This window comes from Arvicanthis niloticus, chromosome 26 (genome assembly GCF_011762505.2).
Source record: "Arvicanthis niloticus isolate mArvNil1 chromosome 26, mArvNil1.pat.X, whole genome shotgun sequence".
Lineage (NCBI taxonomy): Eukaryota > Metazoa > Chordata > Mammalia > Rodentia > Muridae > Arvicanthis > Arvicanthis niloticus.
In genome coordinates, this window is record NC_133434.1 from 15,651,038 (window position 1) to 15,711,985 (window position 60,948).

The 60,948-nt window shown below is 46.9% G+C and overlaps 1 long non-coding RNA gene across 2 annotated transcripts; it reads right to left on the reverse strand.

Moving 5' to 3' along the window:
• Window positions 1–15,038: 15,038 nt before the first annotated feature.
• LOC143439145 (uncharacterized) lies at window positions 15,039–56,562 on the reverse strand. 2 transcript variants are annotated; one of them, XR_013107541.1, is made up of 3 exons: window positions 55,924–56,562; window positions 27,349–27,485; window positions 15,039–15,924 (listed from the first exon to the last, which is right to left on the reverse strand). It is a non-coding gene; the product is annotated as an uncharacterized LOC143439145 (long non-coding RNA). The 2 variants fall into 2 exon arrangements; XR_013107542.1 differs by having other exon boundaries at window positions 15,039–15,927.
• Between the last annotated feature and the right edge of the window lie 4,386 nt (window positions 56,563–60,948).

Sequence of the window (60,948 nt, forward strand, 5' to 3'; positions counted from 1 at the left end):
GCGTGTGTGGCTAGTCTATTTTAAATGGAGAAACGGCACACTGCATTTGCTGAGTACAAGGCCCCAGGTCACATGTGCTATGTACACTATCAGTCCCGCTACCGTGGTCACCCTTGCTACTCCCTGTGTCTCTAAAATTCCCTGAATTATATATAAGTCAAAAGACGAAGAACTACCTCGAAGAGCGCTTTCCACAAGATCACAGAGCGTGAATGACAGAACAAGGACTCAAAGCAAGATTTCTGAGCTCTAACATTAGAGCTCCTGCCTCAAAAGCAACAGGATGTGGAGGAAAGATGAGCATGGGGTCGGAGTGATGCCCATGTCAGCACAAGCAGCCGAGGCCTCAGACAAGGATCTGTGTGGTAGGGTGGCTGGGACGGTGGCAGGTAGCTAGCTGTGACAGACCTGAAAAGGGAATAAACAAACAGATATCACCTTTATTTCTCACCACCCCCACCTCTGTGTGTGTGTGTGTGTGTGTGTGTGTGTGTGTGTCTGTGTGTCTGTGTGTGTGTGTGTGTCTGTGTGTGTGTGTGTGTGTGTGTCTGTCTTTCTGTGTGTTTCTGTCTATCAGTCTGTGTGTATCTGTGTGTCTGGTCTGTCTCTATCAGTCTGTGTGTGTGTCTGTGTGTGTGTGTGTGTGTGTGTGTGTGTGTGTCTGTGTGTGTGTATGTCTGTCTCTATCAGTCTGTGTGTGTGTCTATGTCTGTCTCTGTATCTCTTTCTCTGTGTATGTCTCTGTCTCTATCTCTCTCTCTCTTTCTCTGTCTGATGGCTATCTATCTCTTTGTGTGTCTATCTATCTGTGTGTATGTGTGTGTTTATCTGTCTCTCTCTTTCTCTCTTTTTCCCTCTGTGTCTCTGTCTCTGTGTGTGTCTGTCTCTCTTTATCTCTCTGTGTCTCTGTTTCTCTATGTGTATCTCTATCTGTCTCTCTCTGTCTCTGTCTATTTCTGTGTGTGTGTGTGTGTGTGTGTCTGTCTGTCTGTCTGTCTCTCTCTTTCTCTGTGTGTGTCTCTGTTTCTCTCTGTTTCTGTGTGTTTGTCTATCTGTCTCTGGGTGTGTGTCTGTGTATCTCTGTTTCTCTTTCTTTCTGTGTGTGTGTTTGTGTGTGTGTGTGTGTGTGTGCGCGCGCATGCACATGTTCTATTCACATGTATGTTTGCTGATGTATGCTCCTGCATGCTCACATGCACAGGTGAGAAGAATATACCCAGTGTGCTATTCTATCTCTCCCCATCTTCATCCTGTGAAGCAGGTTCTCTCCCTAAACCTGGAGATAGGCTGGTGGCCTGCAAGCCCCAGTGAGCCTGTCTCCATGCCCCACAGCTCTGGGGTTGAGGGCATATGTGTTGTGGCCAGTCCTTACATGGATGCTGGAGATTTGAACTCATGTCCTCATGCTTGCAGAGCAAGCACTCCTACCCACTGAGCCATCTCCTCAGCCTCTCTGCTTACTTTCTGTGTCTAAACAAGAAGGAAAAAGATCAAGGTAGATGTGAGAAGGCTGATAGAAATGCACCACTCAGCAAATATCACCACCTGTGCTCCCATCCATGGGCCCAGAAACTAGACCACGAAACAACATTCAACCGGCACCTCCAGAGGTCAACTCCTGTCCCTCTCCTGACATGAAGTTCCTTCATGGATGACCTCTGTCCTAATGGTAGAATGGTGGTTTCTGCTTCTGACTTTTCTGTTAGTCATGCAGTTTGCTCCTGTTGTAGCTGGGTTCTCTGTATAGCTTAGGATTAGGGAGACCCATCCATGTAACTGAAGTGGCCCTAGTTCACTCATTCTCTCTGGTGTCCCCTTTGTGACTGATCCAACTTACTTACCCACCTTGCTAGTCATGAGCACTAGTGGTGGCTTCCATGATTTATCCTGTACAAAGAAATGCTGTTCTGAACATTTGTGCATGTGTGTATGTGTGTATCTGTCCTGTGTATCACATACACATATATATCCTGATACCATTTATATTTGTACCTTGCATTTGAGAACTCTGATTTTCCTGTGTTCTCAATACCTGTCTCTTTCATTGTAACCGTTTTGCTGAAAATGTAATATCTCTTTGTGGTTTAATTCACAGACCTATGATGATCAAAAGGTTTGAGTATTTTTTTCATGTGGTTTTGGTTACTTGGAAGTCTTCCTTTAAAGGGGCCTATTCAAGTCTTTCGGCATATTTTTCTACCAACTAAGACTATTTACGTGTTCCGAGTATGACTCTCTTGATAGATCCTTTGTGGGTAGACTTATCTGTTCTCTAAGCTTAATGTTTTGCTCTTTTAGGCTTTTTACTCGTTTAAGTTCTTAATTTTAATGCAATGAACTTCATTCACTTTTCCATTGTGGCCTTTGCTAGCCTGTACAGGAAATATTTATTTATGTTCAATCATGAAAATATCTTCCTGCTTTTTTTCCATATTTCATCTCTTACTTAAGGATTTTAATTTATTTTCGTGTGAGGTATGGATTAAACTCCTCTGCCTCCAATCCTATTAGCCACTTATGGAGTCTCATGTCTGTAATCCCAGCATTTGGGAAGCTGAAGTAGAAAATTTGCCACAAATATGAGCCCCTCTCCCTCAGGGTAACAGAGTGAATTCCAGGTTAAACTGGGCTTCATAGCAAGATCTTGTCTCAAAAAAAAAAAAAAAAAAAAGAATAAATTAAATAAAATAATGTCCTGTTGGACTAGCATCAACTATTGAAAAATTCATCCCAGCATTTTCTGTTACCTTTATCATAGTGAGATGAGCAAATGAATGTTTGGGTCTGGTTTTAGACTATACTCTGCTCACTTGATCTATTTTTTTGTCTTATCCCTTCATGATGGTCAGACTTTTAGTCAACTTTTTTTTCTTTTGGCTAACAGAATTCCCTGATATAAACTACAGAGGCAAAGCTGACTTAGCTAATAGAGTTGCACATTCCACATCCAAACATTAGTTGTGTTTTGAATCTGAAGCCAACTCCACAGGCTCGTGTGTTTGAACACTTTGTCTCCTGATAGTTTTGTGATGGATGCTGTTTTGTGAAGTTGTGGGGACCTTTAAGAAGTGGAGCCTATCTGGAGGAAGTAGAAGTCTGAGGGGCAGGCAGTCCTTGGGGTTATAGCCTCTCTTCACTTACTCTCCTCTCTCTGCTTCCTCTTGAAGATGATATGAACAAGCAGCCTCGTTCGCCTGCCTTCCCACTCCTGAACTCTTCTTTCCTTACATCTTCCCCACACCATGATGGATGATTCCCTCAAACCATGAGACAAAAAACAAACCTGTCCTCACCTAAATTGTTCCCTGTCAGGTGTTTAGTCACAGGAACAAGGGGAAAGTGACTGATATACTGTGGCAAGGGTTGACATTGCTCTGACACCAGATGAGTTAGGGTTCCACAAGCAACCATACCTCAAGCAGAAAACAGAACTGGATAGGGCTGGGCTTACTCGTCTTACAAAATTTCCTGTTCAGAATGCAAAGAATTAGACGAGAACATGGAAACATATCCCCAAAGACCTACAGACCTCCCTCTAAACTCCACCTCATAAATATTTCACCATCTCCCAGGATCATGACTCTATTGATTAAGCCTTTAACCACCTGACCCTTTCTGAAGGTATAGCTAAACCCTACCCAGACCATAGCACAGTGGGTCTCCACACCCAGGGGTGAGGGGGTCGTGTCAAATGACACTTTCCCAGGGGTCACCTAAGATCATCAGAAAACATATAATTACATTGCATTTCGTAACAGTAACAAAATTACAGTTCTGAAGTAGTGACAAAATAATCTTATGATTGGGTGACACCAGGACATGAGGAACTGTGTTAAAGGGCCCCATCATGAAGACAGTTGAGAGCCACTGTATTAGCACCTTCCTTGCTCCAACGTAGCCATATCATGTGCCTAACCAGTCAGTGAGAAGTGGTGAGAAGAACCAGGATGACAAGAGTTCTGTCTCTAGACCAAGTGAGATCGGAAGCTGTTCTGTGTTGTCATGACAAGAAGAAGCCTAAGGTACATATCATCAGCTGCATACAGTGTGTGTTAGCTAAGTGACCGGAGCAGCCCAATTCCTCTTTGTATACATTTTCTTGCATAAAGAGAAGGGCTAGAACTGCCTGTCCAACCCAGTCTTCTGTTTCAAAGAGTCTACAATGTGATTCTCAGCCAAGAAGAGCAGTTGTTTACAGAATAGCCCTCTATGAAAATAGAAACATTTTCCACTTGCAGTATGTCTTAGCTACTTTTCTGTTGCTGGGATCAAAAGTTACGACGAAGGCAACTTATAAAAGAAGATCTTGGATTTGAGGTTCAGGATTCCAGAGGGCTAGCAATCATGGCCATCACAGCGTGGAGCATGGCAGCTGGAAGGCAGGCATGGAGTTTTAGTCTGTAGCCAAGAGTCATTTGGATCAAGGAGACAGAGGGAGGCAACCAAGAATAGTGTGGGCTTCTTTACCTCAAAACCCATCTTCAGTGACACATCTTCTCTAAGAAGGCCTCACCTCCTAATCTTTCCTAAACAGTTCACCAACTGAGAACCAGCCATCCAAATATATGAACCTATGGGGGGGGAGGGGGTGCATTCTCATTGAAACCACCACACAGCCTGTTATTATTTGCCCCCAGCATGGGAAGAAATGCATTCTTCTGAGCTGGATCAGAATGGAATTGCTACTGCCTTCTTCTGAGCTGGGGAGTTGCCTCACATTTAAAGTGAACCTAAGAACACTTCCCCTCCTCATGTAAGTTTTACCAGCCTAGAATGTTCTAGGACAACTTACTGCTTATAAACTGCATGGTGATTGTTACAGGACTTAAACCATGTTGTCAGGTGACCCCGAGATTCTCACCTATGCAGTCACCTTACTGTTTATTTCATGCTCACTTGCCATGAGCCAGTGTCTTAGTTGGGGTGACTATTGCAGTGATGTAATACCGTGTCTAAAGCAACCTGGGGAGGAACCAGGGTTAGATAAGCACAGGATACCATCCCTATAGTAACTGTGTGTGTGTCTGTATGTGTGTGTTTGTGTGTATGTGCGTGTATGTGTGTATGTGTCTGTGAGTGTGTATATGTTTGTGTTGTAGAGTGAAAAATTATAAAAAATCATTTTATAAAATGTATATAGGCTTTTCTCTAATCCTCACTTTAAAGGACATGGAAAATTTTCTCTGAAGCAAGCTAAAAATGTAGACTGGCCAGTTTCAGGAACCAGAAGAGAGGAACTGCACCCTGCCCCCACCGACCAGTACAGCCTGCTGATGTTCAAAAAAAAAAAAAAAAAAGTAAAACAACCAATCGTGTGCACCCTCACAAAAGTTTCCTCTTTCCCCACCCCGTGCATATAAAAATCTTAGACCCCTAAGCTGGGGGTCAGTCCCTCTATCTCCTATGTGAGACATGGAGACATGGGCTGGCCCAGAGCTCTGAGTAAACCGCCTCATGTGCTTGCAACAAGTCAGTCTCTCATGTGTCCTTGGGTGAGTGCCGTCCTAAGACTCGAGTGGAGTCCCCCGGGGTCCCCTTCTGGGGGGTCTTAAGCCTTTCAGTGTGTGTGTGTGTGTGTGTGTGTGTGTGTGTGTGTGTGTGTGTGTTATTCAGCTTTTGCTTTCACATCACTGTTCATTGTCAAAGGAAGTCAGGACAGGAACTCAAACATCAGGAAACCTGGAGGCAGAAGCTGGTACAGAGGCCATGAAGGGGTGTTACTCCTCCTCATGAATTGCTCAGCCTGCTTTGTTGTAGAACCCAGGACCACCATCCCAGAGATGGAACCACTCACATTGGGCATGGGCTGACTCCTCCCCCATAAATCACTAATTAAGAAAATACCCTAGAGGCTTGCCTATAGCCTGATCTTATGGAGGCACTTTCTCAATTGAGGCTCGCTCCTTACTGATGACTCTTGCCTGTGTCAAGTTGACACAAAACTATTCAGCACAGCCAGCCAATAAAGGCATCAGCAAATTAATAATTCACCCAGAATTGACCCTAAGTAACAGAAGGCAGTTGTGAAATGACCTGGGTTTACTTTGGGCAAGAGTTGTAAGAGCCTTTGATCCCGGGGACTGTGTTTATGAACAGGACTGAGATCAGAACAGGAGTGCACTGAGCAGTAGAAAAAGCCAAGGCCTAGAGTCAGAGTTCCTGACATCCAGGATCAACTGTGCACTAACTACACATGAGAGCTAAGTGGCCTGGGACAGACAGCCCAATGCCTCTTTCTAGATGTCTTCCTGTGCAAAAGCAGGGGGTTGAACTACACAGCTTCAAGGCCCCCTCTGTCTCTCAGAATCTATACTGTGACTCTCAGCCAAGGAAAAGAGCAATTGGATCACTGCGTCCAGGACTGTTGGGAGACTGAGTGCAATCTGTGGTCTCTTCACTAATGAGCATAGACATGAATATTACTCCTTCTGATCTAAAAAAAAAAAAAAAAATGCCAACTTACCTCTTCCATGTTTAGATAACCTCAGAATGCCAGCCCTACACCAGCTGTGTGTGTGTGTGTGTGTGTGTGTGTGTGTGTGTGTGTGTGTGTGTGTATGGAGGAAGGAGAGTCGGGACCACATGTATGTGCAGTGTTCTTGTACACATGTTCATGTGCACGCAGAGACCACAGCTCAAGCTTGGGTGTTTTTCCTCAGGAAGCGATCCAGCTTGATTTTTGAAACAACAAGTTCTCTCACTTTTATCTAGAACTCACCAATTAGTGTCTAACAGACCTCAAGGTGTTTCTCCTCAGTGTTTAGATGACAGGCCTGGGCCCTGGGCCGGGATGCCTGCCTAGCTCTCTTTAAGGTGGGTTCTGGGGATTGAACTCTGCTCCTATGCTTGCATAGCAAGCCCTTTACCAGCTGAGCCATCTCCCCAACCCCAACTGAGTGGCCTTTGATTTAAACAAAACTACTGCCAGCTAATCCTTTGGCTGGAGGGTGAAGAAAAATAACTAGTGGTGAGAGAATCATTCACCAGATGATTCTAGGGGGTCCTTCCCTCCCCTTGGAAAAAACAGGGCTCTCAGAACCTATATTATCAACGCTCCTGTGGGGACAGGGCAGGCCTCTGGCCACCAGCCCCTAGCTTCAGTAGGGTCAAAGAGTGGATCACTTGTTGTCTCTTGCTTAATCACTGCGTCCTACAGAGGTGACAGCCTGCCACTCCATGATGTCTGTGTACTGGAACTGTTCCCCAAACCCAGGCCAGCTGCAGGCTTCTCTGATGTCCTCCTCCTGTGTGGCTGGAGGGGAACAAGCTGGGCCCTCAGTGGGAAGTAGCGGCAGATCTGTGCCTGGCATTCGGTTCCTAACACATTTGTTTGATCCGTGTCCAGGTCTCTTAGCCATTTGCTTCTAAGCCGAGAGCAGAACGTAAAAGTAGTCCCAAGTGGCTGTTTTCGGGTCTTCGACATCAGTTAGCTGCAGTTGGGAAATCTTCCCATGCCCCTCTGAATTGTCATGTTAGTGAGTCGAAGCTTTGGGGTGGTCGAACAGAGCCTGAGCTCTGTTGCTCCTCCTCTGACAATCCATCACTGGAGGAGTGGGTTATTAAGATGTTCTCTGCCTGGGAGTATACAACCATCTGCAGTTCTGTGTCTTCCCAAAGGAACATGGGACAAAGGCCTCTGAGGCTACATACCGGGAATGACTTCTCCAGTCTACCAAGGAGTTCTCGGTCCTAGCCCCAGCCCACCCCTCTCAACAATTACCCCTTCCCTATCACTTGCCCTCACACCAATCCAAGCCATGTGAGGCAATAGTTTTATTTCTAACGAAAGATAGGAACCTCCTGTTCAGGGACAAACCGTTGCCACCTTACCCTCTACAACCAGTTCCTCCAGCCCTAGCCTCTGGGCCATGAGAGTTGGGATTAGATTGCACATGAATAAGCAATATTCACTTGGCTCTCAGAGCCTGGAGTAAATCCCCTGAGCTGTGGTACAGAGCTCTGAGGTCTTTCCCATCTCCTCTCCACAAACCACCTCCCTCCCTGCCCAGCTCCTATTTCATGTGAGGACCTTTCTGTGGAACACACTTGCCAGTGGGGTACCAGTGCTCAAGTACTACCCTCAGGGGATGGACTTCAGAGCATGAAGCAGATCCCCAGGGGTAAGTGACTCAAATGGACCAATGAGAGAGAGTGAAGAGGGTACCCCACTCCTGCTGCTCCATCCATGGGGTCGGGAGATGGTTAGAGAAGAGGTCAGTTCCTTTGTCTCCTACAAGCTTGTCAGTTCCACTGATCCACCAGTTCCACCAAGACACCATGCCCTCCCGAGGAAGGAACGCCTCCAGGGCAGTGGTTCTCAGCCTTCGTAACACTGCGACCCTTTATACAGTTCTTCATGTTGTGGTGACCCCCCCCCCAAGCATAAAATGATTTCTGTTGCTACTTTATAACTGTAATCTTGCTACTTTTATGAATCATAAGATAAATATCTGTGCTTTCCAATGTCTTAGATGACACCTGCAAAAAGCTCATTTGACCTCCCGAAGGGGTTGTGACCCACAGGTTGAGAACCACTGCCGTAAACCATTTCCCAAGAGCTCTGGCAAGAGCCTGTCCCTCAAGGGGTCTGGAGAGACAAGGTACCCTCATGCAAAGGAATGTCAGAGACATGCTTTACCTAGCCATGTTCAGTGCACCTGCGTCAGTCAAACCCAGCCTTTCCGTTTGTATAAGTGACAAGTGGCCCTATTGCCGTGAGTCTCACTTTCCTTACCATGGGATGAAAAATGAAGGCCATAAATAAGATGCTAGTCTCAAGTCTCAAGCTATGCCTGATTCACACTGTCAACAGTGTGAACCGTATCTACTTTTATACCCTCCAGATGCCTGGTCTCCCCCAGCCGTACCAAGTCCCTATAGGAACACAAGATATTACAAAACCAATGTGTCTTTGATGAAGAAGGGCTCATGACTGCTCTTTGATGCTTGCCTGGGCCTGGAAAATGCCCGTTACCTTCTAGGTGTGTGGCACAGGGCAGGCTTCCATTCATGTGATTTTTCTCAGGGGAGTAGGGAAAGGGGGATTCAGAGGAGAAGGAGGAAAAGAGGTTGAAGTCACCAGGCAAAGAGGCCAAGGAAGAGCTCACCATGAATCCAATCCCTGGGGGAAAAAAAAAAGCCTCTTCTGTCCACCTCTTCCTACCCTGATGCTCCCCGCTCTTCCCCCACCCTCATGCTCCCCACTCTTCCCCCACCCTCATGCTCCCCACTCTTCCCCCACCCTCATGCTCCCCACTCTTCCCCCACCCTCATGCTCCCCACTCTTCCCCCCTCCACCATCGTCCTCCCCACCCTCAGCCCCTTCATTCTTTCCTTTGACTCTAGGGTTTAAGTGTAGCACCAAGCCCAACCCTCTCCTTTATTAGTTCCCTTCCTGCAGCCTCCGCACTGACTCTCAGATGCCTTTCTTACAGTTCTGCAATTAAGTCCTTTCTTTGTCTCTTTGCCCTCACTGCAATTCAGAGCTTTGACTTCTCTCACCAATGAATGGGGTCCTCCTGCCGCTGATCCATTTTATGGCCACCCATTCTGTCAGATAGTTCAGGTGGTTGTCCTGAATGAGTCTCCATTTTCCTTCTCTGTGACCTGTTCTACTCTGCCTCAGTCTCCCTGCCTCCTTTACACAGACCCTCCCTTCTAGTCTAGCTTCGACCCTCTCTCCACAGTACGTGGTAAAGCAAATTTCCACCACAAAGACTCCTACTTTGGGATACAGCAGCTGCCAATCACAGGCAGATACCGAGCACCTAAAGTGGCCAAAGCTCTCAAGGATACAAATTTTATTTCATTTTATTCCAATTTAAAAATGAAAGGAATAGGTAACATCTTTTCCCATTAGACACTGCATTGCTTAGCTAGTTAACACTACGTTTTACTTTAACTACAGCTTGGCGTAGTAAGACATTACTGTTGTGCAGTAATACATGTGTCAGGGGTGAGTATCACTTCTAATATGAAAACAGATCAAAAGTCACTGACCACACTGGTGTCAATGGATTGACTTAGTTGGAATCATTTTGTTCTAAGCACCGATGTACGTACTAGTATGATGTGATTTGTTAAATATTTTATGTAGATAGCCTTGTTACAATACCTGTTTCTTTTTATTTTTAATGTGTCTACTAGAATATGTACAATATAAATGTAACTTGCATTATGTTACCATGTGATCAGCCTGTTACCTCCGGGTGGTGACACATTGGGGCTCATTAATACAGGAAGCATGAAAGAGGCTTCCAAAGAGATGGTCAGGGACCACCGGCAACACTGAGCTGGGGAGCTAGAGAGATGGCTCAGCCAGAAAAGAGTTTACTGAGCAAACATGAGGACCTGAGTTCAACCCTCAGCCCTCACATGAAAAGCCAGGCACACACCTTTAATCCAAGCCCTGGGGAAGAGAAGGGCAGATGCCTGGAGTCTGCAGGTCAGCCAATCTAGTCAGCTTGTTAAGCCCTTGGTTCAATGAGTGACCCTAAGTCAAAATCAAAGTGGATGGCTCCTGAGGAATGACACCTGGATTGACCTCTAACCTATACACACACACACACACACACAATTTATGTACATACATGAACATGCACACATACATGCATGCAGAACATTCAGAGACACAAAATACTCTCTCTCACACACACACATACAAAAACCGAGACAGTCTGCAATGGCATCCAATAGCCTGTGACATCCAATAGCTCCTGTGGGCCTCCAACACAGCACAGAAGGCCATAGATGACACAGAATAAGAAGCTGGGCTTAGTGTTCAGTCTGAAACTGAATTCGTAGTTCATCTCTGTCAACTTGACAGTTGACTCTGAGCCTTAGTTTTTCCATCCGTTAAACTGGAATGAAAACAAAGGTGGAGGGTGGTTGGGAGGGTTTTGCAAATAATACTCTTAAAATGGTGTTTGCAGATAATGAGTGCTCAATAATTGTTAGCTATTAATCAATTGGATTTAATGGAATTGAGGCAAGAGGTATATAAAATTACCTCTGGAGGCCCATTGATTCTGCTTTTCTCTGGTTCCCAGCCACGCGGCTGCAGAAGATGACCTTCTGACTTGGAGCAATGAGGTTCATTGTAGCAATAAAATTAGCTCATAGGGAAGTCTTTTTGCCCATAGACTCAGCATGGAATGCGTCTCAAATGTCCGTCAACTAACCACAATGACCTGCCCTTGTATGTTTTTCGTGGCCGGCTGTGACACCCTCCAACTTTCCTGGGCTGGAATGTGGGACTCAAAACTGCTTCTAGGCAGCTACTGGATGCTGAACTGAATTTGTATGTTTCACTCAAAATCTGTCAGTTGAAATCCTTAACCCCTAGGGCAATATATTCAGAGGTAGGGTCTCTGGGAACTGATTAGGTCATGAGATCAAAGCCCTCACAAATGGTATTAGTGTCTTTATCAAAGAAGCCCCAGGGGTCTCCCTCTATGAGGGCACAATGAGAAGAGAGTTGTGTGTGAACCAAGAAGCAATCCTCTCTAATCACTGAATTTGTCTTCAACTTCTCAGCCTGCAGAATTATGAGCCAAGTCTCCTCTCTCCAGACTCCACGGTCATCTGAAACCGAAGACAGGATGCCATCAGTAGAGGTAATTCTGCAGGAAGAATCCAAACAATTCTGACTCCCCCTCCCCCATTATCCCCTCCTTGCTCCCTGAGAAACTGAAAGAGTATATGGCACCTTGGCACTATCTGGACAGACAGTCTGTTGACCTGGAGATTCCCCCCAAGGGTCCAGCAGGCAAGAGAGAAGAAAGCAGTTTTACAGTTCAACTCTGAAGTTCAGCTCCTCTCCCTGCATTTCAGAGCAAAGGACAGGAAAGGCAACGATTTCAGACAGCACTGAACAAGCAAAGAGACAGAAACTAACTCCAAGTCCACTGCGGTGCTCCAAACCTGGGGACAGAGCCAGGGAGCCTAGGGTTTAGAAGCTAAAGGAGCAGCCGCTAATGTAAATCAGAGGGCAAAATGGCACCTTGTGGGTGAACCTATGTAGAAGGTTGTGGCCTGTTTAAAGCCTCCAGTTAGCCCACAGATCTGACAGGGAACCTCTCTGGTCTCATGTCATTCTCTAAGTGCTGAGGATACTGGCAAAGATGACAGAAAGCCAGGAACTCTGTTTCCCAAGCCCAGGATGGCCTAAAGCTCACCACGTGTATGAGGGGAAACGGGACAACTGTTGATTGTAAACAACAGGCTCTTCTTTTAACCAAATGAAGAAAAACTTGACTAATGGAATTCATACCAAACAAAAAAATGCAAGGATTCTGTGAGAGACCAACAGTAGATGACTTAGCACACACCCCAGAGATTACTAGTAAAGGTATATTACATTTGTTTTGGGGGTTTTATTTGTTTGTTTGTTTGTTTTATCCTAAAGACAATATCCACTTTATTCAGGGCAACAATGGTTTTCAACTCAAAGACTACATTCCCCAGCTTTCCATGCAGTGAGGCATAGCCACCTGACCAAGCTCTGACCAATGAGATATAAGCAGACTCAGCTAAAACAAAGCCTGTTACTTTCCTTTCTTTTGTGCTTCTAGTTGCCTAGTGTGCAAAGGAATCATGGAAGAACTCTTGGTACATGGGATAGCTGAGTGTAGGAACTGTGTATTGATGATGGAGACATAGCATGTTAGAAGTCACAGACCGTTGCCCAGTCTCACATAGCAACCTCTATTCTTCGACTGCATATGTATTCTATTTTGTGTCCTGTCATTAGTAAGTTACGATTTTCTGTTTAGTTACTTGTTTAGCTACTTGTGGGTCTGTAATGCCCGAGCGTGGGAGTGGGCCCTATTGGACTGAGTTGTGGGTCCTGTGTGTCTGCCACCCCAGGCTGCTCAGTGGGACAGAAGCCCGGGAATTCGAGTTCACTCCACGTGGTGCCAGGTGGATGTAGGGTTGTGAGAATCCACAGAACTCCGCTCCAGACATGGGGAGATCCCAGTCTGAGGTCCCATAGGGGTGGAGCTTTTGGATCAGGGGTCTCCCGGCCATGACAGCTGACCTGGCTGATCTTAGCCCTTGGGCACCCAGGCATCGCTAGGAGACCACAGAAGGACTGAGAAGAGGGCGCATATGGGTTGGACCGGCCCACAGCAGAGAAAGGCGAGGGAGAGAAGCTTTGGCAGAGCCTGGCTGGGTAGAGAAACTCTTGGTCAAGGCAACTCTCTTGGCTGGGTCGTGGCTGGCTCAGCTAGCTTGCTTGAGTCTATGGTCCTCCATGGCTAGAATGTAGAGAAGTCCTTCAGTGGGAGATTAGGCGGTGGTTCATTGGTTGAAGGCCCCCTCTATGGTTCTCCATGGCAGGGCCCCAAAGATAAGAGGAAGTCCATGGTTTTCAAAGGTTTATTGTCATGGAAGAAAGTGGATGAAGCTGTACCCCATGTCCTTAGGATGGGCCTGAGGTTTAAATACCTTTTACGAGTAGAAGGAAGGTCTGGGAAGGAACACTTAATTGGCTACACCCTCTGGCCTTTAGGTATCTCATTAATATGGAGATCTCTTGAGGCTCTGCAACCTGTAGTCACACCCTCTACCTGTGTTATGTGACTGAAGGGCACAAACCTTTCTTTGAGAGAGGCTGTGGATAAGTGAAAGGAACCAGGACCCAGGAGCAAGGCTGAACACCTACTGTCCCTTTAGGGTATCTGGGGTTAGAGGCCTGTGCTCAACCAGGTAGCCAGCTTCCTCTCACAGCCTACCACCCCACAGGTACTGACATGGGAGCAAAGACAGGAGAGTCAAATGCAGCAGAATCTGGGAATTTCTCTAAATTTTACTCTGTATATATGCCCAACTTGAGGTTGTGCACATCCTGGAATAGTAATGGATGCCACCCACATTTGTAGATGACAATGTCATCTCAACATCAAAATGCTAGACAGCCCTGTTCTATAGGAGCCTTAACCATAAAGGAATCTATCTGGGTTTCTTAGTTCTGGCTTTTTAAACTCTAGAGAAATTCTTAGATCTGAACAGCTAGCATGAAATACAAACTAAAGGGTCTGTGATTCAGGGGTGTATCATAAGAAATCCAAGAGAAATAGGGAGACAGGACAGTTCTCATGCAGGGAGACACTAACAGAATTGATGTGGAGAAAATAAGTTGGCCAAAGTCTCACTGTGAAGGATCATAGTTGGCCTAGATGTAGATTCTACACACCACTTGCACCCAAAGATGCTGCTGAGACACCCTTTCCATATACTTCCAAGGCTCCCATCTCACCCAACAAAATAGACCTTGCTCTGTACTTAGGATACCAGAAATACAGGAAAAGAGAGACAAAATCCACAACAGAACTATGTACAATTACAAAGCATGAAAGACACTATAAACTTAGTGACCCTCCAGAAAGGATGATGCTATGAAGTCAGGACTGGTCAAAGAAGATGCAGTCATTCAGGGAAGTGTCCCATAAAGCTGACATGGGCCCAGAAAATCTCCCTTACTGGCAGAAGAGTCATGAGAAAAATATGTTTAGTGGGACCTTTTAAAAGCAGAGATTTTGATTAGCCTAAAACATTAGTGTGACTTATCTTCTCATCTCTGATAAATATTTAATTACAAAAAATAATGGTGTCCTTTTATTTTTTTTTACCTTTGTGAATCCAAATCACAGCAAGAATTTATTAAAGTTCTCTTGGCAGTGAATGGCATCCTAGTGTGGCATCTTTTAACTGACATCCTATAATTAGAAGGAATTGTCTTTTCATACCACAAATCTGAACTGGCTAATTGCTCAATGAATATTTAGCTTCTTGCGTAGGCAAATAGTATGTGAAGAGAAGAATTTCATTGAGTAAGTATTCAACCCAGAAAACTTCCTAGGTGCCAGCTTCCTGCCTGTCTGTTTAAAGTCTTCTCTAGCACCCCTTGCTTCATTTGACATTCCCATTCCTATCATGGTGCCTGCCTGCATGCACACACACACACACACACACACACCCTACATTATGACCCTTCTAGGAAATACAAAAGGAATCCTTAATTGTCATTTGGTGTTTTGTACTTTAATTTCTTATAAAACATTTCAATAATTCAAAAAATATTAAGCAACATGATAAATACCTTGCATCTTCCACACAGCATGAGAAATAAACCATTACATATAAAACTCTGATGCCCAGGTATTGCATATCCTCCCTCCCCTTACCAACTCCACCTCTGGTGTATTCTTTCATGTTTCTGAGGTTTTGCTGTCTTGAATTCAGTGTTTATATTCTTGTGTATTAGTCATAAATTCTCTGTGGTATGTTTTCCATGGTACACAGTTGGTTTTTTTTGTTGTTGTTGTTGTTTTTTTTTTTTTTTTTTTCTGATCAAGGCCCAAAGCTTTAATGTGCGGCTCTCAATTTAAAGGGGAAGACCCAACCCACAACCCCTCCTGGTTCCAGATGGGTGGGATAATCCATAGTCGTTCCAGGTCACGGTCAGAGATGTCTCAAGGCAAGCCCAGGGGCAGTTCTGCTTCTGTGTTCCGGGCAGCCAAGGTGGGTAACTCCACCTAGATCCCGTCACTTGACCTTGTTGTGGTAACCAAGGTCTCTTCAGGCTTGCTCATGGTGGGGGAGAAGGTACAGTTTCCCCCGTTTTGGTTAACTTAAAAGGAAAAGAGAGAGGTGAAACAGGAATAGGGTCGTCATGATATCTGGCTACTTCCTGCTGACATTGGGGGCGATGTGTCTCTAGGGGGAACCTAGAAGAATGGGTATGGGGGATGTAGGAGAGTTGGCTGTGTCCTGCTGTCCAGGGTTTATGGAGCCCATCTGAGGATAGGTCAGGAGGAACAGGTCCAGTAGAAGCAGCTGTGTGAGGTACATGATTTCATCCCATCTGGGGTACCGAGTAGCCGGGCTTGTTGGGAGAGATCTTGTGTGAAGGCAACTTATCTGCTTGAGACACAAGGTTCAAAAGTTAACAGCAATATGATTATCCAAGCCAAGTAGGAAATAAGGTTGAGAATGGAACTGTTTTAGTATCTAATCCAACTGCTGGTAGACGGGGATCAGATACAAAGTCTATGACTACTACGAAACATTTTAAATTTATATTGTGTGTACATATGTGTACATGTGTGTGTGTATATGTGTATCATGCATGCATGGTGCATGTGTTAGGTCCAGCGAACAATTTGCAAGAGTCAGTACTTGTACTTTGTAGGTCCCAAGGATTGCACTCAACTCATCAGGCCTGGAAGCAAGCACTTCTACCCACTGAGCCATCTCACCAGCTCAAGTGCAGAGTTTGTGAGGGCCATAAACTCTATTCTTCTGCAACTTGCTTTCCAGATCCCAATCGCTTTTGACAGATTCTCACGGGTTGGTATCTATAGGATATCTATAGGTATCGATAGGTATCTATAGGAATACACTAAACCTCTACTCCATTTAAATAAATGGAGTATTTTATTACTATCAAGAGTTACACTGAGGAGCTGGGGAGATGGCTCAGAGGTTAAAAGCACTTGCTACTCTTTCAGAGGACACAAGTTCAATTCCCAGCTTCCACACAGGAGTCAGAACCATGTGTAACTCCAGTTTCAGGACATGTGACACCCCCCCTGTAGCTTCCCTGAGCACCAGACACACATATGTTGCATAAACTTACATGCAGACAAAGCACCCATACACAGAAAATAAAATATGTAAATATTAGGAAAAATTCCATTGAATGAATATGACATAATTTTTGAAATTTATTTTCCTCTGGCTGGACATTTAGGTTGTTTGTTGTTGCCCTTACAAACCTCACTGCTCTGATTTCCTGTCACTTTGTGCATCTTTAAGAGAGGCCCCTATACCTGAGCATTGCCTAGGGGGAGTGGAATATAATGATTTCAGGAAATTGTATCTTTGGCTTTACTGTGTATTGTCAATCTTTTGTTGGTTCAGAAAGAAGGGATAAATCCCACAAGAAGAGTTGACCATGCTTGGTCTTACCATGCCTGGTGGTTTGCAGGGCTATGTTAGCAGAATCCCTTTCAACTTTCTCCCAGGACCCCAGTGAATTTCCAAGAGTTTCATACATAGGCCTAAAGGATGCTGGGTTCAAAGAGTGTCCAAAGCTAGACCCACAGGGAAAAGACTGAATTTACTCACATCTCTGACAGCTTCTCTGCACTGGCTCCCTCTCTCCTGAACTCTCAGAGACCCGCAGCCCTGCCTCCTTGTCAGTGTGACTACCAAGGATCAGAGACTTGGATGAGGATTCCCCATAGGCTGGTCAGTTTTTGCCTCCATCAAACTTCCCTGTGGGAGTTTGTCAGTGAGACACACTCTTGATTGCTAGTTGAAGGGGGTGGGACTAGCCCACTATGAGAAATACCACCCCTAGGCAGATTGTTCTGAGTTGTATAAGAAAGCAAGCTTACGGAGCCACAGAAGCAAACCAGTACGTTCACAGACCTCTGTGGTCTCTGCTTCAGTTCCTGCCTCAAGTTCCTGCCTATGACTTCTCTTGATGATGGACCATAACCTGTAAGCTGTAAGCTGAAATAAACCCTTTTCTTCTCCCAGGTTGCTCTTGGTTAGTGCTTTATCACAGCGACAAAAAGGCAAACTAGAATACCACAAGACCAAGCAGACAAGACCAAGCAGGGAAATCAGCGCCTCAGGAAGCTCAAGCCAGCCTTCTGGTAAAAGCAGATCCCTTTGCTATACCAAGAGGTGAGCTGACTAGACATCCTGGCTTGAGCTACATAGAAGGATTTCAGAGAGAGAGAGAGAGAGAGAGAAGACAGACAGACCACAGAGATACAAAGACAGACAGAAATGGATAGACAGAAAAGCCTCAGGAGGAGGAGGAGGGGGAGGAGGAAGAGGAGGAAGGAGAGGAAGGAGAGGAGGAGGATGAAGAGGAGGAGGAGGAAGAGGAGGAGGAGGAAGAGGAGGATGAGGAAGAGAAGGAGGAGGAGGACCACATACCAAGAGAGAAGTCATGGAATTACTTAGGGAATAGAGATTGGGCTGATTCTGTAGGACACTCTCTATAAGACACCACTAAGTGAACTCTGCATGTGTGGAGAAGCACTCCTACGTAAGGGCAGGACAGACAACAGTCAACAATACAGTGACAGCAATGGCAGCCCCTATGTAAGGATCCTGTAATCCCAGGCTGGCTAGACCATGCTGGGAAGAGTGGTCCTTCCCTTCTATCATGCCCAGGTTCAAGTCCTCAGGGAGCCCAGGCTTCTACCTCATTCTCTAAGGACTTTGTGGGCTATGCTAACCTGAAGGAAGCCTGCCTTCTCGGCAGCCCACCAGTCCAGGAGGAAAATGCCCAAACCTGACCCCAGAACCACGACAGCTTCAAGGCTTAGCAGAACTCTGAGGTCCTTCTTTCTGACCACCTATCTTTGTGTCATCACCCCATCACCTAGACCACCGGTTTCATGTTGATACGTGACCTCTTCCTGGCCCTGATGGCTTCATGCGGCTGCCGCTTCGTAACCTAGTGTGGTAGAGATGCCGCAGCCCTTGCTAAGTGGACATCCATCTCTACCCAATGCTGTTTTCATCCTCCCCAGAAACACGACCTGCTCTTTCTGAGGGCCAAGTGGCTCAGACAAGATTCCAATCCCCAAATCACATGGCCCATAACAGGGTTCTATCCATCTACAGGGTGAGAAAGATACCCCAATGCTAGGAGCCGTGGGAGCCTCTTCAAGGGCCTCATGCCTGCCCCCTTGACTGTGCACCCCCCCAACCCCCACGAAGCTCCAGCAACAATGCTGGAGCTGATTCCATTCAATTCTGCTTTAAAATAGAAAACCCAGGAAATAATTACTTCAGTCAGACATTATTTACTTAAGTAATTCTTTACTCAAACGTCTTTAGGCTTTATTTTACTAATACTACATAATTACGTAATTGTGTAATTAGGAAGAAATTAAATGACAAATGTTTGCGGAGAACAAATGAGAAAAAAAAATAGATCCTTTATTTCCCTGCACGCCTCCGTTCTGTGCACTGCACCTTCCCCTCTTCTTGAGGTTCCCCTCCCCCCTCCCCACCCTTCCCCTCATGGGCCTTCTCTCCCCCCACCGCCAGCCCTGTGAAGCATCTAGTACACAAAGTACTTGCACAGGTAGCTGCAGTTTCCGGGTTCCTTAGTCCCAAAGGCCTATTAGAGTGAACTTGTGTCTCACCACACAACCAGGCCAGCCTTCCCATTGGCCACAGAAGTCAAGCCTCCTTCGATGGGCTCCTTCTGTCTCTAAAGTCCCTGAGCACCAACTCACAACAGGCCTAAAAGATGGAGAAAAACAACTGACCAGCCCTAAGTCAGTTCAGCTGTCCTTCACACCTGCTCCTGCCTGGAGCAGCCAGCTTCCTGGCCAAAGAGAAGAAGGAAGGGTCCACCAGGTGGAGCCCAGGCTCCCATAGTGCCTGCCTGAAGAGTCTACCCAAAGCAAGGGCATGGCTTGCACAGCTGGACTGAGCTACCCACGGGAGGGAGTCATCCACTCACACACGCCATTGCCCCTCCTTCCTTTCTCCAACCTCGGAGGTTGGAGAAGCCAGCAGAGCTCCCTGTGGCCAAAAATAAATCAATCAATCAACCACCCACCCAACACCCATAGAGCGTGTCTTTTGTTCAGGTGCTAAGGGGACACAAAGCAGTCAGGCCCCAGCTATGCTCATTAATACAACAGCTGTTTGGAACTTGGATTATAAAACTATGCTATTCACGATAGGAACTTTTCCTAGGCCAGCTTGCCAGAAAAAAAAAAAAAAAAAAAATATATATATATATATATATATATATATATATATATATATATATATATATACACACACACATACATACATACATATGAAAGCAACACATACACACTCACTGCTAAATGTCCCCAGGCTCCAGTAGTGCCAGGTAAGAGTATTAGCAATGGCTTCAAGGTTCTTGCGGCTCCTGTCTAGCTTCCAGCACTTACAAGCCCTGGAACCTAGAGCACTCTTTCTCTGTCCCAATTTTTCCAGTTGAATGAGAAGATCCACACCTATGGGGTTGCTGTGAGAACTGAATGGGTCGGTGCAACCAGGAGGTTGGAACATCGTTAAGCGAGCAGACCTCATGACTGTGTGCAAGGTATGGCTTCAAACCCAGCCTTGTGAACAAGAGACCTCTCTAGACTCCTCATTTTGGGGTCGGTTGTAGAAGAAACACAGCATTTTGAAAGACTTAGAATTGCTTCTGAAAATCTCTCAATCTCTCTCTCTCTCTCTCTCTCTCTCTCTCTCTCTCTCTCTCTCACACACACACACACACACACACACACACACACACACACACACACACGGAAAAGAAATAAGCCTTCCTCTGATGTCCCTTTTTATAATGAAACCATGACAAAGAAATAGAGAGATGGAAACAGACTCACCAGCACTGAAGGTGGGTCTTTGGTTACCACCTCAGGGTGGAGTCCTGGGCCTGGAGAAAGGGCTCAGAGAATGTGAACCCATACTGGGTATCCTGAATCTTTGGGAAGCAGCAGAAAGAAGAGGCTTGTGCATTTGACTACACCAGCTCCCCACAGTATCTGAAGGAATGGATAGACAGAGTTCCAACATCAGCCCCCCCATCCCCCCGCAACACACACACATACACACACACACACACACACACACACACACGCACGCACACACGCACGCACATACACACACACACACACACACACACACACACACACGCACAAGCGCGCGCACACACACAAGCCATTTGCCATCTAGGTGACAAATGGTGCCGTCATTCTGAGCCTCAGTTTCCTTGCTTATAATCAAGTCTTAGAAAAATCATTAAGCTATCCTTCATGAGACTGATAAACAGACTGCATAGACTTGCATACTATTGCAAAGTGTTTAGTTCAGGGGCCCTGGCTTATTCTAGGAATGCAATAAACAATAACTCCTTTATTAATTATTGTCATGATTATTTTATAGAACCACCACTAGGTCACTGGGAGAGAGTAGCTCTCAGCAGGTGTAGGCTTGGGAATTTAGGGAAGGGGTGGGGTTCCATGCATTGCAGACAGCATGGGTCAACCAAAGTGGGGGCAGGGGATGAGGAGGAAGAGATGAAGGGAATTCTGAGGAGCTGCAAAACTGAGGTAGATCAGAGCCAATGTAAGGCCCATGGCCAATCAGCCAAGACTGCTGTCCCCTGCAGGATGTAAGGGACAATTAGGCTGAGTGTAAGTCTCCGCGTGAGACACATTTCCACCTGTTAGAAAGGAAATTTTAAACCCTTTTCCAGCCTTCCTCACCCTGCTTCTCATTTCTGGGCCCCTTGGGGTCTTTACATTATCATCCACAGTCCATGAAAGGTAAACTCAGAGAAAGGAGGGTTCAAGATTTCCATCGACAGTGACCCCCTGCCCAGCCACAATCTTCCTACCCTGTCTGTCTACTGGGTTCTCGTTCCCTCCTGGAGCTTGGTCTGGGTGTGTTTTATGTTAACAAGAGTGTTTGCTCCAGCATCTTCCCCCAAAGCTTTCTCTCTGGCCTCCGTGACCCATGCAAGCTCTCCCAAGCTTGGCTCAGATTTTGCATTTGCTTAAGTCTCCTTTAGACTCACCTCTGTGTCCCCCAACTTTCAAGGCAGACACAGGGACAAATCACCAGAAGGGCTAAGACAGCCAGAATGAGAACAACTATGTGCCCTCTCTCTAATTTCCATTTAGTTCAGTGAAAAGAATATTTTCAGTGCCCAACTTGGGATGTAGAGCTCAGAAGCAAGTGTGTGTATGGGGGAGATTCTGCAATGAGACAAATAAAAAGAGGCTGTTTGGGAGCTTTTGCATTTTTTTTGACTTTTTCAGCTCATTTCATATCTTTCCAAAGATGAAAACGCAACGCAAGGCCTCCCTGAATGTTCTCTAGGCCACATTGCAGGCAATCAATACTGATCGATGAATAAACTGAGTTTTTAAGTTGCCGGATTTTTTTTTTTCACAAGTTGAGTCCCACGGTCCAGAGGCAATATCAGTCCCCCAGCCCTCAAGTCTCCTGGCTGATCCTTGGAGAACTGAGAGCCTGTAGAGATAATCAGACCTTAGCAAGAAGGGTCGCTCCCCTTCCCTACCTTGACAAGGGTAGGGATAATAGGGCCCACCCCACCACAGGCCTCTGTTCTGGGTTGTTTGTTAACCTCACAGATTATTAGGAGAGGCACAGGGAAGCTAATCACCTCCCTGGTGGACAGCAGCCTCCCTGGGCTCCTGCTCCTACATCATCCGCACTTGACCTGACTCCCCAAAAGCTTCCAGGCTACCTACCTACTGGCTAACCGGAGGAGTAGTAGAGATGAGCCCACATGGGCAGGATTTATACAATCATCTTTCCCAAGAGGGTGACCTCTGCCATGAGCCCCCAAGGGCAAACACTGAAGAGGGAGGGGGAAGGAGGGAGGATGAGGGAGGGGCAGAAAGAGGAACTTTCAAGAAGCACCTTAGGCTACGGCTACCCTGGAACTTACTAGACTCTGGTTAAGAAGTAATTAGCACACCCAAGAGGAAGTACACTGGAGAGGAAGGAAGCCTCAATAAGGCCCTGCTCCTCCATTCCAAATCAATGACAGGTAATGGAGAAGGGTAATTAGCATTTCTCCTTCCTTCCCTGAAGACTGAAGGTGAGAAAACAAGTTTCAGTTGCAGCGAAGGGACTGTTTATAGCTCAGAGGGAGGACTCCCTCTTGGTGCGGAGGCTCTGCTCCCTTAGAAAATTCCCATGGAGCCTTATGTAGCTCACACTGCCTTGCTCAAACCCTAAGACCTCCATTGGGTGGGATACCCGGGTCCTGTCAGTCAAGACTTTCCCTCCCATTCCAAAGCTACAGATGCCCCTCCTGGCTCAGACCTGGCCTTCACCTGTCCCTCCCCAGACTCTGCCTGTGCAGGGCAGATGTGTTGCATACCCTCCGCTTCTCCTCATCCTGGTGCGCAATCTAACATAAAGCACCTGCTCAGTAGACACACTTATGCTGAGAGGCCAAGAAAGTCGTGGTGTTCTCCCCATTTGTGGGGTTATATCAAAATCGTGGATTAGCAAGGGGGACAACGAAGAAAGTTATAAGGGCAGCTGCCTCATTTCTTCCTCCAGGCCAGCTTGTTAGCTGAGCGCTCTGATTCCCTTTTTTAAAAATTATTTGCAAACAGGCTCACTGTTTGCTTCCTTTTCTTCTTGCTAGAACCAAATATCTGACAAGCAACTTCATCAAGAGGGAGCTTATTTGGCTTAGGGCGAATAAGAAAAAAGTCGTTTTCAGTCTTCCTAATGCTGCGCCCCTTTAATTCAGCTCCTCATGTTGTGGAGACCCTCCCCCCCCCCACCATAAATTATTCTCTTTGTTACTACATAACTGTAATTTTGCTACTGTTATGAATGTAAAGATTTTTGGAGACAGAGGTTTGCCCAGGGGGTCGGGACCCACAAGTTGAGAACCACTGGTTTAGAGCGGGAGGAATGTGACCCATGATGGCAGAGAAGGAAGATGAAACAGCTGGGTACATTGCCTGCTGTCAGAAAGCATCAATGCGGCAGGAATTGAAATCTGATCATAAGCCTTAAGGCCCACCTCACAATGACTCACTTTCTTTAGCAGAGTTTCCCAACCTTCCAAAGCAAGGCCAGCGCTTGGGGACCAAGCGTTCAACCACCTAAGCCTACGGAGGACATAGTACATTCAAACCCCAACAGACATGATTTCCCCAAGGACATATTAACTAACCAGTGAGGGGCAAAGCTGTGGGAGATGAGTGTTCCAAAACCTAAATTTCCTTGCCTGTAGCACTTGCTCTTGGACAGATGCTAGCTCCCCATGTGAGGTCAATCTGACTTAGATTAATAACAACAAGATACATTACAGAACGAGGGGAAATAGCAAGTGGGAAGACGCCTAGCATCGCTAAATATCAAAGAAATACAAAAGCCAAGCCACGGTGGCCTATTATCCCATGAGGATTAGGATGGCTCAAATAAAACAAAAGGAAAGGAGGGGGCGGAGATAAAGAGAAGTTCTAATGAGAGCGGAGACAGCAAGAGAGCAGCGCCTTTGCCCTAGCCGGCTAGAAGGGATGAAACTTTGTATCGCTGCCTCAGAAAACAACACAGCGTTCCTCCAAACACTAAAAATAGAATCAGCATAGGATTCAGCAATTCTACCTCTGGAGATGTTGCCGGAGAGTTCAAAATGGATCTTGAAGAAAAATTGCAGCCCCCACGTGTATTCATAGGCCCGTTACTCGTGGCTGATGGGCAGAAGCAAGGGTCTATCAACAAAAGAATGGCTGAGGAAAACAGAGGCTATTCCTACAGTGGAATATTATGAGGCCAGTCCAGACAGTAAAGTTTACGCTATACAGATTTTGCCACAATTAATGAATCCCTACACTCTTCGAGTCTACAGTCTTGCATTCTGGAAGGCTAGTTTACATCCCTGTTGGTTTTCTTCTCCTGGGCCCTCTCCCCTTTCTAAGACTGAAGGAGGGGAGAATAGACTGTCCCTCCAGCAGCCTAGCACCCAGGCCCTTCCTGATCCTCATTCTGGGATGTAGGGCAGGCCAACCCTGAGCCTAGCAGCTACCTTTATTCTCACTGGCGCCCCCTGAAGGGCAGTCATGGTAAAAATTAAAGCAATCCTATCTGGCTTTCATCATAGGAACACCAAGGGTTCTTTGCTCTCTCAAGACATTCCTGGGCAAGGAGCTGTTGGTTTATCACAGGTCCGCTGAGAGTCATACATGTGCATATACACATGTGTGCGGGGCCATGGCGAGGAACAGAAAGTCAGAGCTAATTTTCCAGTATAACCACTGCACATAGTCTCCTCTCCTCGGGCCACCTCATGCTCTCCCCTCTCCCAAGACAGCTGCCTGGCGCTAATTGTTTGCTGTCCGGCTGCAAATTTGGCCTTTCCACCACAGTCCAGATGTTGTCATCGGCCGGCCCCAGAAGGCTGGGCTGGCCTAGGGTCTGGCTCTCGCCTGTCTGTCTTGACATCTTCAGTGGATAATGGGACGCAAGGATGTGAGAGGCAGAGCAGGTGCATGCTAATGAGGAGATCAATTTTAATTATGATTTTAATTAAACACCCGATCCAGTAGGAAATATGACAAGACCTAGGCTGGGCCTGTGCAACCTGGAAGGAGGAAGGGAAGCCAAGAGAGGAGGCCAGTGGAAAGGTGAGAGCCCTCCAGGCCTCCACAGGCTTTAAAAGAAGTAAAGGCCAGTTCTGCTGGGAAACAAAGAATCCTATGTCACCGGCCATCCACTTCTGGAAACCTCTGCCTCTGTGGTGCTTTCAGACATGCAGCCTCTGGGAAGAGAAAATCCTAGCAAAGACGAGACCCTGGCACTCACCATGCCACACCCAGGGTTCCTATGAGGGAAACTGAGGGTCAAAGAGGACTGTGCCTTTCTTTGGCCTGCACACTCCCCCTCAGCAGACTGGTAACCCTCCAATGAAGCACTTACCACACTACATAGCCATGGGTGCACCGCAGCCTCTCTGTTTATGGCAAGGGCTTCTGAGGTCTGAGAGTTGTTTTCACAACCCCTGCCCCACAGGACAAGGCATGTGACTCTCACATAGGCACCACTGCTCAGCAGTCTGATGCTTTCTCCACTGCCAAACAGTGACACAGAATACAGAACTGCTCCCAACGCCACACTCCTCTCACACCCAGACCAAGGCCACACATGCAGTGGGCACTCAGGGAACAAGTGCATCATGGGTAACTTCACTCAGTTTAGAGTCTGTAACATCTCATGAAAGAGAAGGAACAGTTGTCCTTTCTCATATTAGCAACTTCTTCTTCTCCTTCTCCTTCTCCTTCTGCTTCTTCTCCTTGCATATGTATATATGTGTTGTGTGTATGTGAGGAAGGATGGATGGATAGATGGATGGATGGTTGGATGGATGGATGGATGTGTGCAGGTAAAGACCAAAAGTTGATGTTAGGTGTCTTCCTGATTCAGCCTCCACCTTATATTTTAAGGCAGGGTCTCTCACTTGAACCTAAATCTTACTGATTCAGCTAGCCACTTATCTCTGGGGATATCCTAGCTCTACTTCCTGTGTGCTGGGATTCCAGGGAGGCCACTCTGCAGCCCAGTATTTTACATAGATGCTGAGGTGCCAAGCTGTGGTTTTCACACTTGTGTAGAAAATGCCTCACTCACTGAACCAGCTCCCTGGTCCTCATTCTAGCTGTGTTGAGGCAAAATTAAGAAAAATTGGGTATATTTAAGGTGTTTTAATGGATGTTCCTTAATAAAGTGGACTTTGAGTTGATGATGAATTATTAATTGGAATTATCTTGTTGATCATTAACTCTCTAGAACTTACTTTTTTATGGGGGGGGGGGAGATGTATTGTGGGATGCTGGGGATGGAGCCTAGAGCCTCATGCATGCAAGGCAGTCACCTGAGCTATAGCCCCAGCCTCTTAGAACTGGAAGTTCGTAACTCAATCCTACCCCCCTGACTCCTGCCCACCCCCTCCCTTAACCACCGTCTTCGTTTCAGTGAATTGGATTTTCTGAGATCACACACACAAGTGAGATCATGAGACAGATAGGGAGGGTCTCTTTGCCTGTGCCAGTATTAACTCATTTGGCCTGATATCCTTCAGGTTCATCCGATTGGTTACAATGGCAGCATGGCTTTCTTGACAAAAGATGAAAGGATCCTTGTGTACCTGAACAATGTTTTCTTTGTTTCTCTCTCTGTGGATAGATATCTATCTGGTCTTCATACCTTGGCTACTGTAGGCTGCAGTCAATGCCAGAGCTAAGCTACCCCTTCTCCAATGTGCTTGTGATTCCTCAGCACTGCCCTGGTGGGAGATATCAATGTGCATGTGAGTGTGTGAATATGTGTGTGTGTGTGTGTGTGTGTGTGTGTGTGTGTGTGTGTGAATGTGTGCACCTGTGCATCATGTATGTGTAAGTGTGCATAGATGTATGTATGTGTGTGTGTGTGTGTGCACGTGTGCTTGTGATGGCAGATGCTAGGAGATGATACAAAGAAGGACTTCAGAGACTGTGGAACTAGTCCTGTAGGTCTCCACAGGGAACAGTGACGGACTACCACAAAGGCAGAACTGGAAGAGGTATCACATATGAGCTCTGGTCAACACAACTTGTAGCCCATAAAAATGCTTTATACCACCACCTCTGTGTGACCTGGTAACCTGTGACCACGCGCAGCTCTGGAGCATTTGAAATGCCATACTTTGGCTGAAGAGCAGAAACTTTCAAAATTTTAACCTTAATTAATTTATATATAAACATCCACATATCACTAATAGCTACCTACCATAGTGTCCGTGCAGCCGAAGATCCGCTGATCAAATTCTTTTTTTGTCCAGTAGCTATGTAGCCCTTACATATCCCCAACTTTATCCATGGGCTCCTAGAAGTGGCATCTGAAGCCTCCGTGGTTTTGCAATGGCCCTGAGGTGCAGCAAAGCATCTTTATCAGGGAGTTCCAAGTAAGGATGTTAGCAGAGTCCCTAGGCCCTAAAAACAAAGACCCCAAAGATCAGCCCCCGGTCCCAGAAACTGATGCAACTGCTGCTGCTGCTGCTTCTATTGATGCCCTGGTAGGGTGAGCCCACCTGGTCCCTCCATATAAGCAATGTGAGGTATTCCTAGCCTGGTCCCCAGAAACTTCCGTCTTGTCACTGGCACTAACAAAGAAGCTGAATTGGAGATGGTGACAGAAGTTAATTGGGATTAGATGTGCATGTTCCATGGCTAACAAAAGCACAGATGCTTCAGAGTCTCATCTCAAGCCAAGCCACCCTCTGCTCGCTCTCTCTCTCTCTCTCTCTCTCCCCTTCCTCTGCTTCCTTTCCACCTGACCCCCAGAAATCCACTGCCTCCAGGAGTCCCCAAGAGCTCTCAACTGGGCTCTTTATCCCTCCCTCGTGTTATGACTCAATATCAGTTGGACCTTTTTCATAATGAATGAGGTCATCTGTGGGAGGGATGGAACAAACAGCGGTTCCTGGCCTTACTTGAACACACTCATCTCACCTCCTCTCCTCCTCTCCTCCTCTCACTTCCTCTCCTGCTCCATTCTTTGGGCTGCCAGAGAGAAAAGGTGAAATCAAGGTGACCGCAAATCACAGCTATAGTCAGAACACAAAAAGATGCCTGTGTCCAAGCATAGTTTAGGCTCCCAAATCAGTGAGGGATGGAGGTCCCCAGAGAATTTTCCCAGCATGCCCCATGGTTTCTTACTGTTGGGCAACTGAATTCCAAGCTTTGGATAGACCAAAGTTCTCAGATTCTGGGGGCTCATTCGCCAGGAGCATCTTCTCAGAAAAGATGTGTTCAGAATTCTCTGTTCCTTTCTAGCCAGAGTGGGACCAGGAAGGACACACACTTAGGCAATAAGACGTCTCCATCTGTGATTCTGAAAGCAGTCATGGCCTTCCCATCCCTAATCGGAATGGGTTCCGTGTCAGCTGTGCCCTAGCGCACAATCACATTTCTCCCAACCTCAGACTCAGACTCAGATTCATATATACAGGACTCCAGGGAGGACAAGGGCAGGTTTCTCAATGTGGACACAGTCATCTTCCTGGGAAGGACCCTGCTGAGCCATGCCTGCCTGCCTGTCTGAGACCTGTTAGCCGAGACAGACGAAAATGTAAGAGACAGCCTGCTGACCTCGTCCTGGAGCAGAAGAGAAGTGGGACACATGCAGAGCAGGAGAAGGCTGCTCTAGGAGGCAGGCTACACACCTATCAGCAAGAGAGTGGGCCAGCCACAGACTGGGCAGGTCAGCTACCAAGCTGGCCCTTCTCATGGGGCCTCAAGTGGAAGGATGAAATCCTTTGAAATAACTGACAAGATGTGTGTGTGTGTGTGTGTGTGTGTGTGTGTGTGTGTGTGTGTGTGTATGGGTGTGTGGGTGTGTGGGTGTGTGGGTGTATGGGTGTATGGATGTATGGATGTATGGATGTATGGATGTATGGATGTATGGGTGTATGGGTATGTGAGTGTGTGAATGTATGGGTATATGGGTGTATGGGTGTGTGGATGTATGGGCATATGGGTGTATGAATGTATGGGTGTGTGGGTGTGTGGGTGTATGGGTGTATGGGTGTATGGGTGTATGGGTGTGTGGGTGTATGGGTGTATGGGTGTGTGGGTGTATGGGTGTATGGGTGTTTGGGTGTATGGATGTATGGGTGTATGGGTGTATGGGTGTTTAGGTGTGTGGGTGTGTGGGTGTATGAGTGTATGGGTGTGTGGGTGTGTGGGTGCATGGGTGTGTGGGTGTATGGGTGTGTGGGTGTGTGGGTGTAGACAAGAGGACAACCTAGGTATTCCCCACTGTTTGTTTTTGAAACAGGGTCTCTCATGGACCAGAAACTTTCGAGTAGGCTAGGCTGGTTGGCTAGCAACAGAGATCCACTTGTCCCTGCCTCCTCAGCACTGAGATCCCAAGTGTGCACCACCTTGTATTTTTTTTTACATAGGTTCCGGGGATCCAATTCATGACCTCATATTTGAAGGCAAGCATTTTATGAATTGAGCTCTCATCCAGTACCACTCTCTGCTCCACCCCCAACTCAGTGATTACTTTTACTCTTTTCCTTCTAGAAGGCAGCCCTGTATGCAAAAAGCAACAACTATCAGGGCTCTGTGGTAGGTACCCTTGTGCCTTCTTCACGGGATTTCAGCAATTATAGAGCGCCTACTGTGCACTCCTTTCTTCTCATCATTGACCCTTGCTAGAGTGATGTCTATTTCTCTAAGAATGGTGGCTCTGGATAGTGAAGGAAAGGGAATGGGAGGTACTGCGGGAAGCAGAAAGCAAAGGAGTGGCCTGACGGCATCCTGTCAGTGAAGTTGGCATTCAGACTCTTGTCTGCCATGGTTTTAGCCCCAGAGTTACTGAGGCCTAAAGACCACATGCTCAGTACCTTTTCCCTCTTTCTTTTTTTCTTCCTCCCTTCCTCCCTTTCTTCCTTCCTTCCTTCCTTCCCCTCTTCCTCTTCCTCTTCCTCTTCCTCTTCTTCTTCTCTCTCTCTCTCTTTCTTTCTTTCTTTTTTTTTAAAGACAGGGTTTTTCTGTATAGCCCCAGCTGTCCTGGAACTCACTTGTAGACCAGGCTGGCATATAACTAGAGATCCACCTGCCTCTGCCTCCCAGGTACTGGGATTAAAGGCGTGCGCCACCACTGCCTGACTGCATAGTAACTTCTAAGGTCCAGGAGGTGGGAGCCAAGCTGAGTGAAAGTTGACCAGACCCTCCCCACACAAGGAAACTTGCCTACACTTAGCCAACTGGAGGTGGATCCAGGACTCACAGGAGATTCAGATGAGCACACCCACTACATTCAAAGGCAAAGAACCCCAGAAGGCTGTTATTTCAAACAGCATGCCCTCACAGCAATCGTGAGCGTGTTCATAACGAGAAAGCCTCGCAGCCAAGGGGACCCACATCTTGCCCCTCAATCTGTACAAACATGTTTCTTCTGCTGCCTGCTTCCCCAAGCCCAACAATGCCAGCATTCTTTCTGGGCAATTAGTAAGCCCTGACCAATGTACAAAGGCTTTATTAGCACTGACAACATTCCCCCACCATCCAAAGGGCACCATGGCTACTATAGACAAGAATCCTTTTCTGACTCATTCTCCTTAGAGGGGATGGGGGCAGGTGAGTTGTGTTTGTTGTTCTTTGTCTCACCACTGGAAAATGTTGCAATCGGAGCAAAGGATTTAAGAATAATCTGACGGAAACCAAATCCAGTTTAAGCCTTGACATTCTATTCTGTAAGCTTCTTCATACATACAACATTAGAGAAACTATCAGCCAACATTCACTGAATACCTTTCACACGTGAGGCATCACAGGAGACTCAGACGTGTAAGGTGAAATCTTGGACCTCACTTGAGAAAATTTACACCATTTTTTGAGGTCACGAATCCAGGGCAGACCAACAGCTACTCAGAACAGAACCTTTACACAACCATACAGAAAGCATGCCCGTGGAACATAGCACGGAGGTCCTGGAGGTACTGCCATGAGCATGTCATTCTCAACAGAGGGAAGTACGGGCCACGTGTTAGGGATAGAGCAGGGCTGGCCACTGTGTGAAGACCAATGGAATACTTATTAAATCTAAGCATAGAAGAACAATTTGGATTTAGTTGAAAAGAGGAAGGTACTAAAGACATTCTAGATAATTAAATGCCATGAGGCAGAGAGTCAGCATAGAAAGACCTGGATAAAGATCACTAGATAGAGAACAATCCAGCTGCAAGGACAGCTGATGGGCAGGGTGGGGTGGGGAGGTGTGTACACTGGGACCAGACACCTCTAAGAAACTCTAGAGTAGTGTCATGACCCACAGGTTGAGAATCGCTGTTCTAGATGAACTCTGTCATACAGAGGACTATGGTCTAGACCAATCCAGACCTATATCAGGCAACAGTAAATAGATACCCACCCAGTAGAACTAGTGGGCCCACTCCCTTAAAGATGATGGGTTTGCTCAGTTCTCTTCAAAGAGCCACACCCTTCTTCTAATAGTGAGGAACAAGGCTTTCTAACCTTAAAGTCCTTCTTTATTTCCCTACCTGCAAATGCTTCACTTCCTCTTCATCTGCATCCATCTTCTCCTTTTCCTTCCCTCCCTCCAAGTCTAGTCAGGTGAGAGGTGATCTCCTATGCTCTAGTTCCTACCTGAAAACACTACTTCAGGGCCTTGTTCCGTTCACTGTGCTCTTTCATTCTCAACCGTCACATCTCCCTCTTGAATTAGTTTTCTCACCACAGAGAACAAATGCCTGAAGAGAAGCAACCTTAGGGAGAAACTATCTATGTTGGCCCATGGTTTGAGGGTACAGTCCATCATGACAAGGCCACCATGATGGTGGGAGTTGCTCAGAGCTGGGCCAACAGATGCATGAGACTATTTTACATCTCGATGGACCTGGAAGCAGGGCTGGAGTAGCAGACCTGTCTCCTAGTGACTCACTTCCCCCAGCTAGACTCCACCTCCTAAAACAGTACCACATTCAGAGGACCAAGTGTTCAAACATGTGCGGCCCTGGGAGATAACTCACATCCGAACCACCGCTCCCAGCTTAATCTCTCTAATCAATGTTTATACTCTAGAATATTCCATCTTAAAATCAAAGCCTTCCTCGCCAAGTTCCTGTTCCTCCCTCTTACAACCACCCAAACTCTGTATTGACTGCTTCCCAACCAAGCAGCTCAGACATGAGACACACTTTCTCCACTTTTTACCTTCAAACTCCATCACCACATCCTCCTCAGCTGCCTTCTCCTACACCCACCCCCACACCAGGGAGTTGTGGAGCCCCGTGAGCCCTCTCTGGTGTCCTCATCTTGCTCAGTTCTTCAGTATCATTTAACCAGTCAACCTCTCCTCCCTCAAGCTCACCTGTCTCTGTCTGTGTGGTGTAGCTGTCCCCCTGGTTTCCTCCTAAGTTTCAGAAAGTTCCCATCTCTTTCCTAGATGAGAAAACTAAGATGCATAGAGAATTGTCTAGGCTCCTTATCTAGTAACTACAAAAGACTAGGGTAGAGCTTGAGTCCTGGGTCTATGCTGTTAAACACTGCATTATGTCAGGGTATTTTGTTGTTGTTGCTCGTGATGTTGCTTGTTTTTAAAGTATCAGTAGGATAGAACAGGACAGCACAGGACAGGTTAAGGAAGGGTAGGATAGCATAAGGTTGTGTAGGGTACAGTAAGATATGATAGTATTAGGACAGAACAACACAGGACAAAATAATGTAGGGTAGGGTATGGTAGAGTATGGTAGGGTATGGTAGGGTATGGTAGGGTATGGTAGGGTATGGTAGGCTATCGTAGGGTTTCGTAGGGTATCGTAGGGTAGCATAGGGTAGTGTAAGGTAAGACAGGGTAGTGTAAGGTAAGACAGGGTAGAGTGAGGTTGGATAAGATAGAGTAGGGCAGGTAAGATAGGATAGCCTACAATAGCATTCAATGCCAGTCTTAACAGCTTATTATAATGGGTCACTTCCTCCTCATGCCCTGTCTAGGATATACCTTCATGGAATGTGTTCAACACAGTTGCTCAAGAACTCAAGCAACAGAGGCCTAAGATCATGCTGCTGCAGGAAGGAGAGAGACTGGAGAACCGCAGATAGGCTTTTCGCTGTCATTCCTGCTCCCGTTTCCTTACTTAGATCTAGTCTCCCAGCCTTGCCTCACTTACGAGTAGGAAGAGCACTGCTGGGGAGCAGGTAGGCGCTTTGCTGAGATGCCATAGGCTCACAGTTACACTGGAAGTGCCAGAGTTTCTCCAGGGTCGGTTTCAGGTTCTTGTCTTTTCCCACAGTTTCAGCATCCACATAACACTTCTTAGATTTATTTCTTTAGTCCAGTCCTCGGGCTCATTTCACAGTACCAGTTCCACCTATAAAACTACTTAACTTGACATCTCAAAGGAGGCTCTCAAACGGTTCTTAAATTTAATGTATTTCAAAACAAGACGCTTGGCACTCTTTCCAATCACAATTGCCCACCCACCCCATCTCGTGTCAGTAAATGATACCTCCATCCACTTAGTCATTTTACTAGAGACCTGGAGGTTGGATTATTTCCACCATCTCTCTTCACTTCCTGTATCCAGCCTACTACCAACCATAGATTAACTTATCTTCCAAAAATGTCAAATGTACCCAGTCACTGTCAAGTTGTTATTCTTATCTAAAGTATCTGCATCTCTTGCCTAGATAATATACCATTCTCCTCCCTGTTCTCCAAAATTCGTCTCTATGCCCTTCTAGAATATTCTCTAAACTGTGTCAGCCTCATATTTATAAAGTGCCTATCAGATCAGACTACTTATATACACACATACACCCCAGGCAATGCCTGCTGTGTTGCTGGGGCTTAGACCCAAAATCCTTAAAGGGTCCCACAAAGCCCCACACTATGGCCCATGCCTACGTGTCTGACAAGATCTCATTCCACTCTTGCCCACGAATGCCACCTCTAGACCCTCTGTTTCTTTGAATTCCTTGAATACACTACGCTCTCACCAGAGGCAGTCTTCACAGGAGAATCTGCTTTTCACTTTTTTACAGACACTACTGGACAAAGTCCATCTCCTACATGGATGTTCTGTTAAATGTCATTCCTCAATAAAGACCTTCCATGAAAGCTTCAATGTAAAGGAGACCCACTTCAGATCTCTGAAGGCCAGAACTAGAAGCATTTGTGTTCTGTTAGCTCTTTAAGTGTATGGCAGGGGGAGTGTCCTCCTGTGCTCTCAGCACTCTCTCGCTCCATGAAATTGCGATTTGTAATGATGTACATATTAATATTTTTGACTTTTTATTTAATGTCTTGCTGTCCTGGAGCCATAAGCTTCATGGCAACTATAATGGAACATACATCAATCCACCACTGCATGGTCTGTCCATGTTATGCCCGGGTCTCAAGGTCTCTAAGAGATCTCAAAAAATTGTCATATCCAATACAAAGAAAACAAAATAAGAACCTTTAATTCAAACCCAGGTTTAACTCACAAATTACACCAAACAAAGTTACAATCCCACATCTAGGGGTTTAAAAAATGTATACAAATAAGTTCAGAGGCTTCAAAGTTACACAGTAGATAAAAAAAAAAACCATAATTTCACCTGTTTGGGCGATAGACAGGGTCGGGACAGGGTCACATGATTAGAGAGAGTGTTCTTTGGCTTTTATGGTGTTATCAAGGTTAAATGTTTTTACAAACCGGTCACAGTGCTGAGGCCTGCACTAGCCCCTCAGCTTCTAAGAAAGTGCTGAGATCATCGCTAGCCTCTCGGCTTCTTCATTCACAACATCAAGAGAGTACAGTACCCCAACAGTCAATAATTGTCAATAAAGGGGCCATTGGAAAACTGGCCTGTTCCTTTCAAAGATCATCCAATACCACCAACCTGCAGAGTTGGCTCCCCGTCTCCCCTGACCGTTCAGTCTCTGGGGATATTTATGATCAAGTAACATTGACTTTTTTACTTTCTAGTTCTCCAAAGAATGTGTGGGACTGGGTAGCTTAAGATGGAGCGACTAAACCCAAGGACACTCCAACCACATCTCTCATGGGTAAACTGTTCTGGACCATACATTCACTATCCCTTTGTCCACTTTTTCAAACCAATCAATAGTGAACTTTTCTGTCAGGTTCACAAGTTCTTCACAAGCTAGCTCCTCCTACTGTACACTTGTAGGACTAATACAGCACAAACCTACTACTATATTCTGGCTCTGGAGCTCAGAAATCTATAGTGGGTCTCACTAGGCTAAAATTCACGTTGGTAACCCTGCATATTTTCCTGGGTTTGGGGAGGATCTGGCTCCTTGCCACTTGCAGTATATAGAAGCCAACTGCTTCTTGTACCACCCTATCTCTCTCTCTCTCTGCATCTCTCCTTCTTCTTTCTTCCTCTCAAGAAAAGCTTGGATTTCTTTGATCCAGTCCACAAAAAAACAAAACCATCTCCCTATGTCAAGGTCAACTAACTAATGACCTTAGTTCTGTCTATACCCCTTTGCCTAGTAACGTTACCTAGTTGCACGTTCTGGGAAACGAGACACGGACGTAATTGCAGTCTACCACTGGTTCCACTTTATCCACTTTCCTTCCCAAAGAACTTGAGGCTTGGAACCAATTTTCTTCTCAACTAGGGTGGTAAGAATGGGGATCCATGGGGGAACCACACCACTTCCCTCTGCAGGTAGGTTTCCCAATGAGCTCTTCTCAGTGTGGCTCTTCATAGCAGACCACCCGCTGGCACGGCCAATTGTCCCTCCTGAAATGAGCTAAGGACACCTGTTCTCCGGGTTACTATGTTGATTACACAAATGAGCATTTGCACAGCAATCTGGGAGAGAAGCCTATAGATGGAAAAGTACTTGTGTCCTGGCTTCAGAAGTCCAGCTTCAATTCTTGATTGCTTAATACTGAATAACGGTGTGACTGTAGCAGATTATACAATCTGCATAAATTCCCTCAAAGCCATCCTTTCCTCGACTGTGAAGTGGTGATGTTAGAAATAACTCCTCTCAGAAGACACAGGGGGATAAGATGGAGCGGGTTCTGCATAGCATTTTACATGCAGCCATCGATCCGTACAGTCGGGGACTGTGGTCGTCACACTAGAGTCCCCAGTAGATTGCAGCTACTCTGGATTGACAGGAGAGTTCCTGATAAACTATAGCTGTCCCTCCTTGCTTGTCGTACTTGACTTCAATCCTTTATCTGGCAAAGTCTCGGCTTAAACACTGTGTCTTCAGGAAAATCTTCCCTTTTTTTTCCTAGGCAGAGGTCATTAGCTTCTCCCACACTGCGTTACGTAACACTCAGCATGCATTTCTATTACAGCATTACTCTATAATGTATCAGGTGGAGGTGGGTTTTTTTTTTTTTAATACAATAATACCAACACAGATGTAGCCCCCTTAAGGGCAGGTACTATGTCTTATACTTTCTATACACAGTATTTGGTTCAGGACATTGGTTCAGGGAGTGTAATGTTTAAGAAATGTTTGTTGATTTTTTTTTTTTAAGAATTCTTTATAACTACTTAGAGTCTTCCAGAATATCAAATATCTAATCCACGGATTTACCTAAGCATATATCGCATTATTCTATTCTCAGTGTTGCCCTGGGAGTAACATTCTTTGAGGACAGAGTAGAACTAGGCTCCTTGGAGAGTTAGAGTCAGAAAGATTCGCCCCGCATCCATTCCCATTCTGGGAAGAGTGCTACTTTCTGGTCCTCAGACCACCATTCAACTGCATTGGTTTAGGATCTTTGCTTCCTCGGTTCAGCAACTAGACCCCACTGAAAAACTCCACTCCAAGCAGAACAGGGCTGAAATCATATTTTCACGGGATGTCAAACCTCCTCTCCTACCTTAAATGAAAGGTATTATTTCTGAGAGGAGAATGTCACACTCCACCACCAAAATTCTGCTTCCTCGGCAGAAAACCCCGGCAGTTTCTCTGCATGGCTGGCAGCTCTCCACCCAAGGCCAATGCTGGGAAATGCACCAGGCCCAACACAAATCACGAGAGCACAGGCCCTTTGTGATTAAGACAAGGAAAGCACACTCCATAAACAGTCGAGGTGCGGAAATGGGCTGTGGAGAGGAAATGGGGTCTAGGTACCACGCCGGGACCCACCACAGGCCCATACTCCTCTAGAGAAATTCACCCATCACTTGACCAAATAAATTCTCCCCAGCTCAGCAACTTTAGGGTTCGTTCCTGTAATGGACGGCTTCCTTGCCTCTTCATCTTAGGTATATATAAAAATATATCCTTCCTGGCTGCCAAAAAGCTGTCTGGCCTTTATCTCTGCCTTCTTGCTAGAGACTGTGACCTCCTTCTGATACACTCACATTTCAACTGCCCCGGGATAAAAAGCTTTGCACAGAGTAGTGCAAGTGGGAATGGAGTCGGGCAGTCATTGCATTTAAATAAATGGGAGACCGTCCCCACTTCTTAAATGGGTCAGAGTGTGTTGCTGAGGAGAACAGGTCAGAAAGTGACTTTCTGTCCCTTGGGCTTTTTGTTGTGTCAACCTGGTGTGTGTGGCCCGTGGGCTGATCATACTGTAAGTTCCCCCGGAGTCTCCAGAGCACTCATTGCTTGCCCAGCTGGCAGCTCTCAGTTGAGCGTACTTGGGCCAGATCTCCCCAGCTCAGGAGCATCAGAGTTCTGCTTCTTCTTTCTCCCTGCCAATGTGAAGGGCACCTGCTTCTTGACAGAGATGTGAGCCTGCTCTGGGCATAACCCAGATGATTAGCTCCGGTGTTCTGTGTCTTCTAAGTGCCCTGTGGCTGGGCTCAGGTTCCAACACGTTCCAGCCTACTGATTTCTGTGTTACAGATTCTGCCACTCTCAGACTAGGCTGCCAGAAGCTTTGCCGACACGATTCAGGTGTTGGCTTCTATGTGGCCTTCAAGTTCTCCTGAGAATGCATCCTTACCTCCTCAATGTTCCCCCTACCCTAGTCTCCCAGCCAACCAGGTATACTGTACCCTCATAAAATACTGACTGGGTTTCCTAGGGAACCTCCTCTAGAAAATTCCCATTGCCCACGTCTTCCCTATGAAGGACTCTCTGTTCAGGAATCCCCAGCCCTCTCCTCCATCTCCTCTCTGTTGCATGCCCAGGGGCTGTATGCAAACATTTGCTTTGATTTGTAAAATGATCCATATAATTAGGGAAAAGAGTTAAATAAAGGGACTGATTTCAGAGAGCAGGCTCTTAATGACACTAATACCTGACAAAGGGGGTCATTATGATGGGCTAATGGGCCTTGCCTGGCGTTCAGCTCTCTCAGGACACAATCCAACACACTCAATTATCTGCTAATCAGGGCCATTTTGTCAGAGGTTATTGCCCTGAAGTATCAATTATAGGAACATTATTAATACTGGAAGGAGACACCACTTACATGAAAGTGTTAAACTCCTGGGGCATACCCCTCGCCGCTTGCACCTACAGTAGTATGCTGTCTCTTTCTGTTCCCAGTAAGCTCCCAACCCTGGGCCTTTCCATGACCCATCGGGTCTACTGGGAAGGAGCCAGGGCTGAGATGATGTTCCCAAATCTGTCACCTGTGACCGAGCTGGCAATCCCAACTCTTAATGCCACCAGCTGGCAACAGTGACTTAGCCCAAAGCCAAGGCATTACTGACTCAAGACGTGGGAGGGGAGGAGAACCGTGGGCTACAGGAACGAGAAGCGTGAGTGTGCATGTGTATTCTGTCTCCCTAGCCTGCCCTTCCCTCCTCCTCTTTCTTTGGTGTGTGCTTGCTCTCACACTCTCCCTCCCCTCAGGTCTCCTCCCTCCTCTTTCTCTCTCTCTCTCTGCCCACATTTCCTGGTTCTTTCTCTCCCCTTTCCTCCCTCTTTGCCAATGTAGCTAAGCCAAGGAACTAAGAAAGAAAGGGGGCTGTGATCTCCCACTTCAGAACACAATATGCCCAAGACACAACCTATGTTGCAGCCCAGAACTCCTTTGTGCTGGAGGTTCCGTTTACCATGAGGAGGAAATGGCAACCACTGATAGCGGAGGGACACGGCTGAAACGGAAAGGCAGGGCAGGTTAGAAGAGAAAACCCGAAAGGGGTTTTGAATCAAATCAACCCTGATTGCAGTCTTTGTGCCACCAGTCACTAGCAGCAAGATCTCAGGTAAGTCGGTTAACCTCTCTCAGCCTCCATGGAAACAGGATATCTGGGGCAGGGGTAGACGACAGAATGACAGTTTCATGAGACACGTTAGAATGAGGAGTTATTCAGCCTCCTTGAAACTCGGTTTTTCACATGCAGGCTACAGTCAGCCTTATCCCTATGACAGAGCCACGAAGAAGACAAACGAGAACCTTCAGGTAGGCGTGACCAAGAGATAGATGCCATTCCCAGAATGATCAGTAACTTTTAGGTTGCCTCTGAGGGGAGGAAACAGCTAAGTAACAAACCAAAATGCTTGGAGGACACAGAATCTCTCTGTCCCTCTAGACAGCTACTAACAGAAAAGAGAGATAAAGAGAAGGACAGTGGGCTCCTGAGTCCTCCAGAGCATCATGGGAAGGTGCCAGCCAGTTTGGGAGAAGCTGCTTCTTGGAGGTAAATGGAATTCTCACCCCTCCTTGGCCCCACAGGCATGGACTTTCCCATTGCCTTCAGGGCAACCAACAAAAAGAAAAGTCACTCATGTGGGAGTTTCCAGGAGTCTGATTTTAGAGATAGAGTAAGATCTCATGAGGAAAAGTTCAGTAAAAAGAGGGAGGCGTTCTCATGACCAAACCACCGATCTGTCTCATCCTTGTGGAGAGACGCTCTGGCTTAGAAAACAAACAAGCAAAGAACAACAGCGACAGGAATTTAAAGCATGATTCTGAGCGTGCGCTCATCAACAGGTGGTGAGCACATCCTAAGATCTAAGCAATAAGATCACTCATTGGGAAAACGGCGAAGGACAGATCAGTTCTGCAGGAGCTTGGTCTGTGTGGTAATCCTGGTGTCTACCTGAACATAACTAGAGCCGTCTGGGCCCCTGGTCACCAAAGTGTGCACTATTCAATCAGGGGGAATGAGCCTAAGGGAAGACAAAGCATAAAAACAGGTGTCAGAAGAAACTATCGAAGTGATAGCCCAGCAGAACCCGAACGCAAAGAAATGGATTTTAGCAAAACTATAAAGTTCCAGCCAGGAGTCTTACCATAAAACTAACATAAAAGGAAGAAAGAGAAACCACAAACGCTTCCCTGAACATCAAAAAAACAGCAAATTGGAGGTATTTATTTGACTTTAGCAGAATCCAGCCCACCGAAGGATGTCCGATGCTCTGTCCTGCAGTTCACCCAGTACAGCCAAAGAGGGGCTGTCACTTACATGCACGGTGATGGAGCCAGGCCTTGATGATAAGAAGTGCTGGTTAAAGGGCTGAAGGCACTTCAAGTCCACCCTTTGACCCTTGATTATGGCTTATGAATGTGCTGTTTGGTGAACCTGGGTAATTAGTGTTTGGGTTAAGCAGTTACAGGGTTAAGTGCTACCAGGGGTTTGATCTGGGCTGACAGAGCCTGAGCTGCAGAGTGGGGTGGTTGCCTAGCAACAACACCTGTAGCACATTAAGCAGCCAGTCAGCTTTGTCAACTTCTAGCAAGGGCTTTGTACAGCAGAAGATGGGGGTGGGGGCAAGTTGATAGGGCACAGGGATGGAAAGCTGGACAGAGGAGAGAAGGGGCCGAGGATGCTGGTGGGGTATCAAGAGATTCCTGAGTCCTTCCGGAATGGCTTCGTGTCATTTGTCTCTAGCGAGAGAAAGGGAGGCACAAGCAGGTGTAAGTCCAGGTAGGCACCCTCACCCAAGCAATGATCTTGGTATTGCTCTCACCTCCTCCTAAACCCCTAAAACACCCACTCCCTCTCCTGGGGCGCTCTCCCATACATTTGCCTCCAAGTTTGATCACTGGGGAGGAGCCTAAAGGAGAAATGCTCTTGCTTTGTTTGCAAATTTGAGAGAATCAGAAGGAAGAGAACAAAAACAGACGCCCCAGGAGAGGAAAACTCTGAACCTCCCCCCCCCCCATGGTACTTTCCCACATGACCTTTTGGACATCATCCTGAGTATACCTGAGACATGGCTAGAAAGAAAAAAAAACACAAAGAGCTGAGGATAGGTGGGGTCTCAACAACACCATCGATTTTTTTTTTTTTTTTTTTTTTTTGCCAGCATTCCCAAGCTCAGGGTGAAGCTATCTAAATACTGCCTGAATAATCAGAAGGCTTGGGTCAACTCCATGAAGCCTTTGGCCATACCTGTCCTGAGACACAATGCCTTCACCTATGTGGTGGGGGATAATTACAAACTGACCCACTTCACTGATGAGGAGAAAAAGGAAGTTATTTTTAAAAAGCTTTAAAAATGCGATATTTACAAATGCTGTAAGTACTACTATGTGGGGGCTGTACCTGTATTACAAAGACGGTATGCATAAATCTGCTCTTTTGGGATCATCTGAGCTGTTATTTGGCTCCACACACTGGAGAGAGGAGCACCCACATGTTGTGTTGCCGAGTAACTCAGTGAGACGGATGGCACTGAAAGGGGCCTATTCATTGATTCTAGGCTGGGTTCACTGGTTCAAATCCAGCCCTGAGCCAACAATTACTGTAATCACTGGGTTTGGAACTCAGAGAGACTGACTTTCAGGAGACCTTCCACTCATCCATGACCCACTGAGTTTACAGCTTCAACTTATGCTTGTGGTTACAAGGGAAGCCGAGGGTCTGTGGCGTGAGCTGAAGCCACAGTCCACATATCTGCCTGCCTCCCTTGCACAGGTCAATGCATACTCCTTCTAGACCATCTTTAAAAGCAATCCAGTGACTGAGGGGTGATGCTGTTTGCTCTCTGAGCTGGGAAATAGGTGTCAGCATCCCTGGCCATATCTGACACTGTGCCTGCTACCCCAGCCTCCCTTTCACAGCTGAGAAAGAAAGCGAATCTCCCTTTACTATACCACGTCTAAGACAGTTCCTCCTCCCCCACAGAAGTCAAACCACATCTGATTAGGACAAAGATATATATATAGAGAGAAACCAGCAGACTTTATACCCTACCAAGTCAGAGCAGCAACTCACCAGCACAGCATGCCCCAAGACTTCTGTGTGATTTGTGGGTTTTCTGTCTATGTGGCTGTGGGGTCTGAGGGTGCACATCAGGGTGTGCATGTGTATGCCAGTGTGTCTGCCCATCGCTCGCTCCATGGCTTCTCTGTTCCGTGTGTTGTGCTGTTATTTTCATGCTCGGGGTTATATTTAACTCAAGTCATAATATTTGGGGGTTTGGAAGCCTGCTGTTTCACCAAGAAAGGCATTTGAATATTCTCAGTTCCAGAGAATTCCAAGGGCTCCGAGAAGAGAGTGAGGCGCTTGCCCCAGATTTGTCTGACACATCGTGGTCACGTGGACTCCATTAGCGGATGACTGAGGCGTTGAGCAGGCAGCCTAAAGGAATGTTGTAGAAAGGCTGAAGAGGAGTCCTGAGTGTTGTCAGGAGGAGGCTGATGCCTCCGGGTGTCTCAGGGCACTCACCCCACACATCCCCACAGGGAGGGGAGCTCTAATTGGCAATATCACCTGCCTAGTCATTGCCCTGCCTCTTACACATCATGCCCGTATAAGGGGGACACAGAACTAGAATCCCATGTGACACAAGGAAAGGCATACCTCAGCTTATCCTGCCTCTGTCAAGCAGGTAAAGCATGCAAATTGAGCCCTAGCTTGTCACTAGGAGTAGCCATTTTCCCCAAAGATACTCTGGCAAGGTTAGCATTAGGGAAAGCATGGGTTGTGCAGAGAGAGCAGGAATGAGGATAATATGACATGATTCCCTATGCTGTGTCATCCTTGATGACAGGTGGGTCTACCTGGGTGCAGATGCTGTAGCTGGCCTGTAAGCTCCTCAGTTCTGAGCCTCAGCACTACCTGGAAAGTCTATCTGGGCTAAGTTTGGAGTATACTCTCCTGGGTAGGGGAAGGTTTGAGAACATTACAGAATATGTTGAGGTGGGACTAAGGTGGGACTGATGGGTAGATGAAGAGTGAGAACAAACAGGGTTGCTACATGTCTTCATTTGTTAGAGATTGGACATATATCAAACATGTAGCCCAGGCTAGCCTGAAACTGGTTCAGGTTTCTGCCTGAGTCTCCAAAATGACAAAATTATACATGTGTGCCACCCCATCTGTCTCAATCAAATCTTTCTGTGTTAAAGGAGAGAAGGGATGGAATAGCCAACACTGTCTGAACCCTTCACCAGCAAGGATAGCTGGGACGTAGAGGATCTTCCTAAAGAATAGGTCCTACTGACAACATGAAGGCTCAGCCAGGTGGAGGGGCCTGGGAGAAGGAGAGGTGGCGTAGTCCTGTCCCAAGTCCTCATTGGACATCTCCAGCCAAGCACTAACACCAGGATTTGCTTCACATTCATGGGAACTGACATATGGTATAATTTTTTTTTTTTAAATCTTCCAAGTTCCCTAGGCAGCTTTGACGTGAATATTAATACTAACATAATTTCATGATGATTAGAGAACACAATTAGGGGCTATTAATAATGACACAAATAATGACATTTAAGGCCTCATTTTAATTTGAGTAATATTCTGTCTGGTGGTATTTAAACAGCTCTGTCTAGCACAATTAGTACAGGGCTGGGGTGCATTCACTGCTCATAGACTCGACCAGTCCCACCTCACCAACTCACCTGCATGACAAGAAAAAAATGTGGAGGCCAGTGACACATTTCTAAGAAGCACCCAGAGGATGGATACCTTCTGCCACAGATGCTTCTTAACCCCACAAACAATTGTCCTGGGCAGAAATTTGGGTATGGGCTTTAAGAGTCCACAGTGGCAAACACTGTGGTGTCTAGAGCTCACTAGATAAGAAGCAGTGCCATCTTCCCATCTACATCTTCTCAAGAGGAATGGTTCTTGGCTGCCAAGTTGACTGCATTGAGAGACCCCTAGGAGATGGGGAAAACATACGTCCTAGAGTATCTGAGGAAGTGTTGCTAGAAATGATTGACATGTGGAAAAAAGAGAGAAAGATTTGCCCTGAGTGGACAGCACCAAATAACACACCAGAGGCTCAACATATTGCAGCAAAAGGGAAAAGCCCACTGTCAAAAAGTCCACTCCCCATAACCTCTACTTTCTGTCCACAGCGAGGCGAACGTCCCCCTCTGCTACATGCTGTTCCTACATAGTGTTCTTGCTCGACATTCACGACATTCACACACGGGCTCAGAAACAATGGCGCCAACCGACTGCCCTGACACCTCAAAAACCAAGAGAGAGGAAATCAGTGGTTCTTTCGATAACTTGTTTTTTCTTGTGTATCTTTGCAAAGAGGAAAAACAAGTGAACTCATTATCTAAGAAGAAAAGTGGTTCCAGTTCTTAGAGAAGTCCTACTGGATATAGAACCTGGCTCCCTAACAAGTCTCAAAAGTTTCTTCTCTCTCCGCCCACAGCTCTCTTGTGCGTCTGTCAGAGCACACCACCCATCATCCTATTATAATGACCTACTAACATTCCCATAGGTTCCAGGTATACTGTTGGCTCCCAATAAATATTGCCTAGTACCCTAATGGCTAAACTATGGTGATGTTTGCCCTCCACCTCTTGGGTACTGCTAAATTTGGTATTCCACAATAGTACCACACCTCAACTCTCTGCAACTTCTGGATGCTTACAGTCAATAACAAACATCTTAGAAATGGCTGAGGCAGACAGGGTGCACTGAAGCAGTTGGGGTGCACAAAGAGGGGCCATCTGGGAAATGTGAAAACAGCTTTCAAGCAGAAGTCTATGGCTCTTAGAACCCAAAAGAACCCAAGGTTCCTAACCTATGAATTAACCAGTGGGGAAAACAAACTTTATTTCCTTGGTATGATTTGCAAATGTAGAATGCATTTAGGTATGACTGGACTAGATGCTAGATTTTCAACCAACTCCAGTATCTAAAAGGCAGAAATCACAAACGTCCTGATGAAGACAGACTGGATAAAGGAGGAAGCCAGAGGATGAAAGGAAGAGAAGAGAGCAAAGGAGAAGCCTGTCTGCTGAACACTGATCATGTGCCAGGCACGCGCATTGCTGAACACCCACCATCTTCTTTGATCTTCGAAATAATCTTTAGAGCTGTGTACTGTTGTGATTCTCATCTTACTATTAGTGAAACTCAAGAACAAAGAGCCCAAAGTCATATGCTTGGTCACACAGTGCTATGTGGCTGGGCCAAGCTTAAGTCTCAGTTCTGTCTGACTCCAAAGCCCAAGACTGTCACCGTACATGGCCCTGAGTTGGGGAGGGGTAACTGAAAAGGATTAGGACCATGTTAGCGTGTTTGTGCCACAAGAGGATTGGCCACCTCCCAAGGTACATCACAGAAGAGGCAACCTGTTGATGTCCCCTCCCACCTAAGGATCCTGTCATTGGGCCTGCAGGGGGAAAATGGAAAGCCACTGGCCAAGGGCCAGCATTGGGAGCTCCAAAGCTGATGAGGGCTGGAGGCTGGCCCCCTGGAACGGGTGGCATTGGACATGCCCAAAGACAGGGTTGGCAGGCAGCCAACTGCAGCACAGGCTGACAGGCTTTGGCAGAGACCAGTGAGACTGTGGAGGACAGGGCAGGGCCTGAGAGCTTCAGGGGACGTTAAGTGGAACCCTTTCTGGGTAATTGACTCTGTCTTCCCGTAGGACCCCTGCCAAGCCCAGGCAGGCCCAGCTTGACACGCTACAACCTGTCTGGAGTCTGCTTTGCAGCCACAGAGAGCCTGGTTTACAGCAGGCTGGTAATTTTGTTCTAAGACTCACCCCTTAGGTTGCAAGGCTCCTTTTGTCTGAATCCCTAATGTGTATTAACTCAGGGAACCATCTGAGTCCTCACCCACCCACGAAGTGATGTTGGCTGCAGCAATAGAGCCAGCAAACAGAGGGCAGTGAATGGAGCATACATGGGGCACCTAATCTCCAATAGGGTTGGGGGAGTCCCAAGGGCACTGGGTCCCCAATCCAAAAACTCTCATGGTAATAGGACCCTTAACAGCCCCAGAACTTACCATAGTCTCTGATCAAAGCATGATTCTTGTTTTCTACAGATTGCCTCTGTCCTTCAAATCTTTCCATCTACCTACCCTTCCTTTCCACCCAGCCCACCTCAAGGCAACAAGAGGACACATTAGTTGCTGAGATGGGGGAACCCAAGGTTCTAATGCCCTGACCATTTGAGAACCATCTATGAAGTCATGCAGGGGGCTCAGGAGGGGTACCAGGAGATGGGACTTCCTGGGACAGAAAGTAAACCCAGAAGCATACACAGAAGCCCAGTGCAGGACCACACTGCCTGTTCTCTTTGTCCTCCGTTGCACACCACAAACTTAACCAAGCTCCCCAGGTCCCCACTTCCCTGCAGCCTTCCTCAGTGGTGCCAACGCTGTGAGGCATTGCTGTCCTTCTTATCCACAGCTATCTGAGGCGACATGGGAATCTACCTCCTCCACCAATCAGAAGTACTGTAACATAGATTCCATCTCTGAGTGTTTCTTGGACACCCCTATTCCCCCAGGTAGACCACAGTAGTGACTTTTTTTTTTCTTTTTAGCCATCATAGCTGTTTCTTCCAGTCTTGGCATGACCATTGCCCTCTTAATGCAGGGCAGCCATGACTACTTGCAGGAGTTCTCATGAGGTGAAGCCTATTGGAAGTTCTTTAACCTGCTGGGCATGGTGGCTTGTGCCTGTAAATCTGAGTCCTTGGAAAACTAAAAGGGAAGATCATCTACTTTGAAGGCATCCTGGAATCCAGAGTGAGTTCTAGGACAGCCTGGGGTACAGAGTGAGATCCTATCATTGAGATGTTCTCTCGGGGAAGAAGGGGGAGGGGGGGCTCACACCATGCTTCTGAAGCCTCTCTCAGCTCCAAAGATTCCAATCACCTCCATGAAAGATGTGAACAGTTGGCTGGGGTGGGACTTCTTGGTGATGTAGCTGTTGCCAAGGGAACTCTTTGCTGGTGTAGCTTTTTGTGAGCAGCCCATGCAGTGGTGGAACTCTTCTGCAGAATAGGTGCCTATAAGCTGCCCTGAGAACTGCTGCTCTTGAGTCCTCCAGGTTCCTACAAGTGACCCCAATAGACTCACTGTTTGACCAAGCTACACTTGGATAGAATCATTTCATTGATCTGTTGGTGCCCCTTCTCTGTCTTGGGGAATACATATTGCATCTCCCCAGGAAAAACTATGTATGTGACAACCCCTTTTACCCTTCTTGTCAAAGCTATTATGCTAGACTCCAGACTAACATCTGAGACTCCTAGCTCTCCTGTCTATATACATCATTAGGAACTAAGTTCCCAACTGGGAAAACTATATCAGCATCTTCATGAAGAGCTGGCTATGTGCTAAGCCTTTTTCTATATACTTCACATATGTTGATTATATAATCTGTACAACCCCAGCAGTAAATAGACCTATCTATTATTCTATATTCTTCAGACCTATATTCTTCTAGGATATAAGGTCTGACTCCTAGTTCAAGGGCACAGTCCACCACACTGAAGAAGGTAAGGCAGCAGGAACTTAGCTCACACCAATGTTGAGCTCGACTCCCTTTCCCATTGGTGCAGCCCAGGATCCCAGCCAGGGAATGGTACCGCCCACAGCCGGAAGGTGTTCCTACAGCAATTAACATCAATACAAACTAGACAACCATCCACAGCCTTGCCTGGAGTCCCATCTCCTGGGTGATTCTAGATTCTGTCAAGTTGACAACACCAACCATGTCACATACCTGGGAAAAGACAGAGCCAAAATCCCAAATTTTCATTCCTACTCTTAAGACTCACAATGATGTGGTACTTGCTTTTCCCACGACAATTTACATGTCCTTTCAACTACATCCTACCATAACTCTAAACTCCTCAGTATGCTGTGTCTCCAAATGCCGGTCCTGACCTCCTATTCTCCAGCATCTCCTGCTTCACCTTACAGCCCAGCCCAAGGGGGTCACATTTTCTCTAAGTGCCACCAGCATTAGAAATTTTGTTCTCTATGATCCTTCCCTTGGTGACACCAAAAGCCAGTCTTTACCCTTTTAAGCCTCCCCAGGAAAGCACTGCTGGTAAAATTCGGGACACATGAGGTCACTACGGTCATTCTTCCCCCAGGCTCCTGTAAGTGACCTCAAGTGTCTGTATCACTTGAAAAGGCAAATCCACCCCTCTGAACATCAGCATTGCCACCTGTAAATGGCAGTACTTACTTGCAAGAGCTGTCTAGATTAGGAAGCCATTGCAAGGGAGCATCTGGACCCTAATAGACTCTGAAACAAGTGTGATGTTCTTCCTCCCAGACTCTACTACACAGCACTGATCACAGTCTCCCTGACAGTTGGGCTGTTGGGGTCCTCCTATGCCTAGAACATATGCCTAGAAACTATGTTACTCAGGCATATAATGGATATGTCCAGCCCTGTTCATGTCCATGATCCCTAAACACTTTAACTATATGCCAAATATTTCTGGTGCTCAATAAATCCATTCTCTGTGACTCCATTCAGGAACCCGATGAACATAGTGTTAAAGAGATAAACCCAGATTATTTCTGAGTGTCCTTCAACCTGACAGTCTAGAACATGAACCATTAGATGCCTAGAAATCAGTTGTACGAAACAGAACTCTGCCCACCTTGCACTTTTTGTTACCGACAATATCAGCTTGAGGTCGTACTGACTCTTCAAATCCACCCCTGCCCCTTACATTTTCTTCCTTCCAATTATTTTTTCCAGGGGTCTGGCATTTCTAGTCCACACCAGGAAGCTGAAGTTCTCTGGCAGCCCCAAACCATGGCTGCCACTGGTGGAGAAGTCAAACCGGCAAATAGAAATGTCACTCAATCATTTCCCAGCGCTTTCCTCTCGTTGCCCTTCCCCACCGCATATAATGAGAAATTCTTTTTGCCCAAATATTGTTTGAATTTCAAATACACAATTTCCCTGGGGGTGACCAGATGAAAAGAGAAATCTGGTTTGCAACATAAGACCTCTATGCGGAAGTTGCATTGAACGAACAGCAAAACGAAATTTTTATTGAGCTCCTTGAAATGACGGGCACATCAAGGAAGCCAGGCTCCTTTCCCACTGTGGTATGCTTAAATTATTTTAAGTGAATGCCAAGAAAGCACCCCTCAAGGGGTGAGAAAAGAAGGGAAAAAATTTGAAACGCAGTGGGCAAAATGATAAATCTGCTTCTGGCATTGAGTGTCTTCCTAGAGTCTGGATGCCCCCGCTAGTCTTCCTAAGCAGACTCTGTTCCTAGGAGTCCCCTGGGACAATAACTTTCCACTTCATTCAAATAGCAGAGGGTAGTCTAACCAAAATACACTGGTACTCACCTCCACCCTGAACAAGTTGGTCCTTACATGTAAGGCTCAGACTTGAAAATTGTGCTTAAAAGCTTACAGATAACTCAAACATACATCCAGTGTTGGGGCTGGGCATAGATTCACAGTGTGTCATACTCTCCTCTAACCTGAAAGGCAAATGACCATGTTTCCTAGCATGAGTGTACTTTGTCAACACTGAGGGACTCAGGAAGCTAAGGGTTCCACTCCATAGCCATGGATGAGCCTGAACTACTGATCTTTCTGCCTCCATCTCCCAGGGGATAGAAATTGAACCAGAACCTCCTGAATACTAGGCAAGCACTCTACTGACTGGGCTATGTCACCAGTTTAGGCAAGTCTTTAAAATACCTGCAGCCTAAAATGAGTTTTAACACTTGGCTCCCCTCCAGCTGGAAAACAGTACACTTCTAAAATTGAGGTATTAAGGTATTACTTGTGAAAAGGCAAAACAAAACCCAGGTCTTCAGGGCCTAGAACGTTCTTTCTGGATCTGGATGCCAGGCAGTAAGAATTTGTCAACAGGAAAATGGGCAGGAAGGCTACAGATTCGGGGGGGCGGGAGGGGGGGAGGGTTTAAAAGACCTGATGAAATTCAGGGTGAGGCAGTCTTGCTGGGGAAAAGCCAGTATAATTTGTTCTTTCAGCAGCCTTGTGACTCAGCTGTGCCCTGATTGGCTCCTGAATCCAGGCAAGAGGAGACAAGTCCGCGGAAAGCAGCAATTGCCCATGGTAGTAGCTCATCCTGGGATCCCCCATCTTCATGGCTGATCAATACAGCTGAGAACTACCTTGCACAGATGTGCTAGAGAGGCCAGAGAGAGGCAGACAGGAGGACGACTGAGAGAAGGGTCTAAGTTCCTGAAGGGTGTACAGAAGTCTATAGATGTCCCTTAAGAACCGGAAGTGCTACTAGGTGTGATGCCTCTGCAAACATCAAAACTGGGGTGAAAGGAAACTGAGGTGGGGGAGGGAAAGAAAGTGATCCATTCACTGCCTGCAGGCACTGGTGGACAAGGTGTTAGGAATATTGTGGGCCCACTAACTGACATCCTTCCTTCTGCCCTCCAGGAGCATGGTTGGGGTTTGAGTTAAAACAGGGAACAGACAGGCCTGCTTATAATACTGCCCTTGCCAAAAGGCAAGAGGGCCAGCCTTGGGTTTCCCAGCCCCAAGTCAGCTGCCTAAGTGCTCAGTCCTGCTTATGAAAGAGTCCCCTCTTTCTCTCTGAAAGCCTCGAGCTCTAATTTATCCTTCCCTTTGATAACCAACTCCAAACACATTCCGCAGAGGCCGGGCCATCCGTGCACAAAGGCCTGTGCTCTTGCCGCTGAATGCAGCTCTTCACTCTTGGGGGGACTTCTATAGAAGGCAGAATCCACCAAACAAGCTATTACACTTAAATCAGACAATGCCCGAGGTGGCAGCGAGGAGACCAGCGTTAATGACTCAGCCAGCAGTGAGTTCCTCTGTTTAGAAGCTCCACCTCAGCATGAGAGAACAACCAGCTGCCCTTCCTGGCCTCGGCCAGATCCCTCTTCCCCTGCCTCCAGACTAGAAAGGCTCTGAATCCTGCATGTGGGTTCCCCCAGGCCCACTCTACTGACTCCTCATTCTCTTCTCTGTCTAAGGAAAAAAAAACAGAGGCCTTAAGTCCTATCAGCTCCCCGTTCTCTTCATTCTGAATATAACGAAACCATGGTAACTATCCAAAGTCACAGAGTTAGCTGGTGACAGCCAGGATTAGAACCCTGTTCTCTCTCAACTCGCTTCATCTCCCTCCATTCACAGAAGCTCTCATATAAATAAAACGATTTGCATAAAGAACTCTAGATAATCCCTGGCACATAAACACCTCCCAACAAATGCCAGGTCACTTCTTAAAGTAGCCAGGGCAATGTCTTCCCACAGTCTATTCATCTACCCACAGATTGCCTGCTGTGAGCCCTGCAGGTGTCTGGCCTAAGTCAGGGAACATGGCCATGAGCATGGCCATGGCCTAGCTCTGTCCTCTGCAGCCTATGTGGTATGTGGTTAGGCAATAGCAGTGGGGATGAAAGGGTGTATTGGAGACCATGGGAGGGATATCTGTTCCTGATGCAGAGAAACTGGAATCCGGAGGTGAGTCAAAGCTAACAAGGGAAAGGAGTGAGTGAGGGGAAAGGGAGAACACAGAGAGTTTTCTAGGCAAAACCTTCACACACACACACACACACAAAATGTGAATGAAGACGGGCTGCATCTAGTGAAAGAAAAATATAACATTGCTGTGCTCAGTGAGATGGAGCATCATCCAGGAAAGTGACTAGACCTGGGTTAGGAGAACTGGAACACTCATCTCATTAATGACAGACAGGCCATGCAAAGGAGGCTGTCTTGATCCTGAGGAGTAGAGGATAAGGTGTGGACCTATTGGGGGTCACCGGACCTCCAGTGGAATGAGATTCGAGGGGGCTGCAGCAAGGGCAGGGTCGGCCATTTGTTCCACTCTGTCACATTCCGTGGCTCTCATCTTGAGTCACCAAATAAGACCTGCGTTAATAGAACTCATGAAGGAGAAAATAAGACGGGAAGGAGAGCTATGGCATCCGAGCAGAGGAACTGAACAATGGTTTTCCCCGGCCACTTGGGTCATTACCCAAAAAGCTTGCAGCACCGTGTAGCGAGATGACGATCTTAACCGCTGACCAGATATGTGACCTTGGGCAACCTCCATTTCCCCATCTGTGCAAGGAGGACATTTACTAAGTAATGGGCAAGCTGCCTTGCGGGCGCTCCCATTCAATGCTTCTGTTACTCGAAATACATATCCTCCACAATGCTTTGCTGTGCCTTTTAATGTTTATTAAAGCAGGACAAATCGTTCTCCTCTTATGGCTGAGCAAACATGGCACACCAAAACCAGGTATCCTGCACAATGAACAAAGACACCTTCTCTTTGGGGTTCTTGTCAGTCAATCCAAGAAAGACCTGGCTCTGAAACCAGCCAGAGGAACCTGGTTGGGAGGTACATTCCTGAGCTGCTCAGGCCATACCTGACAGCCTATGGGCAGCTCTGCTCTACAGGAACTTCAGGGAAACCCTTCCCCCAGGCTCTCTGCCCTCAGGCCTGCAGAATTAAACTCGCTAGAGTGTTGTCTTTATCCAACAGCTCTCAGGGCTGGCTAAGGAATGGGAGGAGTTCCAAGGGTTTTGGGCAGGTGAACAAAATAACAAATGAGGGTTGGAGAGGAGCGAGCCTTAAGTGTGAGCTGGTTTTGGCTGAGAAACGCTCTCCCATCCGTGGCTTTCAGAAACAAGCCACACAGCATCCAGAGGTGCACAGCTGCATGGAACAATTCAAAAATTGCCTTGTTGGATCGCAACGTGCCAATTTTTCAAATCCAGAGCCATTTTCACTATTACAGTGTGTGCAGCCTAAGCCTGGAGGATTTTCTTCTGGGAGGGAAAATTGATGCCCGGGTTACCATTAACCCCCATTATCACAGCACGCCCCATTCCAAAACTATTCTTGGGAATCAAAGGGCCTAGAAGAAGCTATAGAGGCCCATGGTGAGGTTGGTGCCCAACATCACAGGTGCTAACGGCCAAAGTCCATTAGCCCCAAGTCTCAGAAGGGAAGGAGAGAGAGAGTGACATGGAGGGGGAGAAAGAGAAGCAACATTAACAGGAAGGATCTGGGCATGTGTTTCACCAGGAATTCCTAGGCTCTGCATGCTGGCCTGCACACTGCACTTCACTGGGTAGAGGAGGCACTTGCATGAACTGAATAGCAGGAGCCAAGGCTAACTTCTGCAGACTCCTCTGTTCCAACGTGGTGTTCTATCCAACAGGATGGACAGCGTGATAAAGGATAAAGGAAGTGCTCCAGGACCTGGCCTAGAGGCTACTTATCTTATCTCCACCCTTTCATCCAACTGACTGGATCTCTCTATCTCTCTCTCTCTCTCTCTCTCTCTCTCTCTCTCTCTCTCTCATCTTGAAGGGACAGCAGTTGGCTGTCTACCCAGGGAATTCTATATAGAAAATAATTCCAAGCAAGTATGAACCCAGTCAAGAGCCAGAATAATAGCAGGCGCTATGAGCTCCATACTCCCAAGTCCCCCAGCCCAGCCAGAAGGCGATGATAGCACATGCTCTTGCAAAACACCGACATAGTTAAAGTAGGGGAGCCAATGAGCAACCGCTGTGGTGGCTTCAATAAGCTGTCCCTCACAGGCTCAGGTATTTGAATACCTTTGATCCCCACTTGGTGGCACTGTTTGAGGAGGCTTGGCGTGTGGCTTTGTCGGAAGAGGTGTGCCCCTAAGGGTGGGCTTTGAGCCTTTAAAGCTTCCTGCATTTCCAGTTCCCTCTCTGCTTCCTGCTTGCAGTTCAAAATGCAAGCCGCAGCTTCCTGTCCCTGCTGCCTTGTCTTTGCTCTAGCATCGCGGACTCTAAACTTCTGGAACCATATGCCCAAATAAACTCTGCTTTCCAGCAGTTGCCTTGGCCATGGTGTTTTATCACAGCAACTGAAAAATAACTAAGACACCCACTCATCAGCCAACCTCATGAGCAAGACGTTTCTATTGTCAGATGGTGTTAGCAGTAGCCACTGGTCTTGAATATAGAAAACCCAAGTCTGACCTCTGGCTCTGTCACTTCAACCTTGTTCTTGAGGTTGTCTATGAGCTCCAGGTTTGTTTGTTTGTTTTGTTTTACCTATTACCTGGAAGTAAAAGCAAACATCCCCCACAGTTGTTTGTCCACATTAAATGACGTCATTGAGGAAGTGACGTGTAATGCTTAGCACATCATACACACCTGAATACGGTATTGTCCCTGCCAACGAAAGGACACAACTATCTGTGCCCTCATAGACAAAGATATGTGTATGATAAAAGAAATTTGATAGTAACCACATACATTAAAGACACACACACTCGCACACACACACACACACACACCTAGTATCCATTCTAAAATGTCCACTGTTTGTATAATGATCCACCCTCTTTCAGTTTGGCTTAAGAGTCTGCTTCAGTTTGAGTACTGTAACTGCACTGTTGGCCTGCACTGGACATTGTAACAGTAGCCCATAGCCTAAGCTGGCTTTGAACTACAGATCTCCCAGTCTTCTCCTCCAAAGTCCTGGGGTTACAGACCTGTGTCACTCTCAGCAACAGCCTGCACTTAAAAAAAAGTTCTTCTCCCCCCAACCTTCATGTTGGTTCCTTCTCCAGTAACACGAGCATGCCACCATCCGCTAAAGGACCACATAGTCCTGTTGTTGGCTGCTGGAAGGCCAATGGGAGAAAGGCCACCGTGGAGCTGAAGAGCTAGAGGGGGAAACATACTCAGGAAAGCAGCCGCCTTGGGCCTAGTTCTGTGCTAGACCCTGAGGTAAAGGTGAATCAAATCTTTCAGAGTCCTGTCCTCTAGGGGCTGCCATGAGAGTGGAGGCAAAAGACAGGTGCACTGGGAGGCAGCTGGACAGATGGGGGTCACTCGGAGGAGACCCAAGAGGGACACCCCGCGGAGCCAAACCGTAGGTGCTTTGATGCCCACTCACACTGCAAAGTTGACCTCTCTTAGTCACCAAGTATTTAGTGCCGGAAGGAAGGGGAGGAGAATGCAGAGCTAAGTGCTGACGGGACGTCCCTGTCAACACAATGTTCCGCCTGGCCGGGCCTTCATATATAAAGATATTTAATGAATTAGTTAATTAATGAGAGGAGTTTGATTGATAGATCATATGGTGCTCGCAGCAGGGTGAGTCTGACCCTGCTATCACCGCCTAGGCTGAAATCCGTCCCCCTCATTGGTCGGGAGAGTGCGGTGGCTCCGGCAATTTGCATGCATTTAATGTAGCTCTTTAATAGGATGTAATGTTAGCGAAAGCCAAAAGCGCAGCAGCTGTAACTTAAAAGACAGCCCCATTACTGCAAGCCTTATAATTAGGGTAAGAGGGAGACTCGGGCTGCCATATGTTAAACTCTTTTGAGGTTAATAGCTCTGTAAGATTTTTGCAATTTAAAAAAATTACACTTGAAGGATGATGACAAGGCTCATCAATGAAGGGACGTTGCACCGGAGGGAAGGGACAGGAAGATCCCATGGCCCCCAAGGCCTCTCTCTCCTGGGCAGGGCACGGTGGCTCCTTTTCCCGACTCAAATCACCTAAGCTTTCCTTCTTTTGCCATCTCTGAGCTTTCTCCACCGAGCTCCATTAGGGCAGAGCAGCGATCTGGGATCTGGGAGTCGGGTCTCTATCTTCGCCGGGCTCCCAACTTACCCAGCTTCCTCCTGTCCTCTGCTTCCCGCCCTGGGCGGGGGAGGAGGGAGGGGATGGGGGGGGGGAACAAGTCGCGTGCGCGCGCCCCAGGTCGGGAGAAGCGTAGCGCGCGCTTACCTCGCAAAGTCCCAGGCAACTCCAGAGCAATTACGGGCCCCGGCAGGTTACCTGGCGTTGATTGCACAGCCGGGGCCGAATCAGGGAACGCGCAGCAGGCAGTGCCCGAGGGTGGGGGTGGGGGTGACGGCAGGAAATTGAAGGGAATTTGCTTGGTAATTATCTGGCATAGGACCTTGAGGGTGTTTGTCCCTTTTGTGCCACAGCCTGTGTGGCGTAGGGAAAGGGCGTGGGATGTGAGGCTGGATCCAGGACCTGGGGAACTGAGCAAAGCGCTTAGGTCCCGGAACTTTGCCCCCTGCTTCCCGGCTACGACAGATGACAGGGCGGACTCTCTCCTATTGGGTCTCCAAAAGGAGTCAGATCCACCTTCTCAACCTCTGGTGCCTCCCGCCATGACTCCTTCTCCTTTGGCCCAGGGGAAAGGAGGTGGGACAGTCTAGCGAGCAGTTCTCTGGGGGTTAGAGCAGCCTGCACCCGCATATTTCCCTCAAACCGCCTGTGCTTGGCGGAGGAGCCTGACAGAGCAGTCCGATCAGCAGATCGTCTCCCGCATGAGTTCTGTTTCCAGCATCTTTCCCTTCCCCCTCGCCACCGCGCGTGGGTGTCCGACCAAATTTCTTGTGACAGTCCAGACAAAACAACAACATGGGGAGGAAAAGAAATCCCTTTTATTTTTTTTTTTTAAAGGGGGCTCTTGTTGGAAAATTACAGGAGGGATAAAATTACTGCTAATTGCACAATTATCTGATTATCTCTGGTACCAAAAATAAATGAGATCTTTCCCTCCTCCCAGCCACTTATGGAAGTCTCAGGGCGGCTCTTAGAGAAGAGACAGGTCTTTCTTGTCAAAACCTGGAGGGACCAGAGATGAGGAACAGAGCTGGGAAGTGCGGAGGGAGGACAGCAAAGTGAAAGGCCAAGGACACAAAGCAGAGGAACGACTGTTTCGGACAGGGCAGGGCGAGATAGACAGGGTTAGGGAAAACGAAGCAGTAGGTGAAGGTTCTGGGGAATTCTGTAAGCCAGAGTTCAAAGGGTTTACGTGATCAGTCAGTTTAAGCACTAGCTTCAGGTTTACATGCGAGCTCTATAGAGGTTAGGTCTCTTGTAAGTAGGCTTAGGAGCTGGCAGAACAGGTAGGATCTTGACAAGAAGGCACACTGGGGTACCTAGGCAAACCTCCACCCCTTCTAAACTCTTACCATGTGCTAAGAGTAACATCTGTTTCCAATTAAAAAGTAAGTTTGGAGAGAAAAAAAAATCCGTTTGCTTTGGACATCTTGATTTGAGGTACCGCTAACTGGTAGCTGCAGAAATATGCTCCAGCAACATCCGGCTAACTTCTGTTAGTGCCTTGGTATTTAAAACAGGATCCCAGCTACTTCCCTCCCATCACTGTCTTACCCATCCTGGTCTGTCTCTATCTCTTCAAATAACTTCAACAAAGACCCTGAAAATGAAGGATTAAATCTTGGGATATCTCCAAGGAACCCGCTGTCCTAGACTGCCATGGCAGTGCTGTAGGCTTTTCTAGAGGAGAGGACCCAGGGCTTGAAGGATGTTTCTACACAGGGCCAGTGAAACCTAAATGTGGGTGCTGAAACTGTGTTTGATGCTTTTCTTAATCTGCAGGGTTTGGTTAGCTCCCGAGCACAGCCAGGCTTTCTTTCCGCTTGGATGTGGCCCAGTCATCTGGAGCTATTTTCCCACGGGAAGGCACTTCACTTGGTGCCCCACACTGAAATGTCACTTTGGGGTCAGAAATAACACCTCAATTCATTAATGTAAACGCCATCGGGAGGCCTTAGAAACAGAGTCCACAGCACTTCCTGTTCCGACTCATCAACTGGTCAGGATTGGGAAAGAGACTGTGGTCCTTTCCCTCACCCCACAGGCTCCCACAGCTAGGGGAGGCAGAGAAACTCCATCTCCATGAACCCCAAGTGTGCCCTGCAAGGCTGAGGACCTTAGCAGCTTCACAGGCACTCTTTGGCAGTCCGAGCCACTGCCCCACAATCACCTTGTCCTCACCGTGTGCCCTCCTGCAGAGCAGTGATGGCTGCTTCAGAATTACCATCCACAGATCAATATGGGGGCGATTACTGGCCTTGTGCAGACAGCAGAGCTCATTCTGGAGGCGATTGGGGACACATGCACAGACATAGCTCTCCTTCATTACAGCAGCTGGACCCCAGGTGGGAGCGACCCAGGGCCAGAGACTCCCAGGACTGGGAGCCAAAGGCGGTGGTGAACACACGGCTGTGAACTAAGGCTGTGTGAGAAAGACCGAAGCCGATGGATTGTCAACGAGCGGCACTCAAAAGAGTAGAGGCTTGCTGGGCCTCCTCACTCCTAAACAAGCTCCTGCCCTCCTTCCTCCTACACCCCAAGCCCACTGGAGACAAGTTAAGGAAAAGTAAACAAACTGACTTTTTCCCACCAGACTCTCCTTAATGGGAAGTCCCTTGGGCAGAAGAGGTCAATGCGCAATCAGGCAGGGTGTGTGGGACAAGAGTAGAACTTCGGGCTATCTCTTGACAGGAGCTTCCTAGACTGGAAGGAAACCCCCTAAGACTCAAGTCCTCTACTTACTCTGAAACACCATCTCTGTGTTGGACGCAAAGACAAATCAGACTTAGTCATTGAGGAGCGTATGGCCTTGTAGAAATGATACATGACTGTGTGAACTAGATTTGTAGAATATTAAACATCTCTCAGTTCAACACTCCAGGACCAGAGAGTGACATGACTTGAACAAGACTGCACAGCGTGCCAGTGACAGAAAGATCAAGTAATTGTCTAGCCAGGCATCCTGACTCTCAGTCCCATGGTCACATGACTATGGTTCATGTTACTCTATCAGCTGGCCTGGGCATAGTCCCAGGCAGCCCTGGCCTTTGACTCCCTCATCTTCTGCTTCCTTCTTGTATTGCTAGTGCAGTAAATTCGTAGCTACTCTTTCATCTTTCCAGCTGAACCCAAGTCTTGAGGAGGAACTGATAACATTTAAGTTATTAAAATGAAAGAGAAGATCCCTTTCCAACGACATCTGTTGTCATGGAGGGGGAGCTATGGGCTGGATAGATGATGAGGAGCTGGGGACAGGAAGAGAGGGAGGTACAAGTCAGGGCAGAGAGTGCATTGGTTACATTTTTGTTGTGATAAAATACCCTGACAAAAGCAACTAAGGGGGAAATGGGTTCATTAGGGTCTAGTGTTCCAGAGAGATTAGAGTCCATCGTGGCAGGAAAGGCATGGGAAAGGTGGGGCACCAGGCAGGGTAAGCATGGCTGCAGGATCAGGAAGCTGGGGAGGGAGGGATCATGTTTTCCAGCCTCCTTGCTCTGCCTCTTCATCTTGCATAGCACATGGTTGAGCATGCAGTCTAGTTATTCATCATGGCTTTGTGTGTATGTGTCACCGCTATGGTACTTTCTAGAAAGCAAGCACGTTATGTGAGAGTTCTGTGTATCCTCTTCAGTACCTAGAACAGCAGAACAGTAGCTGCTCAACAGATACTAGGTAGGTGTCTACTTAACATTTGTATTGCTGTGATGAAAAAAAAATCATAGCCAAGGCAACTCAGAAAAGAAAACATTTAGGCCAGGCATGGTGGCACATGCCTTTAATTCCAGCACTTAAGAGGCAAAGAGACACACAGCTCTCTATGAGTTTGAGGCTAGCCTGGTCAACATAGTGAGTTCCAGAATAGTCAGAACTACATAGAGAAATCCTGACTCAAAAAAGAAGAAAGAAAGAAAGAAAGAAAGAAAGAAAGAAAGAAAGAAAGAAAGAAAGGAAGAAAGGAAGAAAGGAAGAAAGGAAGAAAGGAAGAAAGGAAGAAAGAAAGAAAGAAAGAGCAAGAGAAAGGGAAGGAGGAAAAGAAGGAAGGAAGGAAGGAAGGAAGAAAGGAAGGAAAGAATTTAATTTTGGGGCTCACTGTTCCAGAGAGCTAGTATTTATTGAATAAAATAATGGGGATCATGGCAGCACACAGGCAAGCATGGTTCTACATCAGTAACTGAGAGCATACACCTGATACACAGCACTAGGCAGACAGACAGACAGACAGAGCTAACTGGATTTTTTGAAACCTCAAAGCCCTCCCCCAGTGACACACCTCCTTTACCAAGGCCACACCTCCTATTCCTTCCCAGAGAGTTCCATGAAGTGGGGATCCAGCATCCAAATATATGAACCTATGGGTGTCACTCAACTTGAAACCATCGTAGGAGGTAAAGGCGTGAATTAAGTAATGAACTGCGAGTATTCAAATGAGAAGCCGAGAGAAGCCCTGAGTGTGAAGTGACTTAGAACCATCAGTTTGTGATGAAGAAAATGGAGGTGAGAGTGTGCAAAACTGGTTTTGTGGAAATGACATTCGAGCTAGGATTCTCTTCCCTTCTCTCTCTACTTTTCTACCCTACAGCTGGTCACTTGCGGACTTAGAAAACATATGTTGAACACTCATTACTGGTCACGGTACAAAAACTCATTTTAGATTATTACCAACCCTTAAATGATCAACAGAATCATTATTGAGAGAAAAATTTAGAGTTTTGTTCTAATTTGTTTCGTTCTGTTGAGACAAGGTCTTGCTAGCTAGCTCAGCATGGCCTAGAACTTAAGAGGCTCTTGTCACAGGGTGGTGGTGGCACATGCCTTTAATCCCAGCACTTGGGAGGCAGAGGCAGGCAAGGCCAGCCTGGTCTACAGAGTGAGTTCCAGGACAGCCAGGACTACACAGAGAAACCCTGTCTCGAAAAACAAAACAAAACAAACAAACAAAAAAAAAAGACTCTCTTGTCTCAGCCACCCCAAATTCTGGGATTAGACCCAGATGCTACCACATTCAGCTGCCATAATCATCGACTATGATAACACTAAGTACCATGCTTCAGATATGTCCGTAAGCTCCCTTGTCTTTTTTCTGCAACTCAGTATAATCCTTTCTTCATGTCCGTTTACAGACAATGGAGTTAGAACCCAACGGTTAAGCCCTGCCTTAGTTACAACATTGGA